At 38.3% G+C, this 68,332-nt stretch overlaps 3 protein-coding genes across 5 annotated transcripts in view; 1 reads left to right on the forward strand and 2 right to left on the reverse strand.

The window, feature by feature from the left end:
• The first annotated feature begins 1,866 nt into the window (after positions 1-1,866).
• Positions 1,867-9,731, forward strand: LOC142613130 (cullin-1). 2 transcript variants are annotated; one of them, XM_075785333.1, is made up of 21 exons: positions 1,926-2,003; positions 2,115-2,162; positions 2,526-2,680; positions 2,796-2,895; positions 3,067-3,252; positions 3,372-3,419; positions 3,511-3,714; positions 3,809-3,886; positions 4,534-4,623; positions 4,767-4,847; positions 4,955-5,014; positions 6,784-6,813; positions 6,890-6,976; positions 7,064-7,213; positions 7,304-7,359; positions 7,456-7,576; positions 7,690-7,851; positions 7,966-8,109; positions 8,214-8,432; positions 8,589-8,756; positions 9,358-9,731. In XM_075785333.1, exons 3-21 carry the CDS (start codon positions 2,550-2,552, stop codon positions 9,457-9,459), a joined length of 2,217 nt encoding a protein of 738 aa, XP_075641448.1. In that variant the 5' UTR covers positions 1,926-2,003; positions 2,115-2,162; positions 2,526-2,549; the 3' UTR covers positions 9,460-9,731. The 2 variants fall into 2 exon arrangements, with proteins under 2 accessions (XP_075641447.1, XP_075641448.1); XM_075785332.1 differs by lacking the exon at positions 2,115-2,162 and having other exon boundaries at positions 1,867-2,003.
• Positions 9,732-12,399: 2,668 nt separating this feature from the next.
• On the reverse strand, positions 12,400-26,444 carry LOC142612572 (cysteine-tryptophan domain-containing zinc finger protein 3-like). Of its 2 annotated transcripts, XM_075784669.1 has the most exons (14): positions 25,798-26,444; positions 24,826-24,898; positions 24,566-24,696; positions 24,036-24,437; positions 22,577-23,934; positions 22,058-22,494; positions 20,122-21,962; positions 19,857-20,017; positions 17,312-17,472; positions 16,584-16,744; positions 13,709-14,500; positions 13,457-13,626; positions 13,238-13,365; positions 12,400-12,658 (listed from the first exon to the last, which is right to left on the reverse strand). In XM_075784669.1, exons 1-11 carry the CDS (start codon positions 25,957-25,959, stop codon positions 14,306-14,308), a joined length of 5,082 nt encoding a protein of 1,693 aa, XP_075640784.1. In that variant the 5' UTR covers positions 25,960-26,444; the 3' UTR covers positions 12,400-12,658; positions 13,238-13,365; positions 13,457-13,626; positions 13,709-14,305. The 2 variants fall into 2 exon arrangements, with proteins under 2 accessions (XP_075640784.1, XP_075640785.1); XM_075784670.1 differs by lacking the exon at positions 16,584-16,744.
• A 41,737-nt stretch (positions 26,445-68,181) lies between these two features.
• LOC142614030 (peroxisomal ATPase PEX6) overlaps positions 68,182-68,332 on the reverse strand; it is a 7,778-nt gene continuing 7,627 nt past the window's right edge. Inside the window, exon 16 of the mRNA XM_075786552.1 lies at positions 68,182-68,332. This exon is cut by the window's right edge and continues 135 nt beyond it. The gene's annotated coding sequence lies outside the window, so the exon portion shown is untranslated.

The raw sequence follows: 68,332 nt of genomic DNA on the forward strand, positions 1-68,332 counted from the left end.
TATATTTTATCTACTTACCTTTTGCTTACATGCTAAGTAAACAAGATAAAAGTAACCTCTTATATATATATTTTTTTCTTAAAAAAAAGGAAATAAAGTGCCCCCTTTTGGGAAATGATATTTTTATGCCAACTCATAGTAAGTGTAAGGAGCAAAAACCATAGTAAGTGTAACTGATATTTTGTGAACAACGTAATTAATATGTTCTTTCAAGTCCTGTAATTGATGTGTGACGTAAGCAGATTACATACACCCAAAGAAATAGCCACCTGCTTAAAAAAATTGTTAATTAAGGGTGTAAATAATATGATTTGGATAATAATAGAATGAAAAATAAATAAAGAATAACAGGAAAAATAAATAAAATACAAGTGATCTGATTAATATGCCCCTTTAGATCCATAATTGATTCCATCACTTTGGAATTAAATCCAAAGTGGCTGCTGATTTATAAGGCTACATGAGATCCCTGGGGTATTGGATTCAAAATCCTTAGTCAACATCTTGAGATCACCTTAATGGCATGTTTGGATGTTTAAAAAAGGAGGGGGAGTAGAGTAGAGGGAAGGGGAGTAATTCAATTACCTTGTTTGGGAGTTTTTTAAGGAAGGAGGGGGAGAGATTTGGAGGGGTTTCAACTACCTCCAACCCCTCATTTTTAATTCCCCCAAATTGGAGAGATTTGGAGGGAGAGTAGAGCACATAAAATTATTTATAAAGTAAATTACCTAATTTACCCTTATTATATTTATAAAATTACAATGTTAAAAACAAGGGGAAGGGCTAATTACTCCCTTCCCCTTTACTAATTATAAAAACATCCAAACAAGATGGAGGGTAATTATTCCCCTCTACTCTCCTCCCCTCCCCTCTACTCCCCTCCCTCTCTAAACTCCAAAACAGGCCATAAGAGATTACTCTTTGCAATTACCTGATCTGTGTGGGACAAAAAAATACACACTTGTGAAAATAGTCAAGCACTCAAGTGCTTGAAATGCTTTAAACACACAAGCTAGCCGGAAAAAAAAAAGTTTAATATATTAAGTAGTCATAAGCAATCCCATATTTTTGGAATCAATAGTTTTATTATTCTTAACGAGTAAAAGTATAAATTCATCCTATTGGACTCATAAGTCACATAGTTTTACATCATATATAATATATACTACATTAAAGTTAAGGTAGAGAAAAAATTCAAATAAAATTCAAATCATATTTTACTTAAATTTAATTTCACGCCATGTATTCTTAAAAATAAAAAATAGTACCAAAAGTGAGAATCACAATATTTTTATTTTATTGAAATTAGTTGTTTATAGTTTGATTAAGGTATTTAACAATTGAAATAAATCTCACACTTACAACAACAATTCAAATTGCAAGAAAAAAAAACATATTCAAAAGAAGAAGAAAAACAAAAATGATTAATTTCAAGAAAATAATTTTGTTGTGCATTGCACCAAATTACAACTAATTTATAAATAAAATAATTTGATTGTTGTGAGGTTCATATTCATACTTAAAAAAAATAAAATCATATTCATAAAATATTTTACTATATAATACAAAATTTTCCCAATCAATTAAATAAATATGAATCACTTCTAAAAAAAAAAAAAATTATATGAAATATGCGTGGATTAAATACAATACAAATTTTCTACCAAGGTCGGTGCAGCGAGATTTCCGAACAACTGAGCTATCTATCAGAATCAACGGCCCATATTCACCCTCTTCACCACTACTGCACGATCCATCAAAGAAGACCACAATTTGAACGGCACAGATTCCACTTGTGCCCACCACTACACATGCGTGCACAGAATTTATTATTCGACTAGAAGCACATTATTCTATCTCCATCGAAACCTTATATAAATGCAAACAGTAATTTCTCATTTATCTTCCTCAGACTCTTTTGTTTTTCTTCTCTCTTTCTCTTTTAGATTGTTAGGGTTTTTACTGTAATCCTCGTCCGTACACACCAACCAAGAAACTCACAGGTATGTTCGTCACGATAATCGATTTCTTCGACCTCTTAGTTCTAGCATTGTTTCCAATCGATCATTGTTTTTCGCTGTTACAGCTCTTTTTTTTTTTTTTTCTCGGTTCAGATTTTGTTTGGCTTCTGATCAATCGCATTCGAATTTCGAAGCGTTTTGGTACTGACTTCGTTAAATTTCATATTGCAAAATCCTTTGGTTTTATTCATTTGTTTTTGTAGCGAAACGATTTCGAAGAATTCGTTATATTTATCACGAATTAGATTTAGCTGTTTTGGTATGATTTCCTTGTTTTTGGTTTTCGAAATACATCTTTGTATATAAATTTATTTGATTTTCTCTGCAGCTGAGCAAAATTATTTGATAATCTTTAGGATTAGGGTTTCACAACATCACTCGCTTGAAGTCCGATGTAATTTTAGGTCACATGTTTGGCTTTCTGTGTGTTTATGTGAATGTAATTTTTGTTTATTTATTTATTGCTATTATAGGTTTTGTGATTAATTTTGGCTTTGATTGTAGATTTGAGTGTTTGCGTTTGCTACAATGGAGCGCAAGATTATTGAGTTGGACCAAGGTTGGGAGTATATGGAGAAGGGGATTATGAAGTTGAAGAGGATTCTGGAAGGGTTGCCGGAGCCTCCGTTCAGCTCGGAGGAGTACATGATGCTTTATACGTATCCTTGTTTTTAATTTTCCGATTGAGTTTGTGCTTATGATATGATCTTTGTTTTTTTAGCTTTTGATATGTGAAGTTTTTGTGCTGGGTTATTGCCTTAATTTTGAGCATAGAACTATCTACAACATGTGTACGCAGAAACCCCCCCACGATTACTCTCAACAGCTTTACGACAAGTATCGCGAGGCATTTGAGGAGTACATTACTAAGACGGTGAGGAATATTTTTGGAATAGGAGTTGTGAATTGTGATTGTTAAGAAACTGAATAATCCTTTGGTTGTATCACTATTTGTCTTTCAATACTGTACTCGCTATTGGAGTCTATTTCTTTTCTGATTTCTTTACTTGATATCCTCCCTTTTTGGGTTTCGTTTATTTATCAGGTGTTGCCGTCTCTAAAAGAGAAGCACGATGAATTCATGCTGAGGGAGCTGGTGAGAAGATGGTTAAACCACAAGGTTATGGTGAGGTGGCTGTCACGTTTCTTTCATTACCTTGATCGATATTTCATTGCAAGGAGGTCACTTCCTGCTCTTAACGAAGTTGGACTAACCTGCTTCCGTGATCTGGTTTGTTACAAGTCCCTCTAATGGAACCTTATTTGGCTATTTTATGAGGTTTACTTGTAGACAACATTTCTTACATCCTTTCATAAAATTCCCTTATTTGGCTATTTTTTCAAATTCAGGTTTATCAAGAGGTAAAAGCTAATGCCAGAGATGCTGTAATTAATCTAGTAAGTTCATTGCTCCTCGATGCTGGATTCGTGTAAGTTTTACATATTGTCATTTGTAAGAGTTGGCTAACGAATTGTTGTGGACCATCAGATCGATAAAGAACGCGAAGGAGAGCAGATTGACAGAGCATTGTTGAAGAATGTTATCGATATCTTTGTTGAAATTGGAATGGGACAGATGGAGCTTTATGAACTGGATTTTGAAGCACAGATGCTTCTAGACTCTGGTGCTTACTATTCTCGTAAAGCATCAAACTGGATCGTGGATGATTCTTGTCCTGATTACATGTTGAAGGCAAGTCTATGCACACAATGTTTCTTTATTATAGTGTTGTTTATGTTGATAGCCTCTGTGATTCTAACAACTATTATCTTATTCCTTTGTATAGGCTGAGGAGTGCTTGAAAAGGGAGAGGGACAGGGTTTCTCATTATCTGCATATAAGCAGTGAGCAGAAATTGGTGGAGGTTAGTTAATGTTTACAAATATTATATGATAAATATTAGACCCTTGAATAGCTGGCATTTTTGTTTGTGATTTATGGAGTAGTGATATTTTATTTACCGACACTCCTGCTTCCAGAAAAAGATAATGTATGGAGTGGTGTTACTGTATATAGTGACACTTCTCCTTTGGGGGGAGGGGGAGGGGGAGAGGGAGATGACCTATGAAGCTGGTGTTATTCAATGAAAACACTAGGGCCTCAATTGATTTGGTGACTTTTCATTTATCAATTTTAAAATATAAATAAGGTAAGTTAAATGAAGGATCAATATGAAATTCTTGGAAATGTTTATTAGTATGCATTTGTTATCTCTTCAAAAAGATGTCCTCCCAATGTTGAGATAATAATATAGAAATGAACCTGTGTGCAAAACAAATACCTCAGATATAATGTTAGATGTGGCACGATTTGTGACTATCCAAGTGCCCCCATATCTATATTGAAGTTTCTTTTTTTGGCTGTTTAAAGCACCTAGGAAGGAAATTCTACCAGCAGAAAGTACTTTCATCTCATTAGTTATAGTAGTTATGCTACATTACCATTACTCTCTGATGAAGATTATCTGCTGCTGTTGTCTTTTATATTTAAAGCTTCATGTTTGGTCTGTAGAAAGTGCAACATGAATTGTTGGTGGTATATTCACCACAACTGCTCGAGAAGGAGCATTCTGGATGTCGTGCTTTGCTGAGAGATGATAAGGTACTTATCTCTGAATCTTGTGCTAGGCAATATTCCTTTCTCTGTTTTTGTTTTATAAATGTTTTTCTTTTGGGTTTTTTGTTTTCCTTCTATTTTGTTATATCATTAATGCTTTATCCATTCTGTTTACCTTGCTGTTAAAGGTGGATGATCTTTCTAGAATGTATAGACTGTACCATAAAATCTCTAAGGGCCTGGATCCTGTTTCTAATATATTCAAGCAGGTAAGTTGTTTCCTGCTTACATTTATTTTTATAACCACAAGGACATGTAGATGCTCATTTGTTTATACATTAGTACTAATACTTTTTTGATGTTTTCCCTGTTGTAGCATGTTACTGCTGAAGGTACAGCCCTGGTGCAACAGGCTGAGGATGCTGCAAGTAGTCAGGTTAATTCTATTCTCTTTAAGTGCAGTTCTCTGGTCTTATTTTATTAAGACATTTTTATTTTCCTATTAAAAGAAATTGCGTTTCTTGGCATAATGGCTTGCAAGTATTGTATTCCTTTTACTATTTACTCATTGTGCAAATTGCCTGGTGCACATGTTGGTGGATATTCTTGGGGCTTATATTTGTATTAAACAGAGGATAATTCTACTAATGGAAGCTCCAATCTTCTATGTTTTGTCTTCTTAATAGAGTGAGGATGAATGGACTGAAATTGAGGCTCAATTAGTGTATAAATTTTATTACAGATTTTTTTTGGCTTAAGTTGATTCATAATTTGTATTTTCCTGGCAATGTATGATATAACCAGTTTATGTATGTACGAATGAATAATCAATGTTTGTCGCTACTTTTTATGCTGCAAAATTGGACACCTTGTATTCTAACAGAAATGCCATGCATTGTCACAGATCTCAGGAACTCTCTAGTTGCAAATATCACTTTGCTCACTGGTCCCTCTGATTGGTTTAGGACTTAAGCATCCATGCCTTTTGAATGGTAGTTTAATTGGCTGAATTGTGTGTGTATATATATATATATTTATTTATTTGAAGATATTATATTGGCAGCACTGGGAAAAGAATGAATGTCAAATAATAGGTTGCCATACAGGCATGGAGTTTTACAGTACATAATTGTTGTTGAATGTACTTTCTTCAAGAAGGTCCAACAGATCTTGAAACAAGAAAGCTTATGTTTATTCTTGTAGTCTGTATGTGTAGTTCGTTATGTGCAATTTGTTCTACCCGCAAATGTGGGGTTGTTAAACAAAAGTTTGCTACACAGCCCTGGAGTTCTACTGGACATACAGGTGCTGTTACGTTTTTTTTTTTTTTTTTTTTTTTTTGTATAAGTGACACAAGTGCTGTTTCATGTGAATTATTTATTTATTTTTTTGACTGGTAAGTTACTCGACGCTCAATGAGTCTCGAACCCATGACCTTACCCTCCTCCACCTCATTGTTATGGAACGAGGAAGTGTCATTTGAGCTAGAGCTCACTGGTTACATTTAAGTTCTTTATTATGTTTTAGATCTTGGATTAGAAATCTTATGTTCCTTTGTAGTTTATTGGAGGAATTTATTGATCTGTGTTATGCATAACTTCTAGTACTTACAAAGTAAGTACATAGAGAATAGAAGAATTAGTGACCAATTATTGTAACATTGAATGAAATAACATGATTGGTGAGCAATGCTATATTTCCTATCATGATTTTCGTTTTGCAGATTTTGTGGTGATTCTTTTGGCATTTAATTATTATCCTGTATTGGTAGCATATGTTCATTATACTTTGTCATATGGTGCATAATGATTTTTTTTTTGTTAAATTTATTGATGCTAGTTGCTAGTTTTATCATTTCATTTTTGTTATTGGTTTTGTTTCTCCTTCGCTGCTTATGGTGGGATAAGTTTTGTAAAATAAGTTGTTTTATCAGTTTTATAGTAAGAGTGTGTTTGGCTTTTGTTATTTGTTATTTTTTTCTTTTTGCTTTTTGTCTCAAGCTTTTTTGCAAATGATCTAACTTTTAGCATTTTGGAAATAAGCTAGCTTTTAGCTTTTAGCTTTTAGTCACACTATGCATATGAGCTACTGTAAATAAGCTGTTCCCAAACATACTCTCAACTCTGCTATTGTATTTTTGGCTTTCCATATCTGTTTCTTATTTCTTAATTTTGGTGCTTATTCTTAATTACCATGTTTCTACAGGCTGCAAATGGGGCCGGTGTGCAGGAACAGGTAATTCTTCAACCTACACATTATTTTTATGAATGTTAAGGGAGGTCAAAGATTGATTTAATTCTGTGGCCTTCAGGTCCTCGTCCGAAAAATAATTGAGCTGCACGATAAGTATATGGCATATGTGAATGATTGCTTTTTGAACCACAGTTTGTTTCACAAGGTATGTGCTGAAAAATACTAGTTTTTTAGATTGCCTTGTTACTCTGTGTCTTCTTCTAAAATATTAATCTCTTTGAGTGTTCAATAGGCCCTGAAGGAGGCTTTTGAGGTATTTTGCAACAAAACTGTTGCCGGCAGTTCAAGTGCAGAACTACTAGCCACGTTCTGTGATAATATCCTCAAGAAGGGTGGGAGTGAGAAGCTGAGTGATGAAGCCATAGAGGAAACACTCGAGAAGGTAGCAATATAAGTTTCTATGTTATATTAATGACAATTACATATTACTGGTGTTTGCACTAGAATTAATCTATGCTATTGATTTCTACAGGTCGTGAAGTTGCTTGCATATATTAGTGACAAAGACCTCTTTGCAGAATTCTACCGGTAAGCGCTATGTTTTTAGTAGACTGTTGGTTAGAGTTTTGTATTTAGTTGTCTATTTTAAATTTATTGCTGATTTTATGTCTTCTGTCTCTGCAGGAAAAAGCTTGCTCGTCGACTACTTTTTGATCGTAGTGCTAATGAAGACCATGAAAAGAGTATACTAACCAAGCTAAAGCAGCAGTGTGGTGCACAATTTACATCAAAGATGGAGGGAATGGTGAGTTTGTCATGATAATTTGGTCTAAATTTTGTATCTGTTGACATTATTGTGCTGTCAGTTGAGATTATGTTTTGCATTTCTTTATTTACTTTTTTCTTTGGGGGTTCCAGGTCACAGATTTGACATTAGCACGGGAAAATCAGACCAACTTTGAGGAATATCTTCGTAATAACACGAATGTAAACCCTGGAATTGATTTGACGGTTACTGTCCTTACTACTGGGTTCTGGCCAAGTTATAAATCATTTGATCTCAGCCTCCCTCCAGAGATGGTAACATTTACTTAGAGAATGGTCATGTTTAAATTTTCAGCACTAACAGTAGTTCTGCAATATAGTAGGAGGTTTTGTAGTATTTTATTATATTGTTTAATGCACTTGTTACAGGTAAGGTGTGTGGAGGTTTTCAAGGGATTCTATGAAACAAGAACAAAGCACAGAAAACTTACATGGATTTATTCATTGGGCACTTGCAACATAAATGGGAAGTTTGATTCAAAACCCATTGAACTGATTGTGTCAACCTATCAGGTAATTGTATTTACAAAACCTTGCTGCTTAATTTTGGGGTTGGAACCGGGTTATTGGATTGCCGACATGTGGATCGTTTTATGCATCTGTTGACTATTTTACAGGCTGCCGCCCTGCTGCTATTCAATAATTCTGATAGATTGAGCTATTCAGAAATTATGACTCAGTTGAACTTGACCCATGATGATGTGGTTAGATTGCTCCATTCTTTGTCCTGTGCCAAGTATAAGATCCTGACTAAGGAGCCAAACACAAGGACTGTCTCGACAACAGACAACTTTGAGTTCAATTCCAAGTTCACAGACAGAATGAGGAGGATTAAGGTATTTGGCATTCTCACACTTAATTTATAACTTAATCTTCCCAACTGCCTTCCTCATACCCCCCTCCCCCCAATTGGGAAACTCCTTTTTATTTTATTTATTTATTGTTTCCTTTGTATTAGAAATGATAAACTTTTAAAAATCTTTCAATTGTAGATACCTCTCCCACCTGTGGACGAGAGGAGAAAAGTAATTGAAGATGTTGACAAGGACAGGCGATACGCTATTGATGCTGCAATTGTTCGCATTATGAAGTCTCGGAAAGTTTTGGGTCACCAACAGTTGGTTATGGAGTGCGTTGAGCAGTTGGGCCGAATGTTTAAGGTCCTCTCTCTCTCTCTCTCTCTCATATATATATATATGTTGTTTTTGTATGATGATGTTAAATTTGAAAATTGCTAAAATTTGTCCATGGAAGCTATTTTTAAATATTATAGTGATGGTGCAAACCCCAATTGCTGTTTCCAATCTTGACACTATAATTTTTATTTAATTTTTATAACGTTTGTGAAATTTTTGTAATGAACTAGAAGTAGCCACCTGCTACTGAAACCTAAGCCATAAGATATTAGTGTTAGGTAGTTGGCATTCTTGGTTTACCTTAAAGAATTTTCTCAGAAAGATTGGCCAAACCATTGAACTCTTGACCATAAGACACAAACAATTTATATAGTTGTCATTCTTCAAATCTATCATAGCATGCATCTTAGTTTTGTGTAGGGTGTAACCTACAACTTCTTTAGTTTATTTTGGTTAACATACACATGGTAAGAATAGTTTCAGGGGGCAATTGGTTATAAACTGAAATGTAACTGGAGTGTTGGGAGGTTGTCTAGAAATTTCAGATGATGCCATTTATTTTATGTTATTTTCCCGGTAATCATCACTATACTAATCCAATGTAATAATGGATGGAAACGTGCAGCCTGATATCAAAGCAATAAAGAAGAGAATTGAAGATTTGATCACCCGTGACTATCTGGAGAGAGACAAGGAAAACCCAAACATGTTTAAATACTTGGCATGATTGCAAAGCTCGAGCTGGTGGTAGTGTTGGGGGCCATGGAATGATGTTTTTATATGGAAGTTTGGACAGTGTTAACTTCCACTACAAATGTCTGTAAATGCTTCTTTTTGTTACAGCTTGCTGTGTCTATTAGTATTAGGAGGTTTAAGTCCAGGGAGTAGAGAATTTTTGTGCACTACACCTTAAGAGCAAAATATATTTGTTGGATTGACCTACATGACCACCTTTAGTCAAGAAGAATTAATACACATGTCGATTTTTAAGATCTTAAACTGCCTGTCGATAAACCGTGTTGCATATTTACTTCATTTTTTCAGAAGATGCTATTGGTGTTTTGGCTACTCAGTTTTTCTGATGCTTCAGCCTTAAACCACGTGCTTATTACCAATTTGATGTGCTGGCCTGGCATCCTGAAGATAATATTGATTTTTAAGGTTCTTGATGTATGTTAAATGCTGTTAGACTTTCAGAGAATGGGGATTGGTGCATAAGTCACATATCATGTTAACTTTTGGGACTTATGTTCTGATTGAAGTGAGAAGTTATGATTGGTGGGAATGTAAGTTTACAACTTCCTATCACTTTTGCATCTACTAGTTACAAATTTCTCGATCAGAGAGTTCTGAAAAAGTGTTAAATAGGTTGTCTGCTGATATTTATTTAGACGTGATAACCGGAATGTCAAGGTTTCTTTGTGCTGCTACGGAACAGACTGAATGATATTTTAAATTAGTTACCGTCATTGTTACTTTTTATCCTGGTGGGTCATTAGCAATACCCAGACGATGTAAGCTACGACCATTTAAATCAGATGACTGAGAAAATAGACTGAAGCTTTTCCTAACCTATGGTATCCGCTACTATCCAGGACAAGAAAGTATAAATCTTTTCCAACGTTCTGGCAATTGTAGCAATTAGACATCAGGGGTTCAACCCGGATTGAGGCCACTGGATATATCCGAGATGACTTGATGCTATGCTATGCAGGAATAAAGATCAATGCAAGAAATCTGGCTGCTGTACTTTAAAAGCCTGCTGCTCTGATGCTGCTTTCAGATGAAGGATTTGTTAAGTTCTCAAAATTCTTCATCCAAACACAAAGCTTGTTTGGTATCTAACGATCTATAGAACAAAAATCATACAGCATTATTGTGATTTTTTTTTTGAAATAAAATAGAATTTTACTCTAACTTAATCTAAGTGTAAATGTGTGTGAAATTTTCTCTTGGAGACTTAAATCTTGGCCCTTGACTATCGCATTATTGTGATTCTTGGTCCGTCGAATGACCCAAACCAAATTGCATATAAAACAAAAACCAACGCTACCGCATTGTTATGCAAGCCCTGCATAAAGGTTTTTACAACTATAAAGGTTTTTACTTATCACAGGACCACAAGGCCTGGAAGAAGATTTATGCGGCAAAAAGGCTACTGCAAGAACAAAATAGGAACAAGTAGCAGAGACAACAATAATTAGTATTGTTGTTCAAAATGATGTGAAAATTATGGTTTACAATGTGTTGTGAATATACGTGTTTAAACTTTTAAGTACTTGTAATGCAAAAAATGTATTTAGTACCATGTTTTAATTATTTTATTAATATTTATTAGAGGAGAGAATTTCTAACGCAATTTCCAGTTGGTCTTCTTTGGTTCTTCTTCCTCTTCAAAAAATTTCTTCCTCCACTTAAAAAACAAAAATCACAATTGTTTGCTAAAAAAACCTAGGAACCCACTCTCATTACTCTTCTAAAAAATTAACGAATCCTTCGCAAAAAAGAAAAAGAAAAAAAAGGAAGAGAGATCACGAGAGAGAGAGGTGAAGAAATTTGGGTGTGTTTTTTCTAATTGCTGATGTTGGATTTTCTTTGATCTACTTTGACTTTTCCCTATGATTTTGCTGTGATTTGGAGAGAGAGAGAGAGAGAGAGAGAGAGAGATGAGATGAAGAAATCTGAAAGTGAAGAGAGAATTTTTCACATGATTTTGCTGTGATTTGAAGAGAGAGAGAGAGAGATGAGATGAGAAGTGATGGAGGTGAAGAGAGAGATACGCAAATTTGAAAGTGAAGAAAGAAGGAAGCGTGGAGGAGATGGGAGAAAAAGAAAAAACGAAAGAAAGAAGAAAAGATGAGGCATGCTGCGTCAGCGTGTGAGAGAGAGAATTGTACTTATTTTAGTTCATATCAAGTGGATTTTACACTTTTCTAAATATTTACAAAAATGCCATTAAATAATATTACTTGAAAACAAAAAACTTGTATGGATGAGTTCTCTAAATATAGTGTTTAAATACCCTAAATTGAGAATTGTGACTCAAACATTCCTAAAAAAAAACTTCCACCAAACGTAATTTTTTTTTTTTGGCTCACAATTTTCAGTGTTTAAGCACCCTATTTGATAAGCGATTCCAAACAACAATTTTCAGTGTCTAAACACTGAAAATTGTTGTTTGGAATTGCTTTTACTGAACAGGCCCTAGGCACCCGGAAGTTGGTTCTAATAATCTAACCAAGTTCTCAGTATCCTAACCAAGCCACTTGTCAGGGCAAAGAATATGGGAAGAGGAAACATTCAAAACTCAATCTTAAGGATAGAGAAGGCACAGTTTTTAAGGGTAGTGTTCCTTGGGTTTCCCAATCAAATTCTGCATTGGTCAATGTACCACTATTGTATTTAATTGTCCTGAGGGAAAGATAGCTTGTTATGTATCGCGTTGGGTAATACAGTCATATGGTTTGGAAAAATAAGGTACAACACCGAAAGAACTATATTTGAGTTTTTCCCGAGCAGTAATATCCACCGCTCCTTCTGTGGCACATCCCCTCTTCCAAGAAGAGAAGAAAAAAGAGGGAGAAAGGAAAAGTATAACAGGTTTTGTGCTTGTTTAACCTTCACAGCCTTTAATCATGTCGTTAGTCAAGGACAATTATCGAAAAAATTCAAACAATAAAAGATTTCAAAATTTTATTATGAAGAATTGGATAAATGTTGCTACAATTGTACAGGAGTAAGAATAGGTAATTGGTAAGCAGGTATGGAGGGGTCAAAAAATCTCATCCGTTTACAGAGCAACTAGAAATAAAAAAGAAAAAACTATACTGGATTCTGTCTAGGGGATCAAAAAGGCAAGTTCTCCACTGCAGTCAGTAATCCATTAGCCATCCGTGATGCCACTGTGACTGCTCCAATTGCTTGACCTACAACCAAAAGATGCAATTAAGTAGCAATCAAACTAACTATTAATGCATAAAAATAGAAGACCGAATACAACATATTAACCACCAGCCTATTCCCACAACTACTAGTTATAATTATGGGTCAGGATTAGAAATTTTTTTAAACATATGCGAGATGTCTTAGCATCTTGAGCAACGAGCATGCACCAACACAAGCCACTTTTTACCATTGGACACATGACCATCCCTTGCTTCTAAGAACGCTCTCAGTTGTGATGCCAGAATGTTTTAAACACTACCAGACAGAAAGACTGAGCATAAAGTGTTGGCTTCGGTTTCATACTAGACAGTAACTCCAGAAGAATTTCTCTCATGGATGGTTAAAAAAAGACGTATGCTATATCAAGCTTTCAAGAGAGTGGCTGGCTCATGAATAAATATTATAATATCATTAAGAATTTAGAAGTACCATATTATTCTCGCTAATACATACCTTTCTTGACACTAATCCATTGGGAGGAAATTACCATGTCATTGACATATAAATTGAAGTTCTATATCTCCATTTAGTTTAATGAGGTAGTGTAATGAGTAACTTACCTGTAAGATGCAAATGTGCTATAGCTGATGGTATGGAATTACACTCCCTCCGCCCTTTTGAAAAAAAAGCTTAAGCTATTCCTGGTATGAACATAAATCAATGGTTCGCATATTTACATGGACAGCCTCTGTCAATTGAGAAAATAAAATGAGTTAGAGGTGAATGTAGAACAGTATAGTCAAATCATTTTTTTTTTTTCAAAACAGAGTGCCACAAACCTTTAAGGAAAATAATCTGGAAATACTGTTCTGGTAGTTTACATGGTTATTACTGTAATTTACTTTCTGCTATAGATTTTTTTTTTTTTTTCTGACTTATTCTTGCTTGTATCTATCAACAACAAAGAGAAACTTGTTCCCACCTACAATAAGAAACTATTGAAGACCACCTGCACATATGAAAAAAATCAAGTCAGAAAGAAACATAAAATTGATGAAAAAGAAAGGAGTGATGTAAATAAAGTAGCCTACCTGAGACTGCCATTTCTTTTATGCTCTTTACATAATTTTTGAAGTGTCTGCAGGTAAACCAATACTGCAAAGTTCATGCACATGCTGGCAGCTCATCCTTAAGTTTTCTCCAAATAAAGTATATATCAAATTGACAGGGCAGAAAAACTAAATCTTCCTTAAAGAAGAGAGAAGCCCAATAGATTGCAAGTTCTGGTGTGAAAATTCAAATACCCCACAGCTATTATATCTTGAACCACAATCCGGCTCATATATCCACATACATCTAAAATCTCAGAATCATTTTGGCCAAAGATTTAATTGGTAACAGATCACTCTTCCTCAATTTGTCCCTTGTTCAATTCCGAAAGCAGATGCAGCCCCTTAAAAATACATTGAAGATGCCATTATTCATCTTGTATTTCAAACATGTACAGAGAGCACTAACTTCACAAGTTGGTGATGACCAGCCTCTCAACAGAACTATCATGCAGTGTGGCAGAGAGATCCAGGTCAACCCTCTTTTCTTTTGTTCCTTAAAGGCTTATACACAGGATATACAAACCCAAATAACTTTCTTTCAGGGTCGAATTGCCTCCACAACAACTTTAGATTCCTTCAACGGCTAATGGTTTCCATTGCAAGCTTTACTAAACGTAGTAATCCCTCTACATCATGGAAGTTAAAATCAAGAGCCCTTTTGATGGAAGATATACTCTCCCCATTCTTGGTCTCACCCAAGCTTACATTAGCAGCTGCAAAAGCAATCCGTGATTTCCTTGAGGCTTCCATTGCCAATATTACATCTTGTGCCTGCATATAATCACATTTGATCATGTAATGCTCATATGTAATGTAGTGCAGGGTGTAGAACAGCATCCTAGTAGATATAATAGCCATTCTATTATAGGAAAGATCATAAATTATTAATATTTTATACACAGAAACTGATTCATTTAAAAAAAAAAAAACCTTTTTGATATGTATGTTATAAGTGTATCATAATGTTAGTCTTATCATATGATACAATGTACATATCTTATGATAGGGTGTATGTTATAAGTGGATCATAATGTTAGTCTTATCATATGATGCAAAGTACATATCTTATGATATGGTGTATGTATCAGCCATTTCAATCAACAAGCTTGATTTGCATCACTTTCATTCACCTTTTTTTTTAATACTTTAAATTGTTTCTTAAAAAGAATCTAATTTAACTGTTAAAGTTGGGACATTAGAATGTTCATTGTTAGTTGCACAGGATTTCTAAAATTAATATATACTTAACTGTACAGTTAAAAATGGATGAGAGGTTTCATAAAGGAAAAAGAGGTAGAGAAGTGTAAAATTGGAACATGTTGTACATGTTATTATAAGTAATAGAAGATATATAACATGTATTTAAAGAGCAACACATTATAAGTCATGTGATGTTATTAATCCAATGAGTATTATGTCATTGTCATCGTATAGATGTGTTTATTTTATATATACACTTGGTTCAAATTACATTTGAGGTAACTTTTAACAATGCTACACCTCTGATTCTTTTTATTGAAATTGTTTTTTGAAAAATTCACTGTTGGATTACATTTTCTTCTTATACCTTCCATTGTTGCCAAATTTTAAATCAATCAAAGATCAATAGCTATATCGTCTATAAAATGTTTAATTTTGAAGCTTTTTGAAACTTAAAATTTTGCATAAAATATGAGTTTATGGATTAAATAGTAAATAACATTTGATTAATTCATACGTTAGCATGCATGTTAAAAATAAAGAGAAAATGTAATCCAATGGTGGGATTTTTAAAATATTTATCCAATAAAAATTTACTAGGTTGTGCAACATCAAGAAAAAATTATACCTAGTGTGGCTTCATCTTGACACACACACGCATAGAATTGTGAAAAATGAAATTTTTTAATATTTTCTTTAATGAATTAAACATAATTGACAAAAAAAGAGAGTAAAGTGTCCAATATGAAGCTCCAAAAGGATATAATAGATGCTAAAAATAATGAGTAAAAGGAGAAGGCAACATGAATGCTTTATTTTAATTATATATGTATATAATTATCATATAAAAATAGGGATGGACCCATGATTTCAAGTTAGGGGGCTGGAGTATAAGGAAAAAAATGTGCTATATCCACAACATTTTCACAACAAATCCTAGATGATTAGTTGTTACTATCTCTAATTTGAACCCATTACTAAAATTACTTTTTTTTATCCACTAATAACACCCAATAACAACCTACCACTGCAGCTTATCTATTGTTAAAATGTTGTGAAAATATTGTGGACATAGTATTTTTAAATTAAAAATATTAAAAAATAAGCATCCCTATCTTTTGGGCACTGAGGTTTTACATGAGTTCGGGTTGGACTAGACTAGAATGGGTTGGGCTGATGATTTTGGAGGGGAGAGGTCCAAGGTACATTGAAGAGGAGCCTATATATATATATATATATATATATATATATATATATATATATATATATTTCCATAAGCCCAGGGGGGCCGGGCCGCTTTGGGACCCTCCTGAGTCTGTTCCTGTATAAAAACTAAAAAGATATAAGATTTTATTAATTTTAAATGTGTCTGTGTATCTTTCTTTTTAATGAATAATTAAAATAATGTGTTTGTGCAACTTACGATACACATTGTAAAAAAAATAAAATCAATTCATGATATAATTTATGATTTAAGAACTATAGGCAAGATTAAGTTATTAACTTGATCATGGTTCAGATGCATGTTATGCTGTCCGTCCATGCAGCACTGGGCACAGAGTGAACACACAAAAACAGCAAGATGCTTTTGAATTGAGGGTATTGAATATTCTGCAACAATTAAATTTTATGCACAAGATTAATGTTCACTTACAAAACTAAGTAATCGTGTGAAGTTGCTACGATTTTGTGCAGCAATGACATGGTTTCCAGCAACTTGGGGAGAACCAACGCCCTTGGACAAGGTAAGCTTGTCCACTGTGGTTGAGTTGTTTAAGTTGTCAAGATCAGAGGCTGATGAAGAAGGAGACTCACCTGAATAATGCAACAAGAGGAATGACATCAGGTAACAAAAAGATGTAACTAAAAGTCTCCTTCAGCATCAGTTCAGTGAAATGTATAACAATTGAAAACAAGCATTTCATGACAAAAAGAAAGCCGCTGCCCCGGGGGGGGGGGGGGGGTGTGGTATAAAATAATAGCGACAGCTACAATTAGAGCAACCCTTGTGGCCCTTGTCACAAGCTCTGTTTTCAAATGTGGAGTTTTAGGGAAGTAAAATAATGCATGTACCACTCCACCAATTAGACAAGCCAAATTTACAAAAAGTATTCTTGTCAAAAGAGAGTGGCTAGCATGTGTGCCTTTATCAAATTGGATTTTTCAAAGATATTAGCCATTGGATCATTTATACAACTCTATCATACGGTTACTCTAGTGCATAAAATTGTGTGTGAAATATACTTCAAGTTGTGGAGAGCTTGGGATTTCAAGCTACAAGGAGCTCATAGCATAGTAACTTACATAAATAATAACCAACGAACAATTTATTTCCACAAATAACCGACAGCTTTACTAGATCATAACATTGTTTTAAATTACCAGAAGGAATCATTTGCAGAGCCGACTGCAACTCACGGCGATCTCTGCCTGCACTAGCATGTGAGAAATTTATTACCCTCATATAAGCCACCTCCATGCATTTGTAGGCCAGAGAAGCAGTAGCCATGTCTTTGGATTTCTCAAATTCATGGGCACAAAACCTATTTGATATAACAGATAATCAAAATGACAGCGGCACAAAAAGTACAAATTCCACAAAAATCAACACATTTAGAACAAGATTAATAGTAAGACAACAAAGTTCCAGATAGCAGCAACATTATTTGCACCATTCAACTTAAAAAGGCAATAACCAAATGAAAAGACAGTTGAGAAAGCTTCACTAAGAATGAAGATATCCATCGAGATGAATCCCAAATTCTGAGAGACAATATCCTTAGTTTACAATTTCAACATACCCCCAAAAACCTTACATCAAACTCCTCCTATATTGGTTCAGGTCCCAAATCTGACCCACAATCGACATGGTGAGTGAACACATGCAAGGGATACAACACAAAAAGGATGCGGTTCAAAATACCATGAATGACAAGGCTCAATCCATAAAGAATTTTTTTTAAGGCACAAAAAACTGACAAGGAAAAAGCCATGATTGACAGTTTTGACAAAGTTTGAGTGATGTCACAATCAAGGGAAGAGCCAGGAGGGGGGTTCCAAGGGGAGGAAAAACTATATAAAAGAAAGGGTAGGGGAAAAATAGGAAAATAAAGAAACAAGAGCATTATTGAAGATAAAAAAATAAAAAAATTATTGTTGCCTTTTAAAAGTGATAAAAGGAATGTAATCATCTATTCTTCATCATAAAAATTAGTGTATAAGGAATAAAATATTATATACTAAAATCCAGAAATTAATTACATTTACAAGTAAAACTCTAAAGTTCTAAAGTTTTAGGTGTGTTTACACAGTTTAAAATTGTTACAGTTTGATCATTTTATGAGTTTAACAGAAAGTCACTTGAGCCATACTTGAGGTCTATCTAATTACTAAAATCATTTCAAAATGGGAATTATAAGTGGTTTTTTAATTATGAAAAATTGCAACACAACTATCATATATAAAAAAACCCCTAACAAATCAACACAATATAATGGATACACTATCATTTATGGGTTTTCTGATATTAAAACTACTGTTTAATATTGTTTTCTGATAATCAATATTCCCTTTTTCATCAATTCTATAAGAGTTAAACCCTTTAGAGCCATTAGAATATCCAGACTCATTTATTCCCTTTGAATAGGGGATGTAGCAATAACTCTTGGATTTATTAGTCTAAGCAGGAGACAATATACTTTGATGCTATTGATTAGTCTTTGATTTAAAGAATCATCCCATCTCAAAGGCATTTTTTTGTCCAAGTTGATCTTAAGCACCATACATACATGCACGCATATGCATGTGTGTGTGTTGTGTGCATGTGTATTTGCATATGCCGATGTGCACCTAGAGACATAGGTTATGGAGTTTGGTGCTTAGATCTTTTGGGTTTTTCTGGGTCTTGCCAAGAACGGTTGCAGATACTCTCTTTGGTTGGTGGAATTGGCTTCGAAAACGTTTGTCTGGAATTTAGAATTTAGTTCCTTTGTGCTTAATGTGGTGTCTTTGGAGGGAGCGAAATTGGAGGACGTTTGAGGACTTGGAAAGCTTGGATGACCAATTATTGGCTTCTTTTAGTGACTCCCTATTTGACTGGTCTAGGGCTTGGGGAATTACCTTTAGTGACTCTTTCCCTATGTTCCTTAGCTCTCTCCTTTGTATTTAGTATCTTTCCCTTTCGTTTTTCTCTCTTCTTAATCTTCTCTATCTGTATTTTTCTCTCCGCCTTATGTTTTTCTGCCTAAGGCAGTGTTCTTGAATATATATCCTTATTACTTATCAAAAAATAAAAAATGTTAGAATAACAGTTAAGTGATAATTTCACTCTTTTCTATTAGCTTAAGCTTTTATGACAACTAGTATTTAAGAAAGCATCCTTAGTTCAAACTTTGTCTCTACTCTACCTCCCATTTAAAGTTTAAAATGCCACATGTTGTGCCTACATATTGAGGGAGAGTCTAGTCCACACATGAAGGGAAGTGTTAATATAATGTTGAAAGTCACCATTTCCTATCAATTTAAGCTTTTGAGATAAATGGTATTTTATCAATTACATTGTACTAGGTGGTGGCTTATAAAGTGTAGTTAACCCAGGTTGGAATAGGCAATTTTGGGACAAATGGCATTTTATAAGTTACAAAGCATTAGGTTATGTTGCATATAAAACTTAGTTAAGGCAATTTGGAGTAGGTACTTTTGAATTCCTATCTAGGAATGAAAAAACAAGTACATACTCATGGTGTTCGAAATCCTATGTCCTGCTGCGAATTTTTGTTGTTTCTTAAACAATGACTGCAAGTTGTAACTTTAACGATCAACATCAGAAAAGGAACACTCCAACCCCCCCCCCCCCCCCCCCCCCCCCCAACCAAAAAAAAATGATAACTAGTAAATCTCAAATTCCATGCTTTATGTTTTGACTTACTCGCATAGTTTTGCAGTGGAGCTATACACTGGCTTTGATTGAATCATCTCGTTATGTTTGGAACTCTCACCATTGCCAGATTCTAACAAAGAGGCTCCATAAAGAAACTTGAGGGCCGCCTCAAAGTAAAGTCTTGTGCTATCAAGATTTGACCCCGAGTTCTGCAAAAGATAACCAATACTACTAAGATAACCAATACTGCTAAGCGACAGCCCGGACAGGATAATGAGCAGTAATAGCTGAATTGAGCAAGGACAGTAAAAACCTTAAGGCGATCAGCCAAATGTTTTAGATCTTTAGCCTCTTTCAGAGCATTGGTAGCAGCCTGGCTGGAGGAATCTCTTCTAGCTGGACTAGGGGCATCAAGTTCCCTGGCCTTCTGTCCATTGGATGTGGGATGTCTTGAACTGGTACGCTGAGTTCCATTCTGTTGATCAGCCTTTCTTATCTGTTTTTGTGACTTTAATGCATCATCACCTTCAGCGGCCTCAACTGTCAAAATATCTGCTCCATTTCCTTTGTGGGACCCAGTTACTGGTCTGGGACAACGATTAAGTGTCTCAATGTGAGGTCCTCCAGTGGGTGGTAATGGTAGTGACTTCCCTCTCCCAGAAGCTAGTCCAACTTGATCAGTTTTATCATAAGGGAACCTCTTCAAAGATCTTTCACCATCAGAGTCTTGCAGATGATTTTGCTTTGTTGTAGACAATGCATCCTGTCTGCATGTAGAATCTACTTTGTTATGTGAACCATCATGCTCTCCAAAATTTAACTGGTTCTCTCTTTTGCTGCTCTCACTTGATAATTTTCCTGCAGAATCTTTCTTACTGACATATCTGTTATCAGTTTCATCAGACTTGACTCCAAACTTCTCCTGTAACTGGTTTTTACCATCCCTATGTTTTACTTCATGGAAAGGTGAGTGATCTTGACGGTCACTGAGAGATTCAGAAATCTTGGACTTACCCACTTCAAATTCAGTTTTAGAACTTCGGTTTTTGTCCTTCATCCGTGAAGAGGACCCCTTTCCAGACTTCCTTGGACGAGACTCGTTAGCATGGGGATGACTGTTGATCTGTCTTTCTTCATCATGGCATTGATTTGAAGACTGTGGTTTACTAGGATATGGATCATCATGGCCTAAATTATGGACACCATCATTCATTAAATGGTTGTTTGTGATATCAGGAGAAGGCACAATATCAGCTCTAGCTCTACTACCTGATATGTGATTAGCCACTTTGAATGTTTTGTCCTTCCTTTCTGTCCCAGAACGATCACTCCCATCATCTTCACCATCTAAGCATCTTCTTGGACTACCTACAGCAGAGAGACCAGCATCCTGATGGTCATCTTTCCCCTTGAGACCCCTACTTGCAGATGTAAGCTTATCTGGATTAGAAATTCTCATAGGTGACGAAGAAACTGATTCTACTGGTGAGCCTTTCACTTCCTGGAAGCTGGCTTTTGTTTTATGGGAACCAGAAACTTTAGAAGAGCTTGAAGTGGCTGCATTGGAAGGCTGTATAGATCCCAAATCCTTCCTCAAAGAATCCATACCATCCAAGCTTCGCTGAGATAGATAGCTCCCTAGATCTTGCCCAAGTTGCTGGTTCTTTGAATGACTACCTTTTTTGTCTGTTCTACCACTGTCCCTACTTGTACCGGACTCTTTCCCCTCAGACTTAGATACCCTGGCCTTCTTTTCCTTCCTGTAGTCATTTTCTTTGAACTCATCCTTCACTTTCCTCTTTTTAGCATTTTCTCTAGTATCAGAGTTTTCCATTTCCAAGGACCCATTATCCAAGGAAACTGGAACTTTGTGTTTTGGCTTTTTATTAGAAACATGTACCCTGTCATTTACATCATCCCTTGAGTCCTGATATGAAGAGTGCCCATTATATCGATGCCGATCCTTCTCTGAGGATGTAGTAGGAAAACCACTACTTGAGCTAGGACCTGTTTTCCCTGTGGGCTCACTGTGGTCTGACATCCTATCTTCATCATTAAGATGCATACCTTCACTCTTCAATTTCTTGGAACCTCTAGAACTATCTTGATCACTATTATCCCTTCTGCTTTTCATCTTTAAATTCTTGGTACCACCTGTGTGCATGTTTTGACAAGAAGTTAATTACATAATAATAAATGATGACAAAGTAAACAACGACAAAAAACACTCCTGGCTTCAAATACAATACCTCCATCAGAATAGTTCTCACATACTTTATGGCTCTCTTTATGTTTTTTTACAGGTAAGTCACTGGACTTGCTTAGCTGCTGAAAATCAGGATCTCCCATCAGAGGAGATTGGTTAACATCATTTAGGCTCCTACCTTTCACCGACACCTGCAAGTTTTTCTCCATCGAGTTTGACAATTGAGAGGGGCCATCTTTATATGTTGCATCTGATGTTTCTTTTAATCCATCTTTCTTCTTTCCACCAGAGGGCATAAAATGCAAACCAATATTTTTGTGGTTTTGGTCAGGGTGCCGAACATTAGCAAAGGTTACTCCGGCTATAGCCCCACCAGGATTCCCATGCAGATTAGTTTGACTTTCAGGAGCAACTTGGTACAGTGCAACAAGAGCTTGTGTTGTTTCCGCCTCAGTAAAGGTACACCGATTCATTCCAGGCCTAAAAAAATTTGTAGTAGGTCAAGCATCAGAGAGAGAGAGAGAGTGAGAGAGAATCAAAATAATAGCGGAATAGAACTTACAGCCAGTCAAGCATGCTACATATCCACTTCTCAGGTAGGTCTTTAGGGCTTCTACCAAATGGAAGAAGCCGCCATGTTTGACACTTGTCACACATGACCCAAGTGTCTCGATCTATCACTGAAGGAGCCCCTGTTGCAGGAGCTACATCAGAAATGGGCCCATAGGACGGACCTACATTTGAAATTGAAATTGCTTTAGGATAAGCGTCTACTGTTGGCAGCTTCTCAAATTTCCTACCACTCGATCTTTCATCTGATGCATTTTTAATGGCAGTTATGTGATTCTCAACCGCCTCAAAGTCCTTATGATCAGAAGGCAGTTCCAATGATTCCATTTGGTTATCTTCTTCTTCTGATCCCCCAAACAAATCTCTATATCTATCCCCAGCTCCTTCAAGATCCTTCTGTGATTTGAAGTCCTCCATTTCACTTTTAGATGTCAAATTGTCCACATGAGTGCTCTTTTTTATTTTGGGCACTGAAGAGGGAACCCTCAAGCTTACTTTTGGAACCTCAGTGGCTACGGTGCCATTACTTTGACTTCCCTTTGATTTCTTCTTACTCCCATTAGAAGAATGCTCCTTCTCAGGAGGCAATCTGATACTGTCTGGTTCATGGACAGTGGCCTTCTGATTAGCCTTCTCCTTGGAAGGATCCGAGAGTTTAGAGTTCGGAGCTTTCCTTCCCTTAGAAACATTTGAATCAGATTTTACAGAGTCGTAACTTTTCTCTCCATTGGAATGGACAGCTTTTTTAGAATATACTGAACTGTCATCAACAGAACTTGCTTTCTTATCTTCCCAAATCTTTCCAGCTGAACCCGCCTTCGACTTCTCAAACCACCCATCCTCTTGAGTGAATGTTGGCCCCAAAGTTTCCTCCTTTGCTGTATTAGAGAAGTCTTTATCCCTTAGTACATCGTTATTGGTTTCCCCTAACACATCAGAGTCCCTATCTTTACCTCTTGGTCTGTCATCAACAACAGAATTTGAATTAGATAGAAGCGGTAGTTTTAGAGTATTACAAAGAAGTTCCTCATAATTCAATATGTCAACATCACGTTCCTTCCGTAATATAAATCCATTGCCCTTCTGAGCATCCTTACTATCGCCACTCTTCAATTCCACTGAAATATCATTCCGCTTCATAGAGTTCTTCTTCTTCTCTTCTAACACTGTCCCATCAACCTTTCCAGAATCAGACCCACTTGGTACCATGTTAGAATTTTCCGCACCACCCCTGATCACAGGCATATGTCTATAATCTTTCTTAAGCTTTTCCTTCATGGTCAGGTGAATCAGATCATGGGAAAGAGGTGATAATAGTAGATCCCCGTGCACTGGAAAGGATGTCATAATCTGTTTCAACACAATGAAACAAACACATTCTAATTTCTTTCATGCACATTATGGATCAGAAAGTAGGGATGATAAATTACGGGGAGTCGTAGATTATTCACCTGAAGAATACTGGTGGGAGATTCACATGGGATATCTTGAGGCTCCCGGGACATCCCTTCACTTCCTGAAGGGCTGTCATTCAATGACGATGATGGTGAGACATCAAGACCAAGACCACTGTAGATTGCAGCATTTTTTTTTGTTGACAAGTTATCAGAACCCACTTTGATTCGAACCTTCAGTGTTTTCTGGTCTGATAAATTAGCAGATTTCTTGTTCTCAATTTCATATCTATGAGTGACATCCTCAGCACGAATTGATGGCATTCCATCATCCTGTTTGACAGAGTCCTTCATTGATGGTGCCTTCGATAAAGGCAATGGTGTGGAACTAGTAGAAGCTGGTACAAGTCTCACAGATTGTGGTGCACTTGAAGAAGCTGAAGAGTTTTGATGGCTACCCTGTGTAGTGACTCAAAATTCTCAATTAGAAATTCTCAGATCAACAATGGGCCGGTCATAAATTTCTCATTTAAATTTAAAGAGATTACAAAAATTAAATGGTATAAATCATATGCTTAAAAATCTACCTCCAATAGTGAATTGTTGGGAGATCTAGCTGTGCTGTTGTTCTGAACTTTTGGAGGAGTCCTTGGATGAGACCAAACCGGAGATCGCTGATAGGTAGGTAAAAACGAGCCATACCCTCCAAATTTTGCCCCTGCCACAATTACATAATTTCCCAAATTATTGATGTCAGGGGACAATAAAAAATTAATGTTTCCATCAAGCTTGAGAGAGAGAGAGAGAGAGAGAGAGAGAGAGAGAGTTCTGTTTTTCCTTGACTTACCCAAATTCTCTGCAGAAACCCCACCTTCAAAATCCTTTTGAAAATGTCCCAAAACATTTTGAAGTTTCTCACCCTTAAGAAAATAAAGAAGCTACATATTATATGATCCAAATATACATATGGGAAAAAGAAAAACGAAAGATGAATCAAAAGACAGTGAAACTGGGCTTAACACATCATAAGAGGTTTAGATAGTTTGTAAAACTAGCAGCTATTACATTACTTCCTTTAAGAACTTACATTTCATGACCCTACAATTAATTAATTCTCTCTAAATCTCAAAAATCTATATGCAGAAAGTTCCCATAATGCTGTCAAAGCTTCCACAGATAAATCTCAGTAAGCTTAAATACATATCCCTACAATTCCCTCTTATCTCCTTGGTATAAAGGACAGAACATGGATTTAATGATTCCAACATTCTTAAAGAGCACTCAAAAATACTAATTTCCCAGCTAACCAAAAATTTCATTGGAAAACCATAACTGACGAACTCAACTACTCAAGAGCTAAACCTTCTCGTACCATGACCAATTACTTTTGCAGAAGAAGTCTAAGTCTTCGCATTTACTGAACAACTTAAACAGCATAGCCATTAAAAAAAAAAAAAAAAGGATACTTCTCTCTATAGTTGATCAAACTGAATTCACAAAAGCCATATTTGCACTTCAACAAACAAACACTAAGCTCTCATAATTTCCATTTCCTTCCTTTTTCTGCTCTGACCATAGATTCTTAAATCCAACCACATTAAAAAACCAAGCACAATTTAAAGTAACAAAATTGAGTGTCCAACAAAAAACCCTCAAAAAACAATCAAAGTACTCAACAATCCAATCAAAATCTACAGTTTGGATCTAACACTCACCAATTAAAGTCAAACACAACCAAATCTAGTACCTCCAGAACATAACATAAAACAAAAAATACCAAAAACTTGTATGAAGCAAAAGAACATGTAAAAATCCTTACAATGTAAGAGAAAGCAACATCAGGGTCGATGCTTGGATCGTATTCTTCATTGTCGTTTCTGTAAGAACAAGCCTCCCCGTCTTCAAGCTCAGTCTCCTCCATCTCTCTCCCACCTCCAAACCTTAACTCTAGCCCCTTCCTTGCATCCCCAACAGAAATCATTCACCAAAAAACAAAAGCAAAAAAAACAAAAAAACCAGAAAGAAAAAACTTAAAATTCAAACCCTCAAACTGAGAGCTCCATCCTCACAACCTCACATCCAATTCCAAAACTCTCTCCGACCCATTTTACAGAACCAAAAACCCACCAAAACCCACCAAGGATTCCCTCTAAAACAATCAAACTCAACCCCGATCACAAATCACACCCTCCTCAAAAAAAATTACAAATTCAACATCTTTGAATAATTCAATTCTTGAAAATAACCCAAAGATCAAAGCTACTCAATTTAAAAACCCAATAAAAAAAATCTATCTCCCTCTTTTCCTTTTCTTTCAAAGCTTCCAGCTTAGAGATCGTTTAGCTGGAATCGAATTTCATATACTCTCTCCCCCTCTCTCTCTCTCTCTCTGGTTTTGGTGTAAACAGCAGCCTTGTTTTTTTATTAATTTAATTTTATTATATATATTTTTTCACTCTCTCTTTTTGTAGGAAAATTATTTGTTGCCTTTTTTTTTTTTTTTATAAATATATCTCCACGTAGAATTGGACCGATCTTAGCCAGAAAGGACAGAGTAAACCAAGTATATTTGTGGGAATATATTTTTAGGATTACTATTTTCGCCCCCCTCTACTTTTACGTTTTTTTTTTTCCAACAGTGTCCTGTCTGAGACTTGTTAGGATTTGATTACATTAACCGCTTTCTATGGCGCGTGTTGCACGCGCTATTACTACTCCTATTTGTTTGGGCTAAAGGATAATCAATAATTAAAAGGTGGTATAAATGCAAGATTCTTATACTCTGAGAGTATATATGGTTAGATGGTAAATTTCTTTTGGTGGTTTGTTGGAGTTTTATTCCTGTTGGACTAATAAATGGTTTTGGCTAAAAGTGCTTATATCATTTTTACAGTATTTTCAAGTTATATTATAGATGGCAGGTTGTTATTTGCGGTAACTGACAAACAAGAAAATAGTTTAAGTGATGAATTCATATGAAAACCAAGAACAACCTGTTATGTAGAATTTATTGTGAAAATATTTTAAAAATATTGTATATGGCATTTCTCTAATACTAATAATTTGACTTTTTTTTGCTTTTCCTTCTTTTTTCTGGGAATGAATAGTAGTTGGAATTATATGTTCAACATTATTCTTATTCTCAATAAAATTTAGGATATTCGCAAATAAGTATCAAGTCTATGACCGCATTTGAGCTAACTTTAGTTTTTTTTTTTTTTTTTTGAAGTTTTTATTATCATTAAAATCAACAATAACGTTACTCCAAAAAAAAAAAAAAAGAAAGATCAACAATAACGTGTACTATACATTTAGCTAAAAGCATCAATCTATTACTTACTGCACCTTGTGTAAGGAATGGTGAAGCTAGCTAGTATCAAAATATCAATGAAGTTGACTTATCAACATTTTTCTGTCAACAACCATGGGATTCAACAAATGTTAGCTAAAGTGAGGGTTTTCCAACAAGTAGATTACCTTCTATATATGTGTACAACTCAACTATTCAACTGTCTATATCCATGTTTAAAGCTTAGGTATAGTCCATCACAAAAACCCCACAACTCGGTCTTTTTACCCATGCATTCCTTACAACTACTTAGACAATCCCTTTAACCCTTTGGTCTCAGTCTTCTAGGATTAACCTTCCCTTGCACACAATCTAAGATTTCTCAATGAGGAGCTATTCCAATTGAAGTTGGACCAGCCAAAGTAAGGTTTCAAAATTGGGGGGATTTTCTAGCAACAAATAGTACTTCAACAATAATACAATATTCCACACTTTTTATTTATTTATTTATTATTTTTTATTTATTGAGGCAAACTGAAACAAGGTTTTGGGTAGGGTGACTTTGGTTGAGAATATTATTGGTTGTGTTTACACCAAAGTGTCCAAATACTAACATAGAGAACACTATGACTACATTGACTAGTTTTAAACTTTTAATATTAAAATTTTACTCATATATGAGCTCCATCTACTCATATTCTTTACTTAAAATAAAATTTATTATTACAAAAAAGTTACAAATTGATGTGAGTATAAGGGCCTGTTGTAGAATTCTAGTTTGAAACCATGCTTTTTTAAACCTCTCATTTTCTTTTTCTTTTTCTCTTTTTTTTTTTCTAGGTACAACTTTTTCAAAAGCTTATTTAAAAAATTGAAAAAATAAACTATACCAAGTATGCCTTAAATGTTACACCTCGCACACGCATATAGACAATAAAAACTATGATTAATTAGTCATTGTCTCATCAAAGTTGGCGGTGTGTTGGTGAATTGGTGCCATGCTCTTTTTTTATATGTAAATTTTTTTTTTTCTGCGGCAAATAATAATAATAGATAATTAAGTAAAAATTACAAAATGAAACTAGAAGTTTTATTATAAATAATAATTATTTTTCCTTCATAGATGTACTGTTATTTTCATTACCAACAAATGTTGCTAATTGCTACATTTACCATGTCAAACTTCCCTTCAAATTGACAGTACTTTAGAGTCAAATTCCATTTACCAAATGGCTTCTCAAAAAAAAAAAAAAAATTCCATTTACCAATGTATGAGTTTTTCAAATAATTCCTTCTGTTTTAAGAATAAGCAATTGAATCGTATATTTGTCTTCGTTATATTGAGTTAGGCGAAGACTACCATGTTATAAGCTGATGTAATTCCATGATGTGCTTTGCAAGGATTAAAAGTTTAAAACACAAACTAATTCTTTCTGAAGAAAAAAAAAAACGCAAACTAATTAGTAATTATAATTATATATACATAGGGAGAGAGAGAGAGTCTTACAATTATATATGCTACTGTGTAATAACTGACGTTATGGGAAATTTTATCCACAGTTTTTTTTTTAAGAAGAAAAATTTTATCCACAGTTGGTACATGCTTTTCACATTGTTAGCTAAATGGTAAACAATTGAGCCGTCCACATATGTTCACGTGTGTATATCCATATGACTTGGTATTCGGGATATAATTTTTTTTTAAATGTTAATTTATATGGTTTAAGGATTGTTTTTTTATTCAAGATAGAATTTCTACTCTAGCCTAATTTAAGTGTATATGTATGTAAAACACTAAAACTCCCTACTGGAGACTTGAACCCGGCCCTTGCCCTCCATACCTCACAAACATTTATACTTGCAGAATGACCACCGCACTAAGAGGAAGCAGTGGTGGTTTATGGATTTCTAATAACGTTAACAATATACTATCTATACTATCGTCCATTTGATTCATTTGAAAACACTCAAATGGCGGATTCAATGTTATCAACAACCAAAAAATAAAGTGATGAATTTAATAGACTTGATCAAAGATATGCTGGAAACTTAAAGATTCCAAGTTTTATTGATTACATTACTATTTATGACTTTCTGAAGTGTTTCATGGGTATAAAATGAAATAGTTTGATAAAAAATTGCTTAATTAAAATTAGATGTTTTCTCAAAAAATATTTTGAGAATCTAAATTTTAAGATAAAAATTAAGAATAGATGGAATATTTGACAGAAACCGACCCCAAAGTGCCCAAACAACTAATAGGTAATAAATGGAGTATTTTTCTTTTCTTTTACAAGTCAACTGATGCAACAATTAGTTGTCTTTATTATCCTTTAATATAATTGAAACTCGGATAAATATATATATTAAACTCGGATAAATATTATATATACAATTGGAAACTTTTTAATTTTTATTTATTTAAAGAATCATATACAATTTGAACTTGTGTCATATGTACACAAAACAAAAGCCTATTCACAAAGCGCGTGCACCCAAATCCTCAAATAGACTGCGTTTCAGGAGGCTGGAACCCATATGTTATTGTCTTACCCGACATGACTTTCTCTATTTTTTTTTAATTATTATTTATATTTCTATAAATGTTCGTATAATTCAATTTTTATAAATAGAAAATGAAAGATTTATCATTTATGTATTAATTACGTTTGACCCAACGAAAATATTAGTATTTTTAATTATTAATTTTGAATTTTATTCCTTTTTTTGGACAAAGCTGCCCTTGCGTTTTGTGTGGTTTTGCTGGTGAGGGGTTGAGAGACCTGGCTGTGTAAATTCCATTCTTTTATTATATATAATATATTTTCGTTATCTCCAAAGATAGGGACATTAATTCAATGCAACTATGCAAGCCCATCTGCAGCACAGATTATTGCATGCTTTTATCATTTCACACTTGCATGTATTTTACTATTTACCACTGTAATTTTTTTAATGTCATTTTTTGCATGATCCACATGATTATCTTATTTAATTTGTCATGTAGTATAATGATTTCCTTTTACCCAAACACAAAATTTAGAAGATTTTGGCATGGTTTACTAATTATTATTCAGTAGACTTTAAACATTATTCTAATAAGTCATTTAGGATGAAACAACATAGATCATATTCCACAATTCCTCTCCTTGATTGGATGTGAGTCTTGAGGAGAACATTCTCAAACCAAGAGATGTGAGATAATCCTCTTTTCTGCATCTAATTTTTTATGGACTATTTTATAAGATTGCCTAAGTAAAACACCAACTCATTGTCTCTAAAGAAGTGCGCTAGTCTCTACCTTCCCAAAGAAAGAAAAACAAACTTTTATGGGGTTGTTGGCTAGTATCAAGTGTGCGTTTGGATATAGCTTATTTTGCTGAAAATTTAAAATTTATTACTGAAAACACTATAACAAAATATTTTTTATTGCTCAAATTTATTGTTCACTCGCAATTTGCACTTGGCTGGTCCATGAACAGTGCCATGGACCAGCCAAAAAACGCAACTTGCCCAAAAGTAAACGTAAACACAAAAAGCCTTACCCAAACGGAGCTTAAATCATGTCGTCCTCTAAATGAAATGTTTTTGTCTAGTGTTCTATGCATTGGATGTGATACAAAACCAACACAGATTATTTTAAAACATCTGTCATATTTGTATCACGTCTAGTATAGAAAAATACTGGATGCAAGCTAAATCCATCCTCCCATTTAATCTAAATAATATTTGTTGAGAAAATAAAAAGATGTATATTATGACTTGTAAATGGTGGATGTCAATATTTTTAAAGCAAGGGAAAAGATGTTCTTAATTCTTATACATTGTTTGAATTTGGATAAAATGATTGCCATTATTATTATTGTCATTTTTTTTTCTGCTTGGTGAGTAGGAGTATTATATATGGTCATGCTTACTGCTTAGGGTCATTGCAAGAAATACTTAAACTGAACTTTGGATTGGATGTGTGGAATCCAATTGTTTATGTACGTGCAATGCTATTTACAGATATTTTAAAATTTTGTTGGTACTTGTGATATCAATATTTGGTTAAGAGTCATAATTTTTACAAATTAGTTTGTAATTTTTTTTAATGTTGTGGTTTTATTTAAGTAATTATTTCAAAAGGCTGTTTAGGGTCATTGCATAATAACATTTTCCTCATTAAGCTTCACAGCATTCAGTTGGGACGTGCCACCATTAACAAAAGTTATGGAAACTTTACTAAAGTTGCGCAAAAATATTTTTACACGTTTTTTCTCAAAAAACTATTTTTACGTATTTAGTAAGGGTTTTCTTGTGCTGCTTTTATAGCTGTTGTACATTAAGAAGTGACTATTTAGCCTTTGGAGTCTTTAAATCTATCTGATCGAAATTGAAAGCCTTGATATGCATAAAAAGCCACCATGTATATATGTCTCATTTCATGCATTCGTGATATTTTGTATGTTTAATTCTAAACTAACTCCATCCTACCTTCTAGGAGTGTGCTCATAAGTTTATTTTATTTTATATTTTTAAGCGTTTTTAAATTCCATTCGAACTATACACTCTAATTAATATTAAATTATTAATAGCTACAACTATGGATAATAGGGGTGCAAGGACCAAGAAATCTATTAGCCCAAGCCCACTGAGAACAATGAGTTTGTACAGTTCAACTTAGGCCTAAATCAATAAATTTGTAAAAGAGAGAATCAAACAATAAGAGGGAGCTCAGTCCGAGGATGAGAATAAGGAAGGAAGACTTCGTATTATAGAATATGTAGGTAAATGTCTTAATACAAGCTTGCCCAAGGAGACCAATATTACACAGAAAAATACACTGTTCATGCTCTTCTCTCAATGTTCTTGTTTTTACTCTTCTCTTTCTGATACTTCTGTCTGGATCCATTTTCTATGGAAACTCTCTTTCTCTTATATACTCTCCCCTACTTCACATCTTGACCCCCCATCTTTACCTAACAAAATTCTCATCGTGACACCTGCCCCGTTAAACATCTGATGAAGGTGGTAGAAGGAGCTGCTTAGCTGTGAACTACACTATTTAGGTCACTTCCTTATCAATGCAGTTGATAAAGCTATTGCCCACCATTTAATACAAAGGCTACAGGCTACCCCAAATTAGAAACTTCCCCTATGATCTTTGATTCTCTCTCATCAGATCCCTCCTCCCATTTGGAACGCCTCAGAGTCCTTTTAACTCATCTCTTCCTCTCCCCGGGCAACCTTCCTCCTTAGGCCCGTGGCCCATGTCATCCCCTCACCCATACTGCAACTTTTCAACTTCATCCTCGGTCCTCGGGCATCCACAATAGCCCCCTAAAACTTTTGCTATTAACCCTGAGGTAAAAATGAAATTTTAGTTGCATGAGCTAACTATATACGTGCCATGCGCATTCCCACGTGGTAACATCCTTTCACCTGTCTCAAGTACGCTCCCGATGCTTCGAAATCCACGATCTCACATTTATGGCGTCAGGTGGCTGCTTGTCTCCCCACGTTCTACGCCTTGATCAAGATCGTACGGTCCTTATTTTCCCTCATTTATGAACGGGAAATTTACCGCCCAATTTTTACCCCTATAAAAGGAGGATTTGGGGCTGGCTGAAGTTCATTTATGCATTCTGGCAATTTGAATTGAAGCAACCTCTCGAGGAGAATCTTTCCCTTTGTTCCTAGGTGTGTTCTTTCTCCCGTTTCTATCTTTGCACAAATTCATTCTCTTACACCATAAAACTCCATGGGTAGATATGCTAAGTTAGTGGATACTCCCGAGGCTAGGGCTGTCTTTAGGGCACAGTATAGGATTCCCGATGGTGTTGAAATTTGACACTATGAATACTGTGAATGACTGGTCTTGAACAGGCCTCCTGAATCCGTGGTCATTCCTATGATCACCTTCATCAAAGGCGGGATGGAACTCCCCATGGGAAAGGTTACTAGGGACTACCTAATAAACTATAGGTTGACCCCCACCCAATGCTCCCTGAATGTCTTTAAGGTCCTCGGGTGTGTAGATGCGCTAAATAGGAAAATGGGGACCAACTTTACCTGGCATGACGTAAACTGGGTATACAATTTCCAGAAGGGGGAAAAACTAAATATTACATCAAATTTAGAGTCCCTTCTGTTAGGTTAATCTCCTGCCTACCTGACTCAAGCAAGGGTATGGACGAGGATTTCCTCATCGTATCGGGAGATTAGCATGATGGACTGCATTGTCCCACCCAAGAAGGGGAACTAGGTAGGGTTCCTAAGGACCATAGATGCACATAAGATGTTACCTAATTTCATCAGTGCAAATTTTTTTTTTTAAATTGTTATTATTTTCTTTGGCAGACAAATACCACACCGCCCTAGCTAAACATCTGGTGAACTTCACAGACCTGAACCAGATCCTCAAATCAGCGATCTTCCTACACAAGGACGGTTAACTCTAAGCTGCTCACGTCATCCTCGGATACAAGCCTTCCACCAAACACTTCCAAAGCCCGAAGAACGTCATTAAAGCCAAGGACTCTCGGTTGGCTTTAATAGATGTAGCCATTTTAGGATTTCTACTATCCGAGCCTCCTCCCGCTGGAACTCAGGATGCCTAACTTCCAACCCCACTAGCTGCCAAGCTCCTCTACTCATAAGAACCCCCCATCCCTTTGGATGACAAAGCTAAGGATCCCACACTAGACCTTGTCTAGTAGGAAATGACGAATAAGGACTTTGAGGTTTTCTACCAACAAGAAGACCTCGAAGATGCTCCTAGCACCTCACACCGCCTACTACGCCCCACCTAACTCAGTTCCAGCCAAGAAGGGACCGACATTCCAGAAGGGATGGGTTTTGAAGAGAAAATCCTAGACTTGCTTACCCTACTCACGGCCCATGCTAGGGGCTCTTCCCCAGCCATGGCAGTGGTGCCCCGACCATCCACTCCTACAGCGACGCACACATCTTCAGTTGATGCTGCAAATAAGAAAAGGAAGAGGGTCCAGGGAAGCAAGGGCACGGAGGGTGCCGAGGAGGGGGAGGCCTCTTAATCCTCCCACTAGCCCCTAGCTAAAGAAGCCCAAACAGGGAAGGGGCAGTTGAAGAGGTCCACGTCTACTAGGACTTCTAAGGAGGTTGGGGGAGACCAATCAAAGAAGCCCTCAATCTGGAGGCCCATTTTTACCCTCAGCTTGGGCAATCTAGTACTAGAGGGCACCAATTTGAGGGACCCCAAGAAGGGCAGCTCAAGCCTAGTGGCAGAATGCCTAAAGAAGGCATTATGCCTGCTTGAAGACATGACGGAGCTGAAGTCCTTCAGGAAGCGTGAAGTCTTCCTCGCTTTGAAACAAGATCTCGCCAAGGTACATGACTACTCCCATTGGCTTGCAGTGTTAGATTATATATGCGCCATATGATACTTACATTTTTTTTGGTAGGCTGTCCAAGCTACCTTTGTGGCCGAAGAATGGGTGGACTATTCCCTAAACTTGGCGAGAACGGCAGAGAATAAATTAGAGGCTGCTGAAAAAGCCCACGCGGAGGCGAATAAGAAATTTAAAGAAACTCTTTCCCAGGTGACCGAGGTGGAGAAGGCTCAGAGGAACGCTGAGTCAGCTCTAAATTTTTTTGAAAAACAAGCTGCTGAAGCCTTGGAGGCCCAGAGAAAGGCTGAGAACAAGATGGCGTTGACTGTGGTGGAGCTTAAACAGGCCAAGAAGCAGTTAGAGGACAAGGAGGCTGAGATGTCCAAGGCCGAGCAGGCAGCCTATGATGCGGGTGTGACTAAGACAGCTGAAAGTCTTATCGCCTAACTCAGGGATGTCACTCGAGCCTTCTGTCTAAAGGTGTAGGGGCAAGCCTTGAACTCTACTGGGGTTAGCACGAAATCAGAGCTCAGGGCTCTTGATAAGGTCTACTATCCCCCAGCCTTGCGTTTGGTGCCCACTCCCTCGTAGCCCCTAGCAGATCCCAATAGTGCTCCCTTTCCTCTTCAGACCAGCCTGTCTTCATTCCCTCTTCTTCTCTAGCCAAGAGCAAAGAAAAGGAAAAAGAACTGCCACCTCCAATCGAGGTGCTTAAGGTGGAGGCAGAAGAACAGACAGTCGAAGCATCTAAACTGAAGAAGAAGAAGAAGAAGAAGAAGAAGAAGAAGAGGAGAGAAAAGGAACATGAGAAGAAGGGAGCAAAGGCAAAAGAGCCCTCCATCTAGTTTAGCCTTAGACTAGGAAACACATAGTCAGTTTTGTAATGAACTTAAGTGTTGCTAGTGCATTTTTTTTGTACTCCTTTAACATTAATGAAAAAAGCTAAATTTCATTTTATGCCTTTTCAATAGTTTAACTTGTACTCACCAGTTTATACCTAATGTCATACTCTTTTCTTGGTAATGAATGCAACAAATTGACCTGTGACTCACTTATTAAACACTTCTTGTCACCTCATTCAATCTGGAATTACTCGTAATAAAATTAATAGATTGACTAATAGAACTTAGGAGTAACTGCTACCAACACTTACCTTAAATTAGACTTGGAATCTCCAAGCAACTCTTTTGGGCGTTGATCCTGAAACCTGAGGAAATACTCAAGGCCCTTAGCTTTACTATCCAACTTAGACAACCTTTTGCATGGATCAACTTGTTCCCCCCTCTATGACCCGCGAAGCCACATCAGGCCCCAATTTGGCCAACACTTAAGATTTTTCAAGTAATGTTAATTTACCCTAGGCTTGTGACTCGAGAAGTTGAGCAAGGCCTAGGTTCTGTTTAACACTTAGAATATTTCATGCAATATTAATTTACCCTAGGCTTGTGACCTAAGAAGCCGAACAAGGCTTAGATTCTGTTTAACACTTAGAATATTTCATGCAATATTAATTTACCCTAGGCTTGTGACCCGAGGAGTCAAACATGGAGGTTTTGTTTAACACTTAGAACATTTCATGCAATGTTAATTTACCCAAGGCTTGTGACCCGAGGAGCTAAATAAGACCTATGTTTTGTTTAACACTTAGAACATTTCATGCAATGTTAATTTACCCTAGACTTGTGACCCGAGGAGCTAAACAAGGCTTATGTTTTGTTTAACACTTAGAATATTTCACAGATTGATTACTTTAGCAAATACATCCACAATAAGACGCAACTAATCAAGATATGAGTGGCAAAGAAATTCATAACATTAATAATAGTAACGTCGCATATTGTTTACATTCCAAGGACGAGAAACTACATATTCATCTAGATTTTCTAAGTAATAAGCCATAATGCCAGCAATGGAAGTGATCCTATATGACCCTTTCTAGTTAGGGCCCAGTTTTCCCCAGGCAGGGTTCTTTGTTGTCCCCACTACTTTCCTCAGGACCAGGTCTCCCAGAGCTAATGGCCTCGACTTGATCCCCTTATCATAGCCTTGCTTAAGTTTTTTTTGGTAATGTGTCATCTTTATCATTGCCACCTCTCTTCTTTCCTCAGCCACATCTAGGCTGTCCAGGAGTGAACAGTTGTTCTCTTCAATATTGAACTGATTCGTTCTTAAAGTTGGGAATCCAGACTCAAGGGGGATTACTATCTCTACCCCATAATTCATTGAAAAAGGAGTCTCCCTTGTTGATCTTCGGGGTGTGGTACGATAGGTACACAATACATGGGGCAATTCATCCACCCATTTTCCTTTAGCGTTGTCCACATTTTCTTCAGCCTAGATACTATTACCTTATTGGTGGCCTTGGCTTGTCCATTTCCCTGAGGATAGGCAGGGGTAGAATATCTGTTCCTAATCCCTAACTCCCTACAATATCTCCAGAAGGATTCATTGTCAAATTAAAGACCATTATCCGAGATCAATGTGTGAGGGACTCCAAACCTTGTGACAATATTCTTCCAGATGAACCTTTTAGCATCCACGACTCTGATATTAGCAAGTGGCTCAGCTTCCACAAACTTGGTGAAATAGTCCGTGCCGATGAGAAGCCATCTTCGGTTTCTTATAGCTCAGGGAAATGGTCCCACTATGTCTAAACCCCACTGACCGAACAACCAAGGGATAGATACTGTATTTAGGACTCCCCCTAGCTGATAAATATTTGGGGCATACCTCTGACATTGGTCACACTTCTTCGCATAATCCTGAGGGGTTCTTTGTATGTTGAGCCACTAGTACCCATAGGTGAGAGCCCTATACACCAAAGAACTACCCCCTATATGACTCCCACATATGCCTTCCTGTAACTCTTCCAACAAAGGCTTCATTGCTTTTGGATGTACACACAATAAATATGGTCCTGAGTAAGAACGCTTGTACAACTTCTGCTCTCTAGATAACCAATAGCGAGGAGCACTTCTACACACCTTCTCTACTTCACATCTGTCCTCAGGCAACAATCCCTACTTTGAAAAGGTTACTATAGGGTCCATCTAGCTTATAACCACATAGAGGCTATAAACCCTGACTAAGGACACCCTTGTGAGACTTGAGCTATTCATCTCCTCAGCAACTACAACCCGAGGAAGACTTGACCCCAGAGAAGTGGCTTGCATGGCCAAAGAATCTACATGAGAGTTCTGCCCCCTAGGGATTTGCTTCAATACAAAACTCTTAAACTGAGCCCAAGCATGCTGTACCCTACCAAAATATCCCTGCATTCTCTCATCCTAAGATTCAAACTCTCCATTAGCCTGGCCTACCACCAACCTAGAATCAGAATACAACTCCACTACATCTCCACCTAACTGTCTAACCATTGCTACTCTTGCTAACAGAGCCTCGTACTCGGCCTCATTGTTAGTAGCTAGGAAACCCAACCATAACGATTTCTCCATTACCAGCTTCTCGGGACTGATTAACATAATCCCTATCCCTGCTCCCTTTCGATTAGACACCCTGTCCGTATAAACCTCCCAAGGGAGGATAACGATGGCCGACGTGACCATTATCCCCAATCCTTTTTCTTCCTTCTCTATTGTACCCTCAGTGAACTCTGCCACAAAGTCTGCTAGAATTTTCCCTTTTATGGCAGTTTGATGAATGTATTTGACATCATAGGCTCCAAGCATGGTTCCCTACTTAGTAATTCTACTCGTATAGTCTGATTTCCTTAGAAGAGCTTGTAAAGGGAGCTGGGTGAGTACCACCATAGTGTGAGCCTGAAAGTAATGGGGAAGATTCCTCATGGCATGTACTATAGCCAAAACTGCATTTTTCAAAGGTAGATAGCGTGTCTTAGCCTCTTGTAAGGACTTACTGGTAGACAAGTCTTTGGACCCCATCCTCATTTCTGACCAAGACGAGGCTAACAACATAGTTCGTGACTGTTAGGTATGCATACAACACTTCTTCCTTCTAGGGCTTGGAGAGTATTGGAAGACTTGACAAATACTACTTAAGATCCTCGAAAGCCATTATACACTCCTTTGTCCACTGAAAATCCTTCCATTTATGAAGAAGCTGGAAAAATGGATGACACTTGTTCGCAGACCGAGAGATGAACCTATTTAATTCAGTTGCCATTCCAGTCAATTTCTGCACCTCTTTGGGATTTTGAGGAGGATGTAAATTGTTAATAGCCTTAATCTGCTTAGGGTTGACCTCAATCCCATGGTGAGTAATCATGTAGCCCAAAAACTTGTCCGAGCTGACCCCAAAAGAACACTTAGAGGCATTCAGGCATAACTTATGCTTTCTCAGAATTGTGAATGTCTCCCCCGAATTGGCCAAATGCTTTCCTATCTACCTGCTTTTTACTACCATGTCATCAATGTATGCCTCCATGTTCCTTCCAAGCTGTGACTCAAACATTCGCGTTACCATTCTCTGATACATGGATCCTGCATTCTTGAGGCCGAAGGGCATCACTTGATAATGGTAGTTCCCATTAGGAGAATGAAAGGCCGTCTTCTCCAGATCAGGTAATGACAGGGGTATCTGATGGTAACCTTGGAAGGCGTCCAAGAAACTCATTCGAGGGTGTCCCATCGTGGCATCCATCAACTGGTCAATTCTAGGGATGGGGAAGAGGTCTTTTAGACAAACTTTATTCAAATCAGTGAAGTCCACGCAGACTCGCCACTTCCCATACTTCTTCTTAACCACCACAGTGTTGCCCAACCATTCGGGATAGAAGATCTCCTTAATGGTTCCAACTCGCTTCAACTTGTTCATCTTTATCCTTATTGCCTCGACATGATCTGTGGATGATCGGTGAGGAGGTTGTTTACGTGGCATAACCTCGGGATTAATGTTCAGTTGGTGACAAATAAACCCAGGGTCAATCCCTAGGACATCATAAGCACTCTATGCAAAGACATCAACGTTGGCTTCCATAAACTTCACCAACTCTACTTTTTCCAAGGGTGGCAACTAGGATCCCACCTGGAAATATTGTTCCTGATCCTGTCCTATTACCACTCTCTCCAGATCCTCGGACGACTCTCCAGATGTCCTAGTTTGTTGCCCCCCTGCGAGGCCCTTTAATTACTATGGGATTGAATCTTTAATCACCACAACAGGATCTGAAGGTTGTCATGCCATTGCTGATACCAAGCACTGCCTAGCCATGGCCTAGCTACCCACCAACTCTCCCACTCTTCCCTGAGTAGGATACTTAACCTTCAAATGTAAGGTTGAGGACACAACACCTATAGTGTGAAGCCAAGGTTTGGCCAAGATAGTTGTGTAGGGGGAAAATGCCTTTACTACAATAAAGTTAACCTGCACCTCCTCATCCTTAGCTTGTACGGGTAACCTTATCATTCCTCGGGGGACCACCATCCTACCATCAAAGCCCATCAATGGTGAATCATACCTTTTCAAGTCCTTGGCTTCAAGTTTAGCCTCTTGTACAAATCGGGGTACATGACCTTTGATCCACTTCCCTGATCAACTAGCACCCTCCTTACATCATAACCCCCAAAGTGTCATCATGTGATTGAAGAGTTCCCTTCTTATTCTCCTCAGAGAAACCCAAGGTAGGGGTGACCGTCACTTTAGCTCTCTTAAGAGACTGAGCACTGTACTTCAGGTCACCACCTCCACCCACGGACATAGCCCGAACACCTGAGCCCTAACTATTCCCTAGCTTGGAAAAAATCACATTGATAGTATCTAATGCTAGTTGAGGAGCACTATCCCTGTGAAACTCAGTCCCTGAGTGACTAAACTGCTCTACAGGCTGATGTGAAAACCGATTGAACTTCCCTGCCTTCACCAATTGGCTCAGGTGATCTCGTAGGGTTCTACAATCCTCGGTAGTATGTCCTCTGTCTTTATGATAGTGGCAATAGAGGCTTTGGTTTCTCCTGGATAAGTCCCCACTTATCTTATTGGGCCACTTAAAATAAGGCTCATTTTTAATTTTCTCCAATATTTGATACACTGGCTCCTTAAATAAGGAGTTGACCAATTGAGCTCTCGCGGATGACAGTTGATTACAAAATTCCCTTCGAGGGCGATTACCCTAGTAACCCCCCCCCCGAGAGTCTCTCTTCTCCGAGAACATCTTAGCCTTAGCCTTACCCTTTCCCTGTATCTGGTCCTCCTTCACCCGCTTATATTGATCTATGCGCTCCATAAGTTGGCGCATGTTCAAGGCAAATTTCATCGTCAACGACTTCCTCAACTCGTGCTCGGCAGGGAGCCCAACCTTAAAAGTCCTCATGGTCACATCCTCAAAGTCTCCATCTATCGCATTATATGTTTCCTAATACTTGTCCGAGTAGGTCTTGAAGGTCTCTCCTTCCCTCATTGCCATAGAAAGCAAAGAGTCTAATGGCTTGGGGAACCTGCTGCATGTTATGAATCTGGCCCTGAATGCCCTCGTTAGCTCCTCGAAAGGCATCAAATCAACGCATAGCCATAGGACCAAGACTAGAGGGGAACACTTTGCATATAAGGGCCTCATTGTTGGCATGGACTGCCATCTTTTGATTAAAGTGGCAGACGTGTTCCACGAGATCAGGTCTCCCATTATAAATGACAAACATCGGCTGAGAAAACCAGTGAGGAAGTTTGGCCTTGTTAATCCTCCTAATGAAGGGTCACTTAGAAATCTACTGTAGGGCCTTATTCATTGCATCATTCCCCATGTCATGGTGGGAAGGCCTTTTTAGACGCTTATTACTGCTTTTCTCCCACTTATCCTGGCGCGAAGAGGCTGAAAAGGACTCACTAGATGGAGTTCTAGACCTGCGACGATATGAACAGTCTTTACCTATCCTAGAACCATCGCTTGGTAGGGAGGATGGACTTCTCCTATCACGTTCCCTACGCCTTAGCTTGCTACGCAAGCGATCTATCCTGCTACAACTTCCTCGTCTCCTAATCATGTGATACATGACTCCTAGTCCCTGAGTGACTCTGCTTAGTAGGCTCAGTATGGTAAGAATTCACCATAATGCTTGGAGTGTGTTGCCTATTCCTCCTTCACTCCAAGTTAACGAACTGGTTCTCCTTTTGTGAGCCAACTGATTCCTCCCTATCCTGGCCTGTGTTAGCCATAAACACTCAAGACGAATCCCCAAATTAATAAATTTGTAAGAGAGGGAATCAAATAACAAGAGGGAGCTCAACCCGAGGATGAGAATAAGGAAGGAAGACTTCGTATTATAGAATATGTAGGTAAATGTCTTAATACAAGCTTGCCAATGAGGCCAATATTACACAAAAAAATACACTGTTCACGTTCTTCTCTTAATGTTCTTGTTTTTACTCTTCTCTTTTTTATACTTCTGTCTGGATCCCTTTTCTATGGAAACTTTCTTTCTCTTATATACTCTCCCCTATTTCACATCTTGACCTCCCATCTTTACTTAACAAAATTCTCATCGTGACACATTCCCTTTTAAACATCTGATGAAGGTAGTAAAAAGAGCTGCTTAGCTGTGAATCGCACTATTCAGGTCACTTCCTTATCAATGCAGCTGATAAAACTGTTGCCCATCATTTAATGTGGAGACTACAGGCTACCCCAAACTAAAAATTTCCCCTATGATCTCTGATTCTCTCTCATCAGATCCCTCCTCTCACTTGGAACGCCTCAGAGTCCTTTTGACTCATCTCTTCCTCTCCTCGGGCAACCTTTCTCCTTGGGCCCGTGGCATCCCCACACCTATATTGTAACTCTTCAACTTCATCCTCGGTCCTCGGACACTCACACGGGGAATGGAGTTAGATATATTTGAGGGGTTTTTATTTTTATTTTTTTTAATACTATTCTACCAATCATCCTTTTATTTTTTAGGGAAAAGTCCAAAAAACAAAATCCAATAGTTTTATCCTTATGAAAAATTAAATCTTATATTTTGAAATTGCACTTTAACCCCCTCCCCCCCAAAAAAAATCATTATGGTGCCAAACAAAACAACGTACAAAACCCCACCTATGGCATTAGCTTGAAATGGTACATTTAATATTACATGGTTTAACACTTTAACTTGTCAAAAGGATAAAAATATAATTTTTTAATACTTTCCCCTATTTTATATAAAATTGTCTTTTGATTCTTGGCAGATACTTTTTTATCCTTAATTTATGTTTGGAGAAAATCAATTTAACCAAGCCGCAATGGCAGTTTTGAAATTAGTAGAAAGTAAACACCTAACAATAAAAAGTAAATATTGCTAACTGTGTTTAGTGACTCTCCTCAGCAGGGACGGAGCTAAGCCTGACTAGGGGAGAGATGACCCTCCTAACAATATTATTGATTCTTTTACGAGGAATATTATAGCCACAAACTTTTTTATAATATTTATACAAATTGTTGAGATAACAAATTTTTATTGATTCGTATTTGGGCCCACCACTTGTATCATTTTTTTACTTACCAATAACTATTCACCACATCATTAATTTATAAAAAGTTTGTATCTTTAGCATTTTCTAACTTTTAAAGGCAGTAAAAAATTTATAGATCTAAAATCTAAAACAATATATACTAGCTCAGAAAATTTAGCACAAAAAAAAAAGAAAAAAAGAACCAATAGCAAATATTAAGCCCAACTAACAAATTTTACCCAAAACAAACAACCCAGCCCTTTAAAAATTTATAAACAAAGAAATTTTGTCCTTACCTAGCAGCAAACACACGCATCAAGACAAGGGAAAAAAAAAAACCCTCAACATCTATGCAACAAAGTTGGAGGCCGAAGTCACCGCACACAACCAATAGTAGAGCCACCTCCTAACTCCAAGTCTTGGTTTCGTTCCTGCTCCTAAGCACATTTGCATAGACAATATAACCTTTTATTTGTATCAAGTTCTGAAAGTGTAAGCAAAAAACAAGGATGTCAAAGGTTGTTCAATTGTTTGATGTTTTGGAACAATTAACTAATTTAACTCTAGACTAAATCTATTTTTAATTTTTGTGGCACCATTTAAGAATAGATGTCTCCTAAAGAATGTTTCTAGTTATAAAAGAATCACTTGTATCACAATCAAGTATATCACTGTTAAGCTCTTTTGGATATACACCACTATCAGTTTCTTTAAAATCTTCTCTTCTCCTTCTGTGTGTGTATATTAAAAAACTTAGTATTCTCAGAAGAAAAAACAGTAGATTAATCTCATATCGAAAAAATGAGTATGAGTTAAAGAAGTGTAAAAGCTTATACTGTGTATTCAAGAGTTAGGTCATTTTAGGTATACATCACTGCTAATTTTTTTATGATGTTTTCCTTTCTTTCCCTATGTGTATTAAAATACTTAGTATTCTAAAAAAAAAAAAAAAAAAAAAAAAGTATATTGTCAATGCATTTACTAGTTGGAATACCAAAAAGGCAAAATCAACTAGCATCATAAACTTATACATTGAAAAAAAAGAAAAGAAAAAAAGAAGAAGGTAAAATAGCATCGTAACTTTACTAATAGTTTGAACAAGATATTATGTCCATCAATCAAAATAAAATAAAATAAATAATGGTCTCAAATAGACCTTAATAACATTTCTGTGTTATTAATGCTCGAAACCATATTTCATCCCATAAAATAAAACAAAATGAAATGAAATGAAAAACCATCATATATTATGGTGTGGAGATAGTTTGAATTTTATGCTGAATTATTCAGTTCATCAAAAAAAATTTATGTTGAATTATTCACTTTTCACTAGGAAGAATATATGTTTTTTTCCCTAATTACATAGGACTATAGGAGGAGTATATGATCCTTTTTTGTCGTGATGCGAATAACCTTATTGATTTTTATTTTTCTAAATGATTAAAAATACTTACATAATATATATGCCAGTTGAATTTAGCGACTCTTAAGCACATTTGCATAGATAATACGGCCTCTTGTTTGGATCAAGTTCTCAAAGTGTAAGCAAAAAACAAAGATCTGAGGTGGCGTTTGGTACGGGGTAATGTTTTAGGATTCCTAAGAATGTTTAAAGATTCCCATGTTTGGTTGCAAATTACGCTAGGGAATCAGATGCCAGGGGAATCCTTAAACCCCCCTCAGTAGGAATGTGGATTCCCTTTAAAACAGGTGAGAATCCAGATTCCCAAACTTAAAAGAAATTGGATTTTTATGAATTGACAATTTTAACCCTTTTTCCTTATCATTTAAGCAATTAAGATAAACTATCAAACAAATTATCAATATCTTCTCTCTTGTCTTTATATTTTCCCGCCAAAACAACATAAACAGGATAAATAACTCCGCTAATAGTTATTTTTGTATTATTCTTGTCATTTTGAAATGTTAGATCACAGTTTTAATGAATGTGTTGCTAATTGATAGTTTATATAATGTTTTTTATCTATCTATATAGAGTAAGATATTTTTTTTAAAGGGCTAATTAATAGTTTATATATATTTTTTCATTATTTATTTAAAGGAAGATTTTTTTTTTAATGGGCTTGGTACTTCACATTCAAATTTAAGGACAAAATGAGAAAAACAAATAATTCATTTAAGATTCTTGGGAATACACCAAATATTATCATCTCACATTCCTAGGAATCTCCCAATGAAACCAAACATAGGAATAACTACATTCCTGGGAATCTAGATGTCAGGAGTAATGTGGATTCCTCGTACCAAACGCCACATCAAGGTTGTTCAACTGTTTGATGTTTTAGAACAATTAACTCATAACTAAATATATTTTTAATTTTTGTGGCACCGTTTAAGAATTGATGTCTCGTTGAGAATGTTTCCCGCTATAAAATAACCACTTCTATCACAATCAAGTCTATCATCAATGCATTACAAGTTGGGATGCCAAAAAGGCAAAAGCAGTAGCATCATAACTTGCTAATAGTTTGAACTCAACCCGATATTACGTCCATCAATCAAAATAGATTAACTTAAAATAATGTTCTCAAACTGACCTTAATAACATCTATGTGCTATTAATGCTCAAAAAACATATATCATCCCTTTTTTTTTTTTAATAAAAAAACCCCACTATTCCCATAAAAAAAAAAAAAAAACCCCCCACTATTATCATGGTGTGGGGTTAGTTTGAAGAACATGTTAGAATTACATAAGACGATATACTCATCTAATTACACAGGACCATAGGAGGAGTATATGATTTTAATTTTGTAGTATTGTGAATGATCTATCTTAATTTTTATATTTAAAAAATGGTTAAAAATACTTAAATAATATATATGTTGCAACCTCAGCATCTCAAACCAACTCTCCCTACTTCTCCAAGAATTTATGACTTAGGTAGGTATCAACTCTCCATACTAGCCGTTGGTAGTGATCTCCTCTATCTTTCCCCTGCGCGGGAGGGTTAACAAAAAAGAATAAGTATGATTTTATATTATGAACTCATATAAGCAATAATAATTATAATTTAGACCATTCAATCTCCCACATTAGAGTGACAATGACAAATTAATTTTAAGTCCAATTACCTTCTTAGCTGCTATCCTCATCAAGGAAAAAAAAAAAAAAAACAAACAAACAAAACAAACCCGTTTATTGGACTCTATTTCCCGTGGGCGTTGTTCCACAAAGCAAGTGAGAAAGTAAGATGATGGTCTTGGGACTCAAGAGTCAAGACACTTTTGATACATTCACTATTTCACTTGCAATGTCTTCTCTTATCGCGTGTTTGGGTGAAGATTTGCCATTTGCATAGAAATTAATAAATGGGATTTGTATTTCATTATTTACTGATGATGCCGAAAATATCACCAGTGAGTTCCAAGCACTCCTCAAACGAAAGCAACACCTGCAAAAGTAAAACGAAGAACCTAGAAGAGAGCACCGGTGTGGTGTCGGCCGAATACCCTCCGAAGGTCAAGTTAGAATCTTGTTCCTTTAACCCTAGAGTGCTAGAGTTAAGAATATTATGCGTACCTTCATACCTAGGGTTTCTGGGGTATTTATATTGAGTAGAATTACCTTTCTTTAAGGATACAACTTCCTTCTCAAGTTCCTTTCCATATAGGAGTCTTCCCAAACGTGCGTCGCAAGAAGTCCAAATATACACGTTTGCGTGGGGATAAAGCAAAGGCTTATCCGAAATGTATCAAACGACATGCCACGTGGCAGCCATAATTAATTTATACAGGACGGATATTCAGCAACACCCAACCGTCATAGCTGGGTCACTCATGGTGTCGACCCGTCATCTCTGTCCATCCATTTACTATTTTTATCCCCTTCAGTTGCCCCCTTCAGTCCTTGGATCCGTCCTTATATTCTGACGGATCCATGGAATGACTAAAAGCAATGTATTAAATGGGGACGGTCTTGGCATACCATGACGGACGACACGTGGCCTGTATTTCTGACGAAGAGCACGTGGCCCTCGTGGATTGGCTATTTCCCCAAAACGAGGCGTCGCTTCGTATTCCGTGCCCTCTGTTCTATAAAAAGCCAGATTTTTCTCTCCTCATTTTATCCTCATATCAAAAACTTGCGAGCGAGAGCACAACCGTCATAACAATCGTGTCTTCCCGCCATTTCGGAGATCCGTCCGTCGCTACTCGTCCGAAACCGTCTCAATCCGGTATGTGTTACAAACCTTTCTCCGTCTTTCTCTCGAATTTCACTATTTTAAGTATATGTACTTTCTTTAGAACCGTCGGTATCTTAGGTTATACCGTCATAAATGTAGGTAATGTCTAGTGCGTCCAGTAATCAGTCGTTTGCCCGCGAGGGGGCGGGCTACGATGAAAAGTTTCCGTCAGGTCCAAGAGATCCTGACACTTCTAGTGAAGAGAGGAATTCGTCAAGTACCTCTTCTTCCCTTGACGGTGGTATAGAAGACAGAGAGTTCGAGTCGTCCGGTAGTAGCTTGGACGGCGTTGATCCCCCGTCCGGTCAATAATTGGCCCAGGATGGCCTTAGGGAATTCGTCATGCTGCCTCTCTGGACGGTAAATGATTTTAGGTCGTCCATGACTGAATCCCAACTCAACTCACTTAGGACCAAGTATCAAATACCGGATAACATCCGTCTGCGTCTTCCCAAAAAATCCGAGAAATGCTACTACAAGGGAGTAGACGGTGTTGGGATCTACGAGCAAGCTTTAAAGGCGGGGCTCAGGTTTCCATTAAGTTCTCTTCACCGTCGACTTCTTCAATACCTTGGTCTGTCCGTCACCCAAATCTCCCCCAATGCCTGGAGAGTGTTCATTGGGGTTGAGGTTTTGTACGGGGCAATGTCTGACGGTTCCCGAAGGTTGACGGTGGAAGAATTTTTCCATTGTTACCGTCCGACAGAGATTGTTAAGTCCAAGGGGATGTATAGCTTCGCAGCTAGAAGTCCTTTATTGAGGCTCGTCAGTGACACTCCAGACTCGAACAGAGACTGGAAGAGCCGTTACTTCTTTTTAGAAGGGGACGAATGGATGTGTCATCCAGGAGATGTAACTAATATGCCCGTCGACACAACATGGGGCATAATGCCTCCGTCGGGTATGTGTATCCCTTTTGCTTCCGTCCAGTCTTTGAAGTTTGTTTTCATTTTTTCTTTTAGGCCTAACCGTCCTTTATTGCAGCGCGGGACCGTCCACAAGTTGATTTGGAGCAGTGGAATTTTCTGGAGAAAATCTTCAACAAAACAAAATTGCAAGAGAGGACTTGGGCTCAACTCGTCACACTCGACACGCTTCACTGGTATTGTGACGGACCGTAACCTTCATCCGCTGCCCGTCAATACGATAACGAATTCGAAAACGTAAGTCCATCAACATTATACCCGTCTTTAATTTTTCTCTTATTTTACTTTTATTTTTCCCTTCTCATCCGTCTTTGATTTACGAGAGATGGACGCCGCCAGGAGGAAAGCATTCATTAAGCAACAGGCGGCGAAGAAAAAACAAGAGGGAGGTCAAACAAAGGGGACGGTCCCTCCTGTACCGTCAAAACGGATTCAAGTTGAAAAAACGGACCGTCCTCCCAAGAAGCAAAAGACCTCTGAACCCGTCGTGGCCTTGGAGGCAGAGAAGACAGTTGTCAAGCATGGAAAAGGAAAGGGCTTTATGAAAGGCCCAGAAGGAGAGAAACCACCCGTCCTCTTCCGGGAGGATTCTAGCTACGCCCTGGAGAAGATGTCGTCTATGCTGACAGCTGACGACTATGCAGACCTTGGCAACCATTCAACGGAGGCGATGGGTGAGACGGGTCTTTTCACCCTTGCACAGGTAATCTTGAATCCGTCTAGTATTGTTGCTAAGTTTCTTCACATCCGTCATGACATTGTACTTTGCTTTCAGGCCATGGTGATGATGAAAGGGCTTCTTGGCCGTTGTCTCAATCACGAGACATCTATGGACCGTCTGAGAAAGAAAGGCAAGACGATGGAGGATGAACTGCACGAGTTGAAGACCTACAAGATCAATATGGACAGAAAGCTCAAATGCTCGGAGCAGGTCAGAGAGGAGGTGGAAAAGGAGAACGGGCATCTTCGTGAGATATTGAAGGACAAGGAGAAGCGGTGACGGAGACAACATCCAAGCTTCACAACGCGAAGGAGATAGCCATTCTAGAATACCGGGATTCTGAACTCCTTCTGACGGAGCTGGGGAGCTCCTTTGCTGACGGGTTCGATGACGCCATCCGTCAGGTGAAGTCATCGTACCCTGACCTGGACGTATCCCATATATCCATTGACGCCCAAGGGCAAACGCTTGCACAATCCGTCCGTTCGGAAAGTACGGAAGAAGTATTTGCCGTCGCTGCTCCAGCCGACGAAGGCGAAGTTCCACCTCCTAGCCAGCCAAATGACGGTCCAATGGTCGAGAACTCTCCTCCTAAGGATGAATAGGACACTTGCTTTTTGTAAAAGTTTTTACCGTTGTAAGAGAACTTTATTTAATCCGTCATTTGTAATTTTAACTTTGATTTATCGAATCTTTTATTGCATGTTGCTTGCTCATTATCCGTCGTACTTTCAGTTAACCCGTCCACTTGATGAATGGCCTTTCAAATGTATTTTTGCTAACCGTTCATTTTTCGAACTAGATTTCTTTCTCTTTGGGTGATCCGTCCACTTTGTGGACGTGTAGGTTTCTCACCCTGTGGGTGATCCGTCCACTTTGTGAACTTTAGGTTTTTCACCCTTTGGGTGATCCGTCCAGTTTGTGGACTCGTAAATTTCTCACCCTGTGGGTGATCCGTCCATTTTGTGGACTTGTAGGTTTCTCACCCTTTGGGTGATTCGTCCACTTTGTGGACTTGTAGGTTTCTCACCCTTTGGGTGATCCGTCCACTTTGTGGACTTGTAGGCTCTTCACCTTTTGGGTGATCCGTCCACTATGTGGACTTGTAGGTTCTTCACCCTGTGGGTGATCCGTCTACTTTGTGGACTTGTAGGTTTCTCACCCTTTGGGTGATCCGTCCACTTTGTGGACTTGTAGGCTCTTCACCCTTTGGGTGATCCGTCCACTATGTGGACTTGTAGGTTCTTCACCCTTTGGGTGATCCGTCCACTATGTGGACTTGTAGGTTTTCATCAGCATGCATTTATTTAAAAAATTCCTCCCATAAGTTCAATAAACCAAATTGTTCATGAAAAAGAAAAGCTGTCTAAAGAGTAAAAACTACAACTGTCTAAAACTAAACTGAAAAGTAAGGCAGCCTAGGTATTGTGACTGCTGCACTATTGGTAGTACTTCTTCAGGTGCTCCGTGTTCCAGGGATGGCTCAACTTCTTTCCGTCTAATGTCTCCAAGTAGTACGTTCCCTTCCTGTGCCATGAAATGATTCGGTACGGGCCTTCCCGGTTGGGACCCGGCTTTCCCAGGGATGCATCTTTCGTAGCACCAAGCACTTTTCGTAACACTAGATCTCCGACTTTGAAGTCCCGGTGCCGAACCTTAGAATTGTAGTGTTTTGCCATCATGTCCTGGTACCGCGCCAGTCTTTGAGCCGCCGTTGCCCTGACTTCGTCAACAAGGTCAAGCTCTAGACGTAATGCTTCAGCATTCTCATTCTCGTCATAGCTTTCCACGCGGTAGCTCGTCAAACCTACTTCTGCCGGTATGAGGGCTTCAGCACCAAACGCCAATCGAAACGGTGTTTCTCCCGTTGGCGTTCTTGCCGTCGTTCTGTACGCCCATAAGACACTTGGTAACTCGTTCGGCCATATGCCCTTTGCCCCCTCGAGCCGGGTCTTGATGATCTTTAACAAGGACTGGTTCGTGACTTCAACTTGTCCATTAGCCTGTGGATGAGCGGGTGACGAATAGTGATTCTTGATTCCTAGCTGAGAACAAAAGTCTCGGAACGCATCGTTGTCGAATTGCTTCCCGTTGTCCGACACGAGTACTCTCGGGATCCCATATCGGCAGATAATATTTCTCCATACAAAGTTGCGAATATTTTTCTCCGTGATTGTAGCAAGAGCTTCTGCTTCCACCCATTTGGTGAAGTAGTCGATTCCTACTACCAGGAACTTCAGTTGTCTTGCAGCCATTGGAAATGGACCCATGATGTCCAATCCCCATTGTGCGAACGGCCATGGGGCCGTCATGGGTGTGAGTTCCTCTGTTGGCTGCCTAATAAGATTGCCGAACCGTTGACACTTATCGTAGGCTCTCACGTAAATATGGGCATCCTTCTGCATTGTCGGCCAATAATACCCAGCTCTGAGTAGCTTGTGTACCAGAGACCTCGATCCTGAGTGGTTTCCACAAATCCCTTCATGAACTTCCCTCATTACATAATCTGCTTCGTCATGGCCTAGGCATCTTAGATATGGTCGGGAGAATCCTCTTTTGTAGAGGATGCCTTTGATTAGTATGAATCGGGCAGCTCTAACCTTCAGTTTCCTAGCTTCTTCCTTCCCGTCTGGAAGCTTCCCGTCCTTGAGGTATGTCACAATTGGAATCGTCCAATCGTCTTCAGTGGTTAACTCCTGCACCTGAACGTTATCTAGCAACGACGAATATTGGACAAAGGATAATACCTGTTCTGGGATAACCATAGGTTCGGCCGAAGCAGCCTTTGCAAGTCGATCCGCTTCTTGGTTCTCTTCTCTCGGGATTTGAGTTATTGTGAATTGGAGGTCATTAGTTCGACCCTTCACTTCTCCGAGGTACTTTCTCATTCGTTCACTCCTGCAATCATAACTCCCATTAACTTGGCTAGCTACGATTTGGGAATCGGAGTATACCACTGCCTTCCTGGCCCCAGCCGCTATTGCAAGCTCCAATCCCGCCATCAGGGCCTCATACTCCGCTTCATTATTCGTAGTAGGGAACTCCAGACGGATCATACATTCAATCTTATCTCCTTCTGGGGTATGGAGTACAACTCCGACTCCTCCCGCATGCTTATTGGAGGATCCGTCTGTGTGAATTCTCCATGTGGGCTCCTCTGCCCCCTGCTCCTCATGTGTAGTGAACTCCGCAATAAAGTCCGCCAATATTTGTCCTTTCACAGCTGTTCGTGGCCGGTATTGGATATCGTACTCGCTTAGCTCGATTGCCCACAAGGCCATCCGTCCAGCGGCTTCAGGATTGTTCATTGCTCTCCGCAATGGTTGATCCGTCAGGACTATTATTGCGTGTGCTTGAAAATACGGTTTCAGTTTTCGGGCTGCAGTTACAAGCGCGAAGGCGAGTTTTTCCATCCGTGGGTACCTTTCCTCTGCACCTCGTAGCGCCCGGCTTACAAAGTAGACGGGCTTCTGTACCTTCCTTTCTTCTCTAATGAGAGCCGCACTTACCGCTGCCGATGAGACAGCCAGGTACAGGAATAATTCCTCCCTTGGCGTAGACGGGCTTAGCAACGGTGGGGCACAGAGATATGCCTTCAACTCTTCAAATGCTCTTTGGCTTTCGTCCGTCCATTCAAAAGATCTCCTTAGCGTCCTAAAGAAAGGGAGACACTTGTCTGTTGCTCTTGATACAAACCTATTCAAGGCTGCTATCTTCCCTGTCAGGCTTTGCACTTCCTTCACCGTCCTTGGAGGAGCTAGATCCATTATTGCTTTTACTTTCTCGGGGTTGACCTCGATGCCCCGCTGGGACACCATGAACCCTAAGAACTTTCCAGCAGTTACTCCGAATGTGCATTTGCTTGGGTTCAGCTTCATTTTGTACGTTCGAAGAGTGTCGAAAGTCTCCTGGAGGTCCCTCAGATGATCCGACGCTTTTACGCTTTTTACCAACATGTCATCTACGTAGACTTGGACGTTTCGGCCAATCTGGTGCTCGAACATCTTGTTCATTAATCTTTGGTATGTGGCTCCTGCATTCTTGAGCCCGAATGGCATCACCTTATAGCAAAAAAGCCCTTGACTCGTCACGAATGATGTCTTCTCTTGATCTGTCTTCTCCAACTTAATCTGGTTGTACCCCGAGAAGGCGTCCATGAAGCTCAACAACTCATGTTTTGCGGTTGAGTCGACTAAGGCGTCAATCCGTGGGAGCGGATAACTGTCTTTAGGGCATGCTTTGTTCAGATCCGTGAAATCAACGCACATTCTCCACTTCCCATTTGACTTTTTGACCATTACCACGTTCGCCAGCCAGTCTGGGTAGTACACCTCTCGTATGAAGTCCGCTTCTCGTAGCTTCCGCACTTCCTCTGCTGCGGCCCGATCTCGCTCAGGGGCAAACACGCGTTTCTTTTGTCGGACTGGGGGGAAGGAGGGTGATACATTCAATTTATGAACTATGACAGCTGGATCTATTCCCGGCATGTCGTCATGGCTCCATGCGAACACATCTTGGTTCTCTTTAAGGAACGTTAAAAGCGCATGTCGAATCAGTTGGTCGACCGAGGTTCCTATCCTGGTGGTTCGATCAGGCCTTGAATCATCTAGTTGGACTTCTTCCAATGTCTCCACGGGTTCTGCCATTATTCTCTGTTCTTCGATGCTCATTGTCTGTACAGGGTCATCCATCTCCATCATGGCCACGTAGCATTCCCTCGCAGTTACTTGATTTCCGCGTAGTTCTCCAACCCCATGTTTAGTGGGAACCTTGATCATCAGATGGTAGGTTGAAGTGATGGCTTTCCATGCGTTGAGTGTAGGTCGTCCGAGTATGGCGTTGTATGCTGAAGAACAATCCACCACTAGAAAGGAGACATTTTTAGTTATTTGTCGTGGGTAGTCTCCTACTGTCACCTCCAATGTGACGGATCCTAAAGGATGGACTCGGGTTCCCCCAAAGCCGACGAGGGGCGCTCGTGCCGGGATCAGGCGCTCCTTTGCAATCCCCATCTGCTGGAACGCAGGATAGTAAAGGATGTCTGCTGAGCTCCCGTTGTCTACTAGAACTCGGTGGACGTTGAAATCCCCTACCTGGATGCTAACCACAAGCGCGTCGTCATGGGGGTGGTGAAGGCGCCGGGCCTCGTCTTCAAAAAACTCGATGCTGGAGCCGTTTCGCCGTATTCTTTCTAATGAAGGTCCCGTCGATTGGACACTTTGTACCGTCCGTAAATAAGTCTTTCTGGCCTTCTTGGACGATCCTACTGAAGCGTTGCCCCCCATTATCATCCGTATGTCTGCTACCGGTGGTCTGGGACGCTCGTTTTCCCGTCTAGGATTCTGCTCCTGAGGATGATCAGTTCTTTCCTTCCTCACGAACCTTTGCAACCTTCCTTGCCTTATAAGGGCTTCAATCTGTTGTTTCAAATCAAAACAATCCGTCGTATCATGGCCGTGGTCCCGGTGAAAGCGGCAATATCTATCTCTCGACCTCTTGTTCGGATCTCCCTTCAACTTACCCGGGAATGTCAAGCTTCCTTCATCTTTGATTTGCATTAGCACTTGGTCAATTGGGGCTGTGAGGGGGGTGAAACTTGTGAACCTCACAGAACGCAGTATGGGTCTCCGGTCTGCACGTCGATCTCTGGTTCTAGCCACTTTTCGTCCGTTATCTGGTTTCATATCTTCCTCTCTCTCCCTTTTCTTTGGTTTGTAGTCTTCTCTGGCCAGCAAGGCATCCTCCGCGTTCATATACTTCGTCGCCCTGTAATAGACATCGGACATAGTCTTTGGGTCATTCTTACATAGGGAAAATAAGAACTTACCCTCTTGTAACCCGTTTGTGAATGCTGCCACAAGTGTCTTGTCGTCGGCCTCGTCTATCGAGAGGGATTCCTTATTAAAGCGGGCTATATAAGACCTTAAAGTCTCACCCTCTCGTTGTTTAATTCCCAATATACATGCAATAGACCTCTTGTGCCGATGACTTCCAATGAAGTGTGACACGAACTGTGCACCTAATTCCTTAAAAGTGCCGATGGAATTAGGCGTCAACTTGCTGTACCAATCCCTCGCAGGCCCTTTCAAGGTGGTGAGGAAAGCCCTGCACATGATCTCGTCCGGTACACCCTGAAGATGCATTAGAGTTCTGAAAGACTCCAGGTGATCCAACGGGTCCTTGGATCCGTCATAGTTTTCCACATGGGGCATTTTAAACTTCGAAGGGACGGGGTATGAATTCACCAACGCTGTGAATGGTGAATCCGTTCTATGGACTAGGTCGTCCAGATTGCTGGATACCCTTCCCTTAAGGGCGTTCATCATGGCATCCATACGTTCCCTCATCTCCTGCATCTCGGTGGCTATGTGGGTCGGCACTGTTTCTAAAGCAAGTGGTGGATTGGTTTCTTGTCGCTCGGGTCTAGTCGGAGCGTTGCTGCCCTCAGGTCTTTCCACGTTCCTTCCTTCGGGGCTAGCGCCCTCCTGATCTTCCTGTGGTGCACTTTGATTTGCGGTTATTTGCCGCAACTGTTCTTCCAAATCATGATTTTGCTTAGTGAGGCGCTCAACCGCCGCCGCAAGCGTTTGGACCTGCCTTTCCAAAGCGGTGGCACGTGGTTCGTCGCCTTGATTGTTGTTCGTCGCCATCGATCGGGTGAGTGCCATGCAACTCTTTGTCTCAGGGATAGAGCGAGGCTAAAAATAATCAGAAGATTTTCTTCCTCTTTCCCACAGACGGCGCCAACTGATGATGCCGAAAATATCACCAGTGAGTTCCAAGCACTCCTCAAACGAAAGCAACACCTGCAAAAGTAAAACGAAGAACCTAGAAGAGAGCACCGGTGTGGTGTCGGCCGAATACCCTCCGAAGGTCAAGTTAGAATCTTGTTCCTTTAACCCTAGAGTGCTAGAGTTAAGAATATTATGCGTACCTTCATACCTAGGGTTTCTGGGGTATTTATATTTAGTAGAATTACCTTTCTTTAAGGATACAACTTCCTTCTCAAGTTCCTTTCCATATAGGAGTCTTCCCAAACGTGCGTCGCAAGAAGTCCAAATATACACGTTTGCGTGGGGATAAAGCAAAGGCTTATCCGAAATGTATCAAACGACATGCCACGTGGCAGCCATAATTAATTTATACAGGACGGATATTCAGCAACACCCAACCGTCATAGCTGGGTCACTCATGGTGTCGACCCGTCATCTCTGTCCATCCATTTACTATTTTTATCCCCTTCATTTACAAATTTCATTGTTTGGACAATATGGAAGTGTAAATTTATTGATGTTAGAAAATCTCATTGTAGTCATTTCACTACCATAAACGTGGTAAAAATTATGGCCTTGACCTTTTTGTTGGTACTGAGAAACTCTCTTTTCTTTTCTTTTTTTGATGAACAACTCTCTTTTCTTTTCCAAAGCACTCATTACACTACCATGCCCATGTGGCAAAACTATATGCCTTTCTTTTTTGTTAGTACTCATGAGTCATGGCCGAGTTCAAGTCTCCACCACCACCACCGCACAGTCAATGCCAGTAATGGCAGCATCATTGCAGTCTTCATTGCCACTCTTTCTTCTTGGTTTGGGGTGAACACTGCCACGATCTCCTGTACTCTCTTTTGATAAATTCAATCACATTTTCTTCTTTTAGATTCCATTGTAGATTCTAGTTTCATTTTTCTGAAGGGCAATGCTAGGGGCATAGAACATTTTTTTGCAATTTGTTAAAGTGTTAAGTTGTGATTAGAGTAATATTACTTTCACATGAATTTATTATTAATATCATTTTTATTATACACTAATTACAAAAGGCTACACTAACAACTGTAATCTTATTTTTGAAATTTGTGCATCACTATATTTATCTTTTATTGATTTCGCAAATAGTTGGTCTCCAAAGTTGTGCGTGAAATTTTGTATTTTTACCACAAAAAAAAATGAAATTGCTTAAAATAGATAGTCATATTCAAAGTTATGGCATTATGCAATTTTTCCCCCTTAAAGATGGCATTATGCATATCTAGTACATTAACTTCAACACACCCATGACCCCCAAAAAAAAAAAGAAAAACCTTCAACACATCAAATTGAATTGATGTACAACACGTTCGAAAATGAAATTTATGATCCTTGGAGGAATGTGAGAAACAAATCTAGGTAAATGGGTTAGATCTTTAAAGGTATAAAAAAGTTTTAATTCTCAAAGTAAATATCATTTCAATTAAAGACAAACATGCTAAGAGCCTTAGAGCAGTCTCATCAAAAAAATGCAAAAATGCTAAAACTTAAATTTTAGCATCTGAAACCCAAAAAACCCACTCCATCAAAACTTGCATATGCTAAAAGATTTGCCATCTTGCTATAGTGCACTCTCATTTTTGAGAGCGCACTGTAGCAAGATGTTATAATATTTTATTTATTTTTAATTCTCTCTCTCTCCCTAGACACAGCTCACTCTCTCAGACTCTCCCTCTCGTTCTCTGGTTCCCTCACAACCCAGGCATTATCTCCCTTCCCTTTTCATCACGCTGCCTCCATTCTGAAACCCATCTGCTCTCCGTTAAGCTTCAAGGGTTTGTGGTCGGTGATTGTGGTCATGAGGCACGGTGGTGGTTCAACAATTGTGGTCATGATTTGGTGGGTATCGATGGTGCCTCAACGAAGGTTTTGATGGGGTTAAGATCGGGGTGGTGGGTTTTGGTTGGAGTTGAGATCAGGGTGGTGGGTTTTGGTTGGGGTTGAGAACGTGGTGGGTGGGTGGTGGTGGGCTTTGGTTGGGGTTGAGATCGGGGTGGGTGGGTGGTGGGTGATGGGTTTTGTGGTGGCTATTGGTATTGGAGTGAGGTTGGGCTACAGTGGTGGGGTTCGGATTTGCAAGTTGGGGTTTGTGGTCGGTGATTGTGGTCATGAGGCACGGTGGTGGTTCAACAATTGTGGTCATGATTTGGTGGGTATCGATGGTGCCTCAACGAAGGTTTTGATGGGGTTAAGATCGGGGTGGTGGGTTTTGGTTGGAGTTGAGATCAGGGTGGTGGGTTTTGGTTGGGGTTGAGAACGTGGTGGGTGGGTGGTGGTGGGCTTTGGTTGGGGTTGAGATCGGGGTGGGTGATGGGTGATGGGTTTTGTGGTGGCTATTGGTATTGGAGTGAGGTTGGGCTACAGTGGTGGGGTTTGGATTTGCAAGTTGGGGTTTGTGGTCGGTGATTGTGGTCATGAGGCACGGTGGTGGTTCAACAATTGTGGTCATGATTTGGTGGGTATCGATGGTGCCTCAACGAAGGTTTTGATGGGGTTAAGATCGGGGTGGTGGGTTTTGGTTGGAGTTGAGATCAGGGTGGTGGGTTTTGGTTGGGGTTGAGAACGTGGTGGGTGGGTGGTGGTGGGCTTTGGTTAGGGTTGAGATCGGGGTGGGTGGGTGGTGGGTGATGGGTTTTGTGGTGGCTATTGGTATTGGAGTGAGGTTGGGCTACAGTGGTGGGGTTCGGATTTGCAAGTTATGGGTGGCATTGATGGTGGTTCGAATTTGCATTTGGGTTGTTTTTGTTTTTGTTTTTCTGGTTGATGGTGGTATGAGGATGTGGGTTTGGGTGGTGATGAGATTATGGGTTTGGGTTTGTGATTTTGGTGTTTGGGGATTGTGGTGGCTGCCAACTGGTGGCTTTTTTTAAAAATGGTGGTGATGGCTGGCAGTGGCTAGTCGTGGGTGTGGCTGTGACTGGGGTTGCTTGGACTGAGAAGAAAGTGGTGGGTTTCATTAGAGAAAGAGAGAGACACAGTGGTAAAATAAAAATATTATTATTTAAATGAAGTTGTAAAAAGATAGAATGTTTGATACTGATTGTATTGTAAAGTGGCATGTTAAAACTGATAAAGTAGGATTTTGAGATGTTAAATGCTAAAATATTTGCATTCTTTGATGAGAATGCTCTTATAACTCAATTGGTATTTTCAATGAAGATGTCCATTATTCAAACCTCTCAACTCCAACTTAAAAAAAAAAGCCAAACAATAGCCAAATACATTCTTGTATTCTCTTTTTTTATTTTTATTTTTTCCTGAAATTAATGGCATTTATTTCATACATATATACTAAATAATAACAGCTCCAAGTGAACTCACATGAAAAATAACTGACCCTAATAATTTTCCAAGGTTGGAGGTACGGTGAGAAGTATTCGTACTAGAGCCTATATTAACTTTTGTTTATTCAGCCAAAAAAAAAAAAATTTTGTTAATTTTTCCATTAAAAAATAAAGAGAAATCTTAACAAATACTGTAAGAGTGTTGTTTTAAGAACTATTTTTAGAAATATTTTATGAAAAAATAATAAAACAATTAATTTTGTTAACAACTTTTTACATTTTTTTTTTTGAAAGTGGTATAAAAATCTTTCTATTACGATTTATTAATAATTGTCCTAAAAACACCTGTTAATAAATAAAATGTGTCAATGACCAAAGGCAAAGAGGACAAGAAAAGAAAAAAAGATTCTACACGTAAAGAGCTGTACATGTTTCTCAATGTCCCAGTTGGTCTTAGGTTGTCTTTTGAAAAGTCTATAAATCATGTGTTAAGAACAATCAATTTATTAGACATGGGAGTTGAAAATTGACATTCACAGTTCACACACGTTATTTAGGTCGACTACTTTCGTAACTTCGTTGATTGAAAAGTGTTTGTGATTCCAATTATTTTTTTTTTTAAAGGAATTTCTATAACTTTAAAATCCTTATTTGTCTCCATCAGTTTCTCAAAAGGGGTATATAGCAACATCATATTTGTCCTTTTAGTGTGAGCAATTTTAGCGTTCATAATTTCATGTACATGTCCTCCAGTCAAATAAGACTAAAAAAGTACGTATAAACACCCACCTGTTGTGATAATTTATTATTAGTATTTTCATAACTAATTAGAATAAAGTCTAACGTGACCTCACAAGCAAACGTTGCTGCACCACCACCAAGGATAGCAAGAGGGGTGTGTTAGGGGATGGAGAGAGTTACCCCAACCCATTGTAGAGCTTGTAGGGCAAGGCAATTCTCGACTATGATTAATAAACAATAGGGGAGATCTCTATTAAATTTGTGACAATTAAAATCATTATTATTATTATTTCTAAACAGTAGATTTATAAGTTATGATAATCTAACCACTCCATCCATTTGTTAAAACCGCTAACGAAAAACTTGTTTCTAATACTCATTGGACCTCATATTTATCATATGTATTACTTTAATTCTCTTATCTTTTATCGTTCCCACTCTTTCTTATTTATATTTAAAGCTTTTTCTCTTTGTATCAATGTTGTCCCCCCCTCTCTATTGTGTTTTGTGTTGTTTCCCTCTCTTAAAATTTCTCTTTAATATGGAGAAGAAGACAACCATTCATAGCAAAAAGGTGTCATTTTGGTGTTAATTAAGCCTTTAGTCTTGTGATTTGACTTCATTTAAGAAAAAGGAATGGTTCATTGTGCCTCAATAAATAGGATTTTTATCTTGTCAATGACATTTCGTTAATATCCATGGTAATCAAACTAAAATTTTGGGAATAAACAATAAGTTATAACTAAATCAATGGAAAGAACTCTAATGCTGAAGTAAAGCAATTTAATACTATAGATATTTAACGATGGTGCTATTAATAAAATATAATTTACTACTAGAAATTGAAGAAATTCAAATCAATGGTACAACCACATGAATCTAAGACATTATAATGAAAAGAGTACTGTTCACTGAGTTTTAAATTAGAGAATTACAAGAGAAGTTAGTCTACAATGTGTGTTCTGCTTTGAGATGGGAGCCCTCATTTTATACTAGAGGCCTCAACCGTTATCAATTATTATTGATTTCACGTGAAATTTCATCCTTAACACTTGTCATTAAATTAACACAAAATATTATCTATTAATTCGAATTTTAGTAAATTGTAGCTACCTCCGTACCTTAATTTTATTTTTTTGAATTCTGATGCTGCCATCTCATCATCACATTTTAAATATGATGTACTAGATTATAATGCTTTTACTCTCTTTTTTTCCTTGAATAAGTACTAGACTATGCTCCTTTTACATATGTTGTTCCCCTGTAATGACACTCCTTTTTCTTCTTCTTCTTTTTTTTTTTTTTCTTTTTTGATGAGAAACATATGAAATTTTCATTCATTGAAATTGAGCTACAACAGAGAGAAACAATAGTAGTGAGAACAAGCAACAAACAGCTACACGCCACTATCTTCAACTATTATGTGCTCCACAAAGCTTGGACACACCTTTCCAAACCTGTGAAGTACCTGAGAGTCTAGCTGCCCTTGCAAATTCATGGGCTGCTCTGTTGCCACTCCTTTTCAAATGCTGAAAAGAACACCGAGAAAATGAGGAAGAGATGCACAATGTGCCCAAAATCACCACCCGGCTCACTATCATTAATAGCTTGAATAATTGAGAGAGCATCGAATTCAACAATGGCATGGGAGATCCCTAAATCCAAAGCAAGGAGCACACCTTCTTACAGCGCCAAAGCTTCAGTGATCTCGGCAGAGAAAGGAGCAGGCAGAATTTTGCTTGATGCTGCAAAGAGAGAGCCCCGATAATCACGAATAGCCATACCAATGCAGGAAGGGCTGCCCTCTGAAGCAGGCCATCAGTATTAATTTTGAAAAAACCGGAGGGAGGGGCTTACCAAGCCATTGGGGAAGGGGCTAGAGAAAATGCAGGGAGGGTGCAAGCATCTTTATACTCACATAGCAATCTGTTTGCCATATCCCAAACCTGACTTGGGGTAGTGCCCGAGTCCTCATGTGTAGCTTGGTTGCAATTCCACCAGATGGACCAAGCCACAGCAACGAAGAGCTCCAAATCAAGTGGGGAGCCTTTCTCAATAAAGTCCAAGGCAACATCCACAAAATCTCTAGGCGAGAAAGTTACTTCAACAGGACAATTGTGCCATTGAGCCCAAGTTAGCTTGGCGTGATCACAAAGGAGAAGAGCATGGGCAGTGGATTCCAAGGCCTTATCACAAATATGGCAAAAGCTTGAGCAGTGAATACCCCTATGGCTTAAATTGAACATGGTTGGAAGGCCATTTACACAAGACCTCCATGCAAAGATTTTGAGCTTTTGAGGAATTTTCAAGCACCAAATCCGCTTCCAAAGAGAAGTTCTAGAATTAGGAGAGGAGCCTTCACCCTCCTCAATCAAATCCACATGGCTTGAGGCAATGTAATATGCACTTTTAATGGTAAAGACCCCCGTTTATTGCCAATCCATATGAGGCTGTCTTTAGGGAGATTATAATTGATGGGGATTTTTAATATTGTGTTGGCTTCAAAAGGAAAAAAGATGGACCTGACCACATCTACTTTCCACCACCTAGTGTCATTATCAATAAGGGAGGAAACCATTGGGTAGTCATTAAAATCTTATTGGGGTGTGATCACTTTGTGAGAAGATGGCATTGGCAGCCATTTATCATCCATATATGAAATCTTCGCCCATTACCAACCCTCCATCTTATTCCTTTTTTAATAACCTCGAGACTATTATGAATGCTCCGCCAAGTATAAGAGGGGCTGCCTCCTTTTTTAGAATTGAGAACTTCATCATAAGGAAAGTACTTAGCTTTAAAAACCCGAGCCATCAAGGAGTTTGGGTTGGTGAGAATTCTCCAACCTTGTTTAGCCAACATAGCAAGGTTGAAAACTTGGATGTTTTTGAGACCCATCCCACCATGAAGCTTCGATTTACACATCTTCCTCCAACTGACCCATGCAATTTTGTTCTCATTGCCTCTTTGCCCCCCATCAAAAATTCCTCATCATATTTTCTAAATCTTTGCACAAGGTTTTAGGGAGCTGAAAGCAGCTCATTGTATATGTGGGCACTACTTGGGCTACCGCCTTGATAAGAATCTCCCTCCCACCAATTGAGAGAAGTTTCCCTTTCCAACCAGCAAGTTTTTGCCACCTGATCCATTATTTCCGCAAACACATGAGCCTTGGATTTTCCAATGATAGTGGGCAGTCCAAGGTATTTATTATGCCTGGAAACTGGCATAGGGCCAACGATATTCAAAATGCTTTCCTTTTTCTCTTGAGGGGTGTTTGGGCTGAAAAAGATAGAAGACTTGTCGATGTTAATCTTTTGCCCCGAAGCCGCCTCATAACTATTGAGAATGTCGACAAGTTTCTGACACTCTTGGTCCTCCGCTTTGCAGAAAAGGAGGCTGTCATTAGCGAAGAAGAGATGGGTGATAATTGGGCACCCCCTACCAATGGACATTCCACTAATATGATTTTCACAGGCAGCTTTATGAATGAGAGCTGAAAAGCCTTCAGCACAGAGAATAAAAAGGTAAGGGGAGAGGGGATCTCCTTGCCTAATGCCACTTGAGGGGGTGATGTTTCTGCATGCCTCACCATTAATAATAACTGAATAAGACACAGAAGAGATGCAAAGCATAATCAGGTCCACCCATTTTTTGGCAAAACTCATTTTCTCCATAACTTCTTTGATAAAATTCCATTCAACTCTATCAAAAACCTTACTCATATTTAATTTAATTGACATATAATTATCCATCCCTTCAACTTTGTGATTCAAATAATGCATGAATTCAAAGGCCACTAGGACATTATCCGAAATAAGACGATCTGGAATGAATGCACTTTGATTTTCAGTAATAATACTTGGGAGGATTGGTCTGAGTCTATTAGCAAGGACTTTTGATATGAGCTTGTATGTGGTGTTACAGAGGCTGAATGGGCAAAATTCTGCCATTTTGGAGGGCTGGTTGGTCTTTGGGATAAGAGCAATATTGGTTTTATTTATTTCAGTTATGGGCATATTTGACTTCAAAACATTTAAAACCATGTTTGTGATACTTAACCCTACAATGTCCCAATATTTATGAAAAAAGATTGCGGACATACTGTCAGGTCCAAGTGCTTTGTTTGGGTGAAGCTGCTGAAGCGCTTTGGTGACTTCGTCTCTTGTAAAGACCTTAGTAAGCTCATCAGTCATATCCTCAGTGACACACCTAGGCAATGCATCAGTGACCTCACTAATTCCACATGGAGAGGAGGTGGAATAGATCTTTTCAAAATAAGATATTGCTGTAACTACAATGCTTTCCTTACTCTCACACCAAACACCATCATCATTCCATAGCCCCAAAATGGTATTCTTTTTCCTTCTCTCAGAAGCATGGGCATGGAAAAATTTTGTGTTTTGATCCCCTTCCCTATACCAATGAACCTTACTGTGCTGCCTCCAAATGGTCTCCTCAATATCTAAAAGATCATTAACTTCCCTTCTAAGCTGGTTAATTTCAGCCCCTCTAGTGCCTCTGTCATAAATGGTAAGAGAATTAAAAGCCCTTTTTTTCTCTTGAATTTTCTTTTGAATATTGCCCACCACATTTTGGTTCCAATTAGTTAGTGCAGCTTCACATCTTTGGAGGTTTGATGCAATCCCTTCTGGAGTAGCGGCTAAGGTGCTAGAATTCCAAGCTTCTTGAATAACTTCCCTACAATCTTCCCGTTTGACCCACATCGCCTCAAGATGGAAACGGCGCTTTCTTTTACAAACTAGGGAAGGTGAGTTGGTGGTGAGGAGAATACAATGATCAGAGGTTGTGTCAACAAAATGATGCACCTTCGGCTCCTTGAAATGCTCAAGCCACTCCAAGGTAGCCAGGGCCCTGTCCAAGCGCAACAGAATTCTATTACACCCCTCTTTCATGTTACATCAGGTAAAATCAGGGCCATAGTACCCTAAATCCTTGAAGCCACACAAATTTACAACCTGACGGAAGCTATCCATTTGGCGTTGAGAGCAAAGGACACCCCTTGCTTTTTCATTCATAGAAAGAATTTCATTAAAATCACCACAACAAAACCAAAAAATATTAAATTGACTATTAAGAAGAGAGAGGAGTTTCCAAGATTCTTCCCTGAGATAGGTCTTTGGATGCCCATAAAATCCAGTGAACCTCCACAAAAAACCATTGCTTGACTCAGTAATTATAACCTCAATATGATGGTCAGAAAAACTTTTAATTTCCAAGTTAGTGTCACTGGACCAGAGCAAGGCAAGGCCTCTCCTACGACCTCTACTAGGAACAATTAATCCATTCGAAAAACCCAGTCTATATTTTACTATCTCCATACGTCTACTCCTTATTTTTGTTTCAAAAGGAAAACTAGTTTAGGATTCCAGCGCCGTACATAATCACAGAGCTCAAAAACTGTCTGGGGGTTCCCAATTCCCCAGCAGTTCCAACATAGGGAATTCATTGCTACCGGCGGTGCTGCTTAGCAGCCACCGCCGATCTCTCCAAGTTGTTCGGTGCTTTAGTTTAGGGTGAGGCACGTAGCTTCTTATGAGGATTTTCAATACTCTTATTCAAACAGTCATGCATGGCCATTCTTTTAGTACCTGAGAGCCCAACTAGATTCTGTGCTTGCATGTTAATGTTTTGGGGCTTCTTTCCTTGGGCTCTAGCCACTTTTGTAAGTTCCCTCTCTTTGGGCTTAAGTGGGTGTTTATGGGCTCATTTTTAGGAGAGGGTTTTCTTATGGGTTTCTTGGGGCTGGATGGTTTTTAGGCCTAAGATGGGTGCATTTGAAAGCCCACAATAGGTGAATTGGCTTCTACTTCCTTATCTGTCCCTGAAGACTCATGGGGAGCACGTGAATGCACATCTGTAGTGGGTGTTGGGCTTGAGGGACGTACCTTAACATCATTTCCCTGGTTCTCTGCTGACAACACGATTGACTTGCTGCCTTGTCCCTAATTTGTGTTGTTGGGGCTGGTGAGATTGGACAGAGCTATTGAGTGCCTCATTTGCTCCGTTCTTAGCCTTGTCGGACTAGCAGACATCAGAGGGCGCCGATCACCAAGGTCTTCATCCATTCTTTCCTCCGTTCCACCACTGCTAGCGACTTTTTGTTTTTCAAAACCTCCCTTAAAACCATTGTTTGCTCGGATCCAATCCCCATATTGCCTATGATTTTCAGGCCTACTTTGATCCCCAGAGCAGTGTTTCTCATCATGACCCAAAACTCCACAAATAAAGCAAAAATTAGGAAGCCTTTCATATTTGAATGTAACCCAATATTTACCTCTTTCTGAATTGACAATATTTCCACCTCTTCTCAGAGGCTTATCAATGGGTATATCCACTTGTATTCGCAAAAATTTTGCTTGTTCAGCCAACCAAGAACGCCTGTCTAACTCAATTTACTTCCCCAACTTGCTTCCGAGATCCTTCCCAACTTCTTCTGTCATACTTTTAAAGGGAAGACCCCATATTTGAATCCAAAACGGAGAGTGAGTAAACGAGATATTGTCAACTGACAGACCTTTTCTCCACCTACATAGGAGTAGGAGATTATTGTAAAAATTCCAAGGACCGTTTCTCTCTACCCACTCCATTTGATAGCTTGAACTGGAAACCATTTTTTCCCACATCTATAATCCTTAAATCCGAACCCATCTTCCAAGCAGATCTTAGAGTGGATTTAAGAGCTCGTATATTTTGATGTCTATCTGCTAAAAGTCGACCAAAGAGACTCAGCGCGCACTCTTCCGAGAGGTCTGATCTACTAGCGGTTGCTATGGAGATTTCTTCCTCCTCTTCTTTAGTGAGCTGAAGATGTTGAATCCCATCAATGATTACTTGATCCATTTCAACGAGGGGTTTAACCCAAGCCTTGCGGGCTACTTGAGACCCAAAAGGAACCCGTATTAGAAAAGGGAGAGAAGACTTGTGCTAAGGCAAGAGAGAGTGGCTCCTACTAAGGGAGAGTACACTGATGCTAATGCCACTTACTTCTATCTAGAGCTCCTATGTTAAAATTAATATGATACTAACAGTCTAACAGCTTCATTAATATGTTTTAACGAATATGGATAGAGTGTTTAGGTTGTCATTGTCTATAAACATTAAGCAACAATATTAAAGGATTCATAGAGTCCAAAATGTTTCTAAAGCACGTGACTATATATGTTTACATATTTAAATATTTAAATAAGGTTAAAAAAATCAAATCAACATAAGATTTAAAGCATAAGGTTGATAAAGAAGGTGGGAATTTTAGGATAGTAGGAGTAGTTATTAAAATCTAAAATAATATTATGGTCATCAAACTCATAAAAGTCAATTACGGATTGCTAACATAGAAGATGGTTGTACGTGCGTACTTCTCACACGTCCAGACAACACTACCAAGTAGTAACTACCTAAAAGAATTAACATATTCAAATTACAAGAGAATTTTTTTTTTTTTTGGGTATCCTTTAAATTTCATGATAGTTATCAACTACTACTCTACTAGTAATCTTCAGCAATGAAAGCTAAACGAGTGGAGCCCTTCACAAATGGATCATACACTACGTCACTCCAGATACCCGCATGCCCAGTTGTTAACTATTAATGATGGGTGCGTGGAATATACTCCTTGCTAAGGATGAAGAGAATATGCTTGGAGTTGTGCCCTACTGCCCTTTAATTGGATTATTAAACACTCTTAGGAACTGTTTGGGATCCATTTATTTTGCTGAAACTAAATTTTTTTTATTGAAAGTATTGTAGATAAAAGTAAAAATTAGTTGAAATAGTACAATGAGACCCGTGAATAGTACTAAAAAATGCCGTAAAACCTATGGATAATAGCAAAAATAAGCTGAATAGTAAAATAAATTGACATAAATAATTTTTGCCAAACAGACACTTAATCAATAAGTAGGGGCATAATATTTTTTACGACTACTAATATGACTTCATATGATTGGTGTATAATAAAAGTGGGGTTCGTAGTGGACTTAGATGAAAGTGAAATATTGTTCTAATCACAACAAATAATGTTAACAGTTGTGATAAAAAAAATTACGATAAATGTTGTATCTCAAACTTTATCCTATTAGTTATAATGGCCAATTTCACAATTTTCTATAAAGATGTAAATTGAATGCTTTTATATTTCATGTGTTTCATTAAATTCTAGTGGAACTCTTTTTTTTTTTATATATATATATATACAAGATAGAAATTCTACCCTAGCTTAATCTAAGTGTATATGTGTGCGAAGCTCTCTCTTAGATACTTGAACTCCAACCCTTACCCCCCTCCACACCTCACAAACACTTATACTTATGGAGTGACCATTGCATTAAGGGCGTACAGTGGTCTAATGAAACTCTTATATTGCATGCTTCACATTAATAAAAAAAAAAAATCTAAATTACAATTATTGCAGATTGACAGAACCCTTGCAGACCATGGTCACACATGAGATACAGATATAAAGATGTAAATTGAATGCTTTTATATTGCATTTGTTTCATTAAATTCTAATGAAACTCTTATATATATTGCACGCTTTACATTAATTGAACAGAATAATCTAAATTACAATTATTGCAGATTGACAGAACCCTTGCAGACCAT

Source organism: Castanea sativa, chromosome 10 (assembly GCF_040712315.1).
Source record: "Castanea sativa cultivar Marrone di Chiusa Pesio chromosome 10, ASM4071231v1".
Classification (NCBI taxonomy): Eukaryota; Viridiplantae; Streptophyta; class Magnoliopsida; order Fagales; family Fagaceae; genus Castanea; species Castanea sativa.

Coding starts and splice junctions, on each gene's coding strand:
- LOC142613130 (XM_075785332.1), top strand. CDS start 2,550: ATGGAGCGCAAGATTATTGAGTTGGACCAAGGTTGGGAGTATATGGAG. Junction 3,715..3,808: donor GTCCTGATTACATGTTGAAG/GCAAGTCTATGC, acceptor TCCTTTGTATAG/GCTGAGGAGTGCTTGAAAAG. Junction 7,852..7,965: donor TCAGCCTCCCTCCAGAGATG/GTAACATTTACT, acceptor CACTTGTTACAG/GTAAGGTGTGTGGAGGTTTT.
- LOC142612572 (XM_075784669.1), bottom strand. CDS start 25,959: ATGATTTCTGTTGGGGATGCAAGGAAGGGGCTAGAGTTAAGGTTTGGA. Junction 24,438..24,565: donor CCAACAATTCACTATTGGAG/GTAGATTTTTAA, acceptor GTCACTACACAG/GGTAGCCATCAAAACTCTTC. Junction 17,473..19,856: donor TCCACTGCAAAACTATGCGA/GTAAGTCAAAAC, acceptor TATATCAAATAG/GTTTTGTGCCCATGAATTTG.